This window comes from Symphalangus syndactylus, chromosome 6, assembly GCF_028878055.3.
Source record: "Symphalangus syndactylus isolate Jambi chromosome 6, NHGRI_mSymSyn1-v2.1_pri, whole genome shotgun sequence".
In the NCBI taxonomy this organism is placed as follows: Eukaryota; Metazoa; Chordata; class Mammalia; order Primates; family Hylobatidae; genus Symphalangus; species Symphalangus syndactylus.
The window spans coordinates 71,940,348-72,002,004 of record NC_072428.2 but is presented as its reverse complement, the minus strand read 5'-3'; the positions used below and the strand labels follow the sequence as shown (position 1 = coordinate 72,002,004).

The 61,657-nt window shown below is 39.1% G+C and overlaps 1 protein-coding gene across 2 annotated transcripts; it reads right to left on the bottom strand.

Annotated features, from left to right (window-relative positions):
* Window positions 1-19,370: 19,370 nt before the first annotated feature.
* Window positions 19,371-25,850, bottom strand: LOC129484726 (putative tripartite motif-containing protein 49B). 2 transcript variants are annotated; one of them, XM_055283216.1, is made up of 6 exons: window positions 25,431-25,850; window positions 25,079-25,174; window positions 23,036-23,266; window positions 22,300-22,322; window positions 21,046-21,143; window positions 19,371-19,956 (listed from the first exon to the last, which is right to left on the bottom strand). In XM_055283216.1, the coding sequence occupies exons 1-6, from the start codon at window positions 25,848-25,850 to the stop codon at window positions 19,457-19,459; spliced, it is 1,368 nt and encodes a 455-aa protein (XP_055139191.1). In that variant the 3' UTR covers window positions 19,371-19,456. The 2 variants fall into 2 exon arrangements, with proteins under 2 accessions (XP_055139191.1, XP_055139192.1); XM_055283217.1 differs by having other exon boundaries at window positions 25,079-25,177; window positions 25,443-25,850.
* Window positions 25,851-61,657: the final 35,807 nt, after the last annotated feature.

Genomic DNA, 61,657 nt, shown 5'->3' with positions numbered 1-61,657 from the left:
ACCGATGCTCATAGTCTGCAGGGATGTGTAGAACAGCAATGGCAGGACAGCAAACAACTGGCGATTTCCCCAGGTCCCACGCTGTTCCAGAGTGGGCATGTTGGGTCCCTGTTCCCAATGTGTTCCAGCCTTACCCAGGTGCACAGGGTACCCTGGGGCTAGCACAGGGCTTGTCAAGTAATGCTCCTGGTGTCCACAAAACAGCTCCAGAGATACCTGCATTTTGAAAAGCCTGCCAAGCCAGCAAGTATGGGGCAGGACCCAGATTTCTTAGGCAAATCGGAAGGTGAGCTGGCCACTTGCCTGGTGAGTAGAAGCTGCCTTTACCTGGCCAGTGTATGCAACTTGAGAGAAAATGACAGCTTCACGGGGGGCTCTGGTGGGACTGGGAAGTCTGACCTCCCGGGGGGCTTTGGTATGGTCCCAGTGGAAAGACTGGATTTTGAAAACCCACCAGATCCAACTGAAAGAAGGGTCATCCCTGATTGGATCTCAGACTCTCCCTGGTCTCTCTGGACTCGCTCTAGACCTGGCTTGCCTGTGGGCAGCCCTTCCCTTTGGCCCATGAGGCAGGTCCAGGTAGCTCCCGCAGCTGTGTGCCTGGCTACTGGCCCAGCACTTCTCATCTTTGCCATGTGGAAGCAAATTTGCTAGTACAGGAATTTTCCAAGTCAAAGGAAGTGTCGCCAAGCCTCTTTCCTCGACCTATGGAGAGCCCATGCTCTTGGTTTCTTGTTCTCTTTGGAGTGGGCAGCAGAGGGGACAAGCAGGCCTCCAGCCAGGCTCAGGGAGTGTGGGGAGGGCAGGGAGAAAAGTCTAGATGATGAGGAACTGGAGCCACCTTGAGGGGGGTGTCCTGGGGTCAGTGTCAGGGTGATCAGATGAGCCAGCTTATATTTAAGCAAAATTATTTTCTTCAATTATTTTGGGTAAGGGATTCCTCAGGGGAGGTGTGGTCATCTGGTCCCAGAGGGGGAGTGAAATGCCCACTCATCTTCCTGAGCCATTTGGAAGCCCTTTCCTCTAGCCCTAGGTACTAATGACCCAGGCTCCTTGGTCTCAGGAGGCGCACAGGGCTGGGGGGTGCAGGCTTTTTGTCACTTACCCACTCAGCACTATTGGGCATCGGGCATTCAGAGGTCTCACAGTGGCCTCCCTAAAAACCTGGTGTCCTAGGAGAACATTTATTATTTTTGTCTATTTTTGTTTCTTTGAACTGCTGCATTCACTCACTGAGGGCTCGCCCTCCCTGTACCCCTCATGTTGTTCAGGAAGGAGGGGACTGATGATCATGGGCCCCCTTCTCCTCTCCTGTCAGTTGCCACCACACTGCCTCCCCTGGCTTTATCACCACGTTCTCCCACCCCTATTGCCTCATCTCTTCTTCCGCATTCACACTTCCTTCCTTTGCCTGTTTTCTTCTCCCAGTTAGTTAAGTTCTTTATGATCCCTGGCACCACCTACCCTGAGGTCTACCAAGGACAGAAAAGCAGGGGCCTCTGTGAGGCAATGTGGTGTTATCATGGTGGGACCTCCAGGCCCCCAGAGTGAGTGAACAGCAGGCCTGCCAGAATCTGTGCTGATGGCTAAGAATTCCTCCACCGCCGTGCCCCTCCCACCCCCTCCTCTTTGCTCAGAAGGGAGACCAGGTTTGCTCTCCTGCAATGACAGCCCAGCCCCTGCTGTGCACAGGGATGGGGCTCAGGGTCCCTCCCTGCACCCTGATGTTAATTAACTGTAGAGAGTGAATTTCAAGTTGACAGCTACCTTCTCAGGGATTTCTATATAAATAGAGGAAAATCTAAAGCCTATTTTACTACTTTTTAATGTTTGTGAAAATTAAGCTTAAAGTGGACAGAATAAATATTTCTCAGACAATGTCAATGCTACTGATTACAAGTGAGATGGCTGGAGCTCACCCCTTGGTGGAGAATTTTTTGGTGATTGGAGATTGGGGACTCTGGCAACAGAAATGGCTTTACGGTGGGTGTGAAGTCACTTCTGTCCCTCGGAGAGCCTCTTGTGGATTTGAAAGCATGTATCAACACCAGTGAAATCCACCTCCATGTACACTGAGGCAGCTGATGAGAACACAAATGAGGCAGTCCTAGCACTTCCCTCCAGAACCGGTCACTCCCGGTCTGACGTTAGAGCATGTGAATTAAGAGTGACAATTTTTTCTACTAGCTTCTGTGAATAAAGTATTCTACAGTCAGCCAGCACTAAACTCACTAGAAAGGAGGAGGGAGGAGCATGGAGCCAATAATCTAGAATTACCTCAGTGTGCAGAGGCTGTCCCTTGGCTGCACTTGGGAAAAGCAGTGTGAAACATCATGTGCCTCTTTCTTTTCAAGCTCTCTCCTGACAGTCTCCTGGCAACACTAGAGACCTCAAAACTATGGAGATCAGAATTTCAATAGCTTTGTCATCTCAGCATTGACCACTCCTGAGACCCGAGCTTCCTCCTGGGATCAGGAAATGGAGTTCGTGATGTTCGTTGGAAAATACGATTTATAAATGCAGGAGGGCCGTGCTGGGCCCCTCTGCCTGCTTCTCTCCCTGCTGTCAGCAGTGACCAGGTCTCCGGTGTGGAGCGAGTCTGTTGTGGGTGAAACAGAATCTCCTGGGGTAAGGCCAGACCCCAGGCCTGAAAAGGACAAAAGGATATCATAAATATTTATTACTAGAAACAGTATTTTAAATAAAAGGTCTTCAGGCAAGTGTATTAAAACTGCCTTGGATACAAGGGGCCCTATCACTTGTAAAACTTGGCAAATTGGATAATAATTAAAAATACAAAATTACACAGAAAATACCCTTTAATAAATTGAGTTTTTTTTTAATTGAGACAGAGTTTGGCTCTTGTTGCCCAGGCCAGAGTGCAATGGCGCGATCTTGGCTCCCTGCCACCTCTGCCTCCAGGTTCAAGCGATTCTCCTGCCTCAGCTTCTCGAGTAGCTGGGATTATAGGCATGTGCCACCATGCTTGGCTAATTTTGTATTTTTAGTAGAGACGGGGTTTCTCCGTGTTGGTCAGGCTACTCTCAGACTCCCAACCTCAGGTGATCCGCCAGCCTCGGCCTCCCAAAGCGCTGGGATTAAGGGCGTGAGCCACGGCTCCCGGCCTCATAAATTGATTTTTAAACAAATCTTAATTGAGGTTCTCTAAAGGGAGACTTTTAGGCAACATGCCCGCTATGTGTACTGATGGCTAGGGTGGCTGGTGTCAGGCGAATCCATGTGGCTCCCCCAGCCCATTCCTGGGAGCATCCTAGAAAGACAGCATGGAAACACGTGGCCTGGTGGTCCCAGGAGCGGCCATGGTGCCCAGCCCCGCCGCCTCACCCTGTCCTCGAACCCTGTGTCAAGCACCCGCAGACTCTCACGTCCTCTTCTTCCAGGGCGGCGGGAGCTTCTCCTGCACCTTGGCCTGGTGCTTATTCTATGCCTCCTCAGCTTCCGGTTTCTCCTCCTTGGCCACCTTGTAGGGGAACTTGGGTATCCGCAGGTGGCCATTGTCCTTGGTGCTGCCCTTCTGCGCTGGCCTCGCGGGCTGGAAGGTGGGCGCCGGCGCCTTGCTGAGGCGGACCCAGGGCACCACCATGCCCGCCTGCAAGCTGCTCCGCCGCAGGTGCTGAAGGGGCAGAAGTTTGGCGTTCCGCTGGGCAGGGTAGGCGGAGCCCCAGGATACCAGCAGCAGGGCAGGTGGGAGGCCTGCTCTTGGGGAGTCCTCCCGGGAGCCTGCGGCGGCTGGGCAGGGCCACTTGTGCTGCTCTGCGCCCTCCGCTTCATCCGCCTCCTGCGCCTACCTCCCCACCCCGAGGCGCGCCGCCACAATTTCCTGAGCCGCCAGGATTTCCTGCACCGCCAGCCGCCTCTTCCCCATGCACAGGGAGCTCTAGGGGCACACGGTCTGGTACGTGAGGGCCACGACAGGGCTGTTAGAGGCTTGTGGTCATCCTGACCATGTGATCCAGGGCGCCCAGGTCCTCCGGGCCACGCACGGAGCGCGGTGTCAGTACAGACAGCTCGCAGTCCCTGAGCCTCTGCAGTCAGTTCTTCTATCCCTCAGGCTTCCGCGCCCTCTGGTGGATTGGAGGCAGCTCAAGCTGGTACTTTTCCCCCAACTAATGAAACTGGCAGAGCTTTGACTGTTTTAGCTTGGCAGGAAACCCAAATGAGGAATGCTGTCTATCAGAATAGACTGGCCTTGGACTACTTGCTAGCAGCTGAAGGAGGAGTTTGTGGAAAACTTAACTTAACCAGTTGCTGCCTACAAATAGATGATCAAGGACAGGCGATTGAAAACATAGTCAGGGACATGACACAGGTGGCACATGTGCCTGTATAGGTTTGGCACGAGTTTAATCCTGAGTCTTTATTTGGAAAATGGTTTCTAGCTATAGGAGGATTTAAAACCCTCATTGTAGGTGTATTGCTAGTGATAGGAACTTGCTTCCTGCTCCCCTGTGTGTTACCCTTGCTTTTTCAAATGATAAAAGGTTTTGTTGCTACTTTGGTTCATCAGAAAACTTCTGCACACTTATATTTTATGAATCACTATCGCTCTATCTCACAAAGAGACTCAGAAAGTGAGGATGAGAGTGAGAACTCCAACTAAAAAGTGAAAATTCTCAAAGGGGGGAAATATGGTATGAGATCACCACTTCTCCTGTTGTCCTTCCCAGTTTCTCCCCAACCTCCCCTTTTCCCTAGTTTATAAGACAGGAGAAAATGGAGAAAGCAAAAAGTTGGAAAGAAAAAGAAGTAAGATAAATAGCTAGATGACCTTGTCGCCACCACCTGGCCCTGGTGGTTGAAATAATAATAATATTAACCCCTGACCAAAACTACTGGTGTTATCTGTAAATTCCAGACATTGTATGAGAAAGCACTGTAAAACTTTTTGTACTGTTAGCTGATGTATGTAGCTCCCAGTCACATTCCTCACACTTACTTGATCTATTGTGACTTTTTCACATAGACCCCTTAGAGTTGTAAGCCCTTAAAAGGGCTAGGAATTTCTTTTTCGGGGAGCTCGGCTCTTAAGTCACGAGTCTGCCGATGCTCCCGGCCGAATAAAAAAACCTCTTCCTTCTTTAATCCGGTGTCTGAGGAGTTTTGTCTGTGACTCATCCTGCTACAATAGGACTGAGGAGAGAAGCCATTTCTCTTACTGTCTCCTGTCTCTGAAGAGGAGGAGGAAGTAAAAGTTGAAAACAGGAATGAAGTCAGTGGCAAGACCAGCTGGTGCCACTGATGACCAGGCCTGAGTTTAAAAGATTAACCCCCCCCACCAACTCTAACCACATGTGCTCTCAGTCCATCACAACCCTTTCACGTGGAACCCCTTAGAGTTGTAAGCCCTTAAAAGGGCCAGGAACTCTGTCTCTGGAGAAGCTCAGCTCTGAAGACGCGAGTCTGTCCATGCTGCTGACTCATCCTGTTACAGGACAAGGGAACTATTAGGAAAATAATTATAAGAGCGTGGTTATGGAAAGTAAGTAGCTCTTCTATAATAGGGGAAGTAGCATCTTGAAGGCCTAATAGAATTGGATGAGCCATTAAGGCATACAAGATCTAACCTATAATTTAACTTTGACAAAGTTATGTAATGATTTTACTAATATCTTATGGAGAAAGTCATAGAGGTTATGGGACTGGCTTGAAACCAGTTTTTGGAGGCGAGATTCCTTCCTTTTTTGTCCTGAGTTTAAGGTAGATTGGTTCTTCGAATGTGTGATCCATGTGGTGTACAGCCGTAAATTCATTCTAAATTAGATGATTATTCAGTTGTTAGAACTTTTACTTTTGGAGCAAAGATTTCTCGGATTATAAAGATTGTTAATATAACTGCTGTTATTGAAATAAATGAGCCTACAGGTGAGAGAATATTTCACGTGGTGTACGCATCAGGATAATCGGAGTAATGTCGAGGTATACCAGATAGGCCAAGGAAGTGCTGTGGGATAAAGGTTAGATTTGTACCTATAAATACAATGGTGAAGTGGATTTTAGCATAGGCTTGATTAAGTCTGTAACCTGAAAACAAGGAGAATCAGTGGACAAAGCCTCCTATGATGCCGAATATTGCTCCTCTTGATAGGACCTAGTGGAAATGGGCTACAAAGTAATATGTATCATGTAAGACAATATCTAGTGATGAATTAGCTAGCACAATGCTGGTTAGACCTCCTACTGTGAAAAAGAAAATGAATCCTAGGGCTCAGAGTATTGTGGGTGATCATATGATGTTACCGCCGTGCAGTGTAGCTAATCAGCTAAACACTTTAATGCCAGTACAGATAGCAATAATTACAGTGGCAGAGGTGAAACATGCTCGCGTGTTTACGCCTATTCCTACTGTAAATATGTGATGGGCCCATACAATAAACTCTAGGAAGCTAATTGATATTGTGGTTCATACTATACCCACATACCCAAAGGGCTCCTATTTTGTCCAGAGTAATAAGTTATGATACGGGAGATTATCCTGAAGCCTGGTAGGATAAGGATATAGACTTCAGGGTGACCAAAGAATCAGAATAAATGTTGATATAAGAGAGGGCCACCCTTGCCAGCGGGGTCAAAAAAGGTAGTGTTAAGGTTAGGGTCAGTTAATAGTATGGTAATGCTGGTGGCTAGGACTGGGAGAGAAAGGAGGGGAAGGACTGCGGTAACGAGAAGTTATCAGACGAAGAGGGGTGTTTGATACTGGGATATGGCTGGGGGTTTTATGTTAATAATTGTGGTAATAAAGTGAATGGCCCCTCGAGTAGAAGAAACACCTACCTGCCAAGTGGAGAGAAAAGATAGTAAGATCCACAGAGGCCCCTGCATGAGTCAGGCTTCCTGCTAAAGGGGGATAAACTGTTCAGCCGGTTCGAGCGCCGGCTTCTGCTGTTGCAGATGCAAGTAGAAGTAGGAAGGAAGGTGGGAGAAGTTGGAAGCTTATATTATTTATCTGGGGAAATGCCATATTGGGTGCACTAACTATCAGAGGGACTAGTCAGTTGCCGAAACCTCCAATTATAATTGGTATAACTATAAAGAAGATTATAATGAATGCTTGGGCAGTAGCAATAACATTATGGATCTGATCGTCTCCTAGCAGAGTTCCTGGTTGGCCTAATTCTGCTCGAATTAGAAGGCTTAAGGCAGTGACCACTATGGCTACTCAAGCACCGAATAGTAGATACCATGTTCCGGTATCTTTGTGGTTAGTTGGAAACAATCAACGATTGATTAACATAAGTTGGGCCAGGCGGGGAGGTGGGGGGGGTGGGGGTGGCGGTTGTAAAATGGCTGAATAACCATTAGACTGTAAATCTAAAGACACAGGTTTTACCCGCCCTGAGGTGATTTCTCATGTTGAATTGCAAAATCAAAGGAGCAGCTTCAATCCTGTCTGGGCTTCTCCTGCCATTTTTCCCCCAATGGGAGAAGTAGATTGAAGCCAGTTGATTAAGGTGTTTGGCTGTTAAATTAATTTTGGTGGGTTTGAATTCTACCAGTCTAGTAAGGGCTTAGCTTTGCATTCAATTGATGCAGAATGGAGTCTTGCAGTCCTTAGGTCTGTTACAGAAATTAAGTGTCATTTACTTACTAAGGGCTTTGAAGGCTCTTGGTCTTATTTAACGTAAATTTCTAAATCATATTTAGTATTAATGGAGAGATGGGTAAGAGGAGGATGAAAAAATGGTAAGTGGGGTGAGGAGTAGTATGGGTTTTGCTTTTTTGAGCTGTCATTTTCATGTTATTCAATGTGGGGAATATTGTCGCTGAGATGGAATAAATTAGGCATATATAAAAGCATAGGTTGAGTAGACTTATAACAGCAATAATTGTTGGGGCAATAAGACTTGTTTTTTTGTAAATTCTTGAATAATTAGTCATTTAGGCCGAAAACCTATTAATGGAGGTAAACCTGCTAGGGATAGTAGAATTGTGGGATTATGGGTGTTAATCATGTTAATTTCTTTCAGGCATGAGATAGTGACAGGGTCATGGTGCTGATATTCAGGTGGAGGGCTAGTAATTGTTAAAGTAAATAATCAGGTTTAGAATACTAATGTTTGGATTATAAATTAACACTGCTATTATTCAAGCTATGTGAGTAATGGAGGAGTAGGCTAGAATTTCTCACAGTTGTGTTTAAGTCCTCCACAACTGCCCACGATAATGGATACGATTGTGATCGATAGGAGGATGTTCGTGTTTATTGATGGAGAAATTTGAAACATAATTGAGATTGGGTCTAGTTTTTGTTACGTGAGATGTATACCAGACATTAGGGAGGTTCCTTGAGTTACCTCTGGTACTAAAAGGTGAAAGGAGCCGTTCCTAGTTTTATTACTAGGGCCATTATCATTATTAAGGATGAAAATTGATTAATAGTGTTTATTATTGTTCATTGCCCAGAGAACAGGTTATTGAAGAGAATACCTATTATGAGAACTGTAGATGCGATTGCTTGTGTAAGAAAATATTTGGTGGCTGCTTCTGTAGAGCTAGGATTTATTTTTTTTTTAAATTAAAATCAGGGTAAGAGCTAACATATTTATTTCTAAGCATGTTCAGATGAGAAATCAGTGAGCCTAGCATTGTGATAAGAGTTCCTGTGAAAATAGTGGTTCTAGGGTAGGTAGAACCACAAGAGGTTGTAGTCCTACTTTCTGCTCTATTCCTTAAAGTTTTTACACCCAACACTCATTAGTTCATAACCTGGAATCCAACAGAGGGAAAAGGCTAAGATCATGAGCCCCTTTAGAATATCTATGGTTGGATTGGCAGGGGCTAGGAAATAAGATGGGAACTCTACTCTGCATTACTCATTTCACTATTCTGTGCTATGAAACATAAATGTTAAATTGAAAACAAACATTTGGCAATAGGTTGTGTAAGAAAGGGATACTAAGCCAGATATGGGAAGAGTAAAGGACATTAATCTTCTATCTACCGAATTTAGAGGTTAACATAGAAGAAAACGTTCTGTTACCTCTGCTATGAAAATGTTTTGAGGCTGGAAATGGTGGCTTACAGCTGTAATCCCATTGCCTTGGGAGATAAAGGCAGGAAGATATTTTGAGTCTAGGAGTTGGAGACCAGCCTGGGTGGCATAGGAAGGCCATGTCTCTACAAAAAATTTTTAAAAAATAACCCAGAATGGTAGTGCCTGACAGTAGTTCTTTCTACTCAGGAGGCAGAGATGGAGGATGGCTTGACCCCAGGAGGTTGAGGCTGTTGTGAGCTGGGAACCACCCACTGCAATACAGCCTGGGTGACAGAGCCAGACCCTGCCTCTAAGAAAATAAATAAGAAGAGAAAAAAATTTTTAAAATCTAGCACGTATGGTACTGTTTGCAATTGCTGCTTTCATTATTTTCTTAAGGAATGTAATCTATTTGATTCTGATTTTTTTATAATAATAAATTTAGTACATTCTTACATTTAAAGCATAACACTTGTAACATAAAAGCTACGGTAGCATAAGGGAAGATATTCTGAATTGTTGTATTATTTGATTCTGAATTTTTACAGGCTTCTATCATGTTATAGTGTTCAACAACTGAATGCTTTATTTGTGAGATAAACAAACCTGAAAATGTAGGCTGAAAATCAGCTGGACAAACACAAAAGGAATCCCACATGTTTCTGTGGTTCTAGATAAGGCAATACATGGAAATATTTGAATATTTATGGAGTTGGTGATGTGGGACTAATTCCTGACCCCCTCCCATACAGGAAATAGGATGGAAAAGAGATTGCTTACTCTTTATGTGCTCATATATGAAGTTGGAACAATGGGACATATTCGATGTTTTCTGTTGTGATTATGGAAGGTGTGGGTAGGGAGATAGAACAGTATGTGGTACATCATAGCCCATGTAGTACATTGTTCCCTTCCTTTTTCTAACTTATTTATCTTAACAGAAATAAATAAGAGGTTTGAAGAGAAAATGACTGGGGTTTCCAGAAGAATATCTAATAAATGGGATTTTCAAAGAAAGGAAATATAAAAGATTTAAAAATAGTCTTGGACATTCAGAGGCCACAAAGCAAAATATAATTTATTATTAAATTAATGAATTTTTATTAGCATGGATAGAACTGTGCACATCTCTCCATCTGAACAAATAAAACAAAGTAGCAGTTACAATTTCAATGGAATTGTAACTGTTTAATTTTAAATAATATGCTATAATTGAATTTTCATTAAAATTTTCTAAAATAAAATAAATTTAGTTTTCTATGCATATTAAGAAAGCAGAAATAGATCCCCAACTCCTGTATGAAAATTTTATAATGAGTTATGAAACCCACATGAGGGAGAGAGTCTCTTAACGGTTCTCAAAAACAGAATTGTAATTCAATAGAAATCTTTGTTGTAGAGTAAGGTTTCAGATGCTAGAGTGGAAACAGACTCCCAGGTCCAAAACAAAAGGTTTTGTATTGAAAGGGGATTCAATTGGAAATTAGGAAATGATGAAGATTGTTTAGAGTGCTCTTTGTCCACATCATGTACTGTTCTTGCCCATACACACATCTCTAATGCCCATTCCCATCTCTAATCCTGCTTCTGGCTTGGTTAGGACTTTTAGAACCTACAAAATGCCAACTCTAAAGGGACTTACATTCTTATATTTGTTTCATGGTTTGAGATTCATGTAGGAAAATAAGTTGTTTCATTAGTAATGCCACGGTAGAAAGAAGTAGATCTAGAATTGAGAGCTCCTAATTTCCAGGGCTCTAGACTTCATCTGCCTAAAGTTGACAGTTGGGATGAGTCAATTATGTGGTGCAAAAAAGTTGAAATTAAATTAGAAGCTACCCTTTTTCCTTTCTCTCCTTGCCCCAATTCTTTCCTGATACACATAGTCATCTGACCTTGTGATGGAATACCAGAGCACCACTGGGGAGCCCCTGAATCTCAGCAGAGGATGCCTGCAGGGTCCAGTCCATGAACTAAGGTCTCAAAGGCTTCCCACTCTTGAGTGCAGGGCTGAGTCCCCAGTAACCCCATGCACCCAGGGCAGATCTCACCTCTGTGTGGACACTTGGATTACCTCAATTTATTGAGTTACAGAATGTATATCCAAGGGCTTCAGTCTGTTGGTGGTCTTGCACAGTAAACTTAGAAAGGAGCAAGGAATCCTATTTTTCTCTTCCTTAAATTTATGGCATATAACCTCTTAATGATTTTTCAGTGTGGCAAATTGGCTAGGTTTAACTACAAGGAGGGAAATGAAAACAGCATCAATTTGTAGCATACACACACCTCCTTCTTAGTCAATGAAATGCTAACGTAGTCCCTGCTGGGAAGGCAGTTTTCAGATGTAAGTAAAGGTTCTAATTCTGAGACTTGGAAGTTTACCCAAGTAAGTATGACTTTTACAGTGAAAGTTCTCTGAAGGAAGACTTAGGCTTTCCTTGGACAAGGCTAAACTGTGAAGGGATCTCTATTGTTCCAGTTGATCCGTACTGACTGTGAACTACAGCTTTATTCCATGACCATTGGGATCCAACCAGCAGAATTTGTTTTTTCTCCTGATGGACTATACCAGAGATCTTATACTTCCTTCATCAGCCACCACAATTGAGTAAGCTAATTCCATGTACTAAATCCATATATGAATCTTCCTAAGTGTACATATATCTTATGAGTTCTGCTTTTGTCTTTGAACCTTGACTGACATAAGGCTGATAGATATGTTTTCACTGTTCTGACCGTCTTGACCATAAATCTTGTGAGCCATTGGCAAATAATTCCTCTGTCAGAAGATATTTAGGTATCCCCTTCTGAAATCTTTTCCTTCTTTTGGAGTTTCATATCACAAAACAAACTTTGGAATAGAAAAAAAAACATACATGGTCTCTCCCCATCATTTGGATTCTGTATTCGTGAATTTGCCTACATCCTAATAGATATTTATAATTCCAAAATCAATCCTCATCGTACTTTTCTAGCCATTCTAGGATATTATGCACTATGTGGAGGAAAGCATTTAAAAGAGTAACTCATGTTTTACCCATGAGAATGGAAAAGCCTTTGAAAATTTGATAAGATGCTAAATTATCATTTGGATTATTTGATTAATTAGTGAATTCTCTTAGAGTGCTAAAAAAGAAAAAAAGAAAATTTTAGTTCCTGTGGGCCTGCTCTGAGAATGCCACATAGATAAAGGAGCATTTATGACTGGGTGATGTGGCTCACCCTGTATTCCCATTGTTTTGGGAGGCTGAAGTCAGAGGATAACTTGAAGCCAGGAATTAGAGACTAGACTGGGAAACATAGCCATATCCTGTCTTTAAGAAAAAAATAAATGAAAAATTAGCTAGGTGCAATGGCATAAACCTCTAGTCTTTTTTACTTTGAAAGCTGAAGTGGGAGGATTACTTGAGCCCTGGAATTCAAGGCTGCGGTGAGCTAAATTTTTGCAACTGCACTCCAGAGGGTGAAACTTTCTTTGGCATAAATAAATAAATGTGCACTTGGAATAGTTTCAGAAGGAATGGTACCAGTTCCTCCTTGTACCTCTGGTGGAATTTGGCTGTGAATCCATCAGGTCCTGGACTCTTTTTGCTTCTTAGGCTATTGATTATTGCCACAATTTCAGAGCCTGTTATTGGTCTATTCAGAGATTCAGCTTCTTCCTGGTTTAGTCTTGGGAGGGTGTATTTGTCGAGGAATTTATCCATTTCTTCTAGATTTTCTAGTTTATTTGTGTAGAGGTGTTTGTAGTATTCTCTGATGGTAGATTGTATTTCTGTGGGATCAGTGGTGATATCCACTTTTTCATTTTTTATTGCATCTATTTGATTCTTCTCTCTTTTCTTCTTTATTAGTCTTGCTAGCGGTCTATCAATTTTGTTGATCTTTTCATAAAACCAGCTCCTGGATTCATTAATTTTTTGAAGGGTTTTTTTATGTCTCTATTTCCTTCAGTTCTGTTCTGATTTTAGTTATTTCTAGCCTTCTGCTAGCTTTTGAATGTGTTTGCTCTTGCTTTTCTAGTTCTTTTAATTGTGATGTTAGGGTGTCAATTTTGGATCTTTCCTGCTTTCTCTTGTGGGCATTTAGTGCTGTAAATTTCCCTCTACACACTGCTTTGAATGTGTCCCAGAGATTCTGGTATGTTGTGTCTTTGTTCTCGTTGGTTTCAAAGAACATCTTTATTTCTGCCTTCATTTCATTATGTACCCAATAGTCATTCAGGAGCAGGTTGTTCAGTTTCCATGTAGTTGAGCAGTTTTGAGTGGGTTTATTAAACCTGAGTTCTAGTTTGATTGCACTGTGGTCTGAGAGACAGTTTGTTATAATTTCTGTTCTTTTACATTTGCTGAGGAGAGCTTTACTTCCAACTATGTGGTCAATTTTGGAATAGGTGTGGTGTGGTGCTGAAAAAAATGTATATTCTGTTGATTTGGGGTGGAGAGTTCTGTAGATGTCTATTAGGTCCACTTTGTGCAGAGCTGAGTTCAATTCCTGGGTATCCTTGTTAACTTTCTGTCTCATTGGTCTGTCTAATGTTGGCAGTGGGGTGTTAAAATCTCCCATTATTGTTGTGTGGGAGTTTAAGTCCCTTTGTAGGTCACTCGGGACTTGCTTTATGAATCTGGGTGCTCCTGTGTTGGGTACATATATATTTAGGAGAGTTAGCTCTTCTTGCTGAATTGATGACTTTACCATTATGTAATGGCCTTCTTTGTCTCTTTTGATCTTTGTTGGTTTAAAGTCTATTTTATCAGGGACTAGGATTGCAAACCCTGCCTTTTTTTGTTTTTCATTTGCTTGAGAGATCTTCCTCCATCCCTTTATTTTGAGTCTATGTGTGTCTCTGCATGTGAGATGGTTTTCCTGAATACAGGGTCTTGACTCTTTATCCAATTTGCCAGTCTGTGTCTTTTAATTGGAGCATTTAGCCCATTTACATTTAAAGTTAATATTGTTATGTGTGAATTTGATCCTGTCATTATGATGTTAGTTGGTTATTTTGCTCGTTAGTTTATGCAGTTTCTTCCTAGCCTCGATGGTCTTTACAATTTGGCATCTTTTTGCAGTGGCTGGTACCGGTTTTCCTTTTCCATGTTTATTGCTTCCTTCAGGAGCTCTTTTAGGGCAGGCCTGGTGGTGACAAAATCACTCATCATTTGCTCGTCTGTAAAGTATTTTATTTCTCCTTCACTTATGAAGCTTAGTTTGGCTGGATATGAAATTCTGGGTTGAAAATTCTTTTCTTTAAGAATGTTGAATATCGGCCCCCACTCTCTTCTGGCTTGTAGAGTTTCTGCTGAGAGATCAGCTGTTAGTCTGATGGGCTTCCCTTTGTGGGTAACCTGACCTTTCTCTGTGGCTGCCCTTAACATTTTTTCCTTCATTTTAACTTTGGTGAATCTGACAATTATGTTTCTTGGAGTTGCTCTTCTCGAGGAGTATCTTTGTGGCGTTCTCTGTATTTCCTGAATCTGAAGTTTGGCCTGCCTTGCTAGATTGGGGAAGTTCTCCTGGATAATATCTTGCAGAGTGTTTTCCAGCTTGGTTCCATTCTCCCGGTCACTTTCATGTACACCAATGAGATGTAGGTTTGGTCTTTTCACATATTCCCATATTTCTTGGAGGCTTTCTTCATTTCTTTTTATTCTTTTTTCTCTAAAGTTTCCTTCTTGCTTCATTTCATTCATTTCATCTTCCATCCCTGATACCCTTTCTTCCAGTTGATCACATCGACTACCGAGTCTACTGCAATCTTTGCATAATTCTCAAAACTTGGCTTTCAGCTCCGTCAGCTCTTTTAAGCCCTTCTCTGCATTGGTTATTCTAGTTATCCATTCATCTAATTTTTTTTCAAAGTTTTTAATTTCTTTGCTATTGTTTTGAATTTCCTCCCGTAGCTCGAGGTAGTTTTATCGTCTGAAGCGTTCTTCTCTCAACTCGTCAAAGTCATTCTCCATCCAGCTTTGTTCTGTTGCTGGTGAGGAACTGCATTCCTTTGGAGGAGGAGAGGTGCTCTGCTTTTTAGAGTTTCCAGTTTTTCTGCTGTTTTTTCCACATCTTTGTGGTTTTATCTACTTTTGGTCTTTGATGATGGTGATGTACAGATGGGTTTTTGGTGTGGATGTCCTTTCTGTTTGTTAGTTTTCCTTCTACCATACAGGACCCTCAGCTGCAGGTCTGTTGGAGTTTACTAGAGGTCCACTCCAGACCCTGTTTGGCTAGGTGTCAGCATCGGTGGCTGCAGAACAGCGGATTTTCATGAGACCACAAATTCAGCTGTCTGATAGTTCCTCTGGAAGTTTTGTCTCAGAGGCATACCTGGATGAGTCAGGTGTCAGTCTGTCCCTACTGGGGGATGCCTCCCAGTTAGGCTGCTCAGGGGTCAGGGACCCACTTTAGGAGGCAGTCTGTCTGTTCTCAGATCTCCAGCTGCGTGCTGGGAGAACCACTACTCTCTTCAAAGCTGTGGGACAGGGACATTTAAGTCTGCAGAGGTTCCTGCTGACTTTTTGTTTGTCTGTGTCCTGCCCCCAGAGGTGGAGCCTACAAAGGCAGGCAGGCCTCCTTGAGCTGTGGTGGGCTCCACCCAGTTCCAGCTTCCTGGCTGCTTTGTTTACCTAAGCAAGCCTGGGCATTGGTGGGTGCCCCTCCCCCAGCCTCGCTGCCACCCTGCAGTTTGATCTCAGACTGCTGTGCTAGCAATCAGGGAGACTCCGTGGGCATAGGACACTCCAAGCCAGGTGCAGGACACAATTTCTTGGTGTGCCGTTTTCCAAGCCCCTTGGAAAAGCGCTGTATTAGGGTGGGACTGACCCGATTCTCCAGGTGCCGTCTGTCACCCCTTTCTTTGACTAGGAAAGGGAACTCCCTGACCCCTTGCACTTCCCGAGTGAGGGAATGCCTCACCCTGTTTCAGCTCGTGCACAGTGCGCTGCACCGACTGTCCTGCAGCCACTGTTTGGCACTCCCTAGTGAGATGAACTCGGTACCTCAAACGGAAATGCAGAAATCACCTGTCTTCTGTGTTGCTCACGCTGGGAGCTATAGACTGGAGCTGTTCCTATTCGGCCATCTTGGCTCCACCCCCTGAATCAGATCAAAGACTTAAATGTTAGACCTAAAACCATAAAAACCCTAGAAGAAAACCTAGGCAATACCATTCAGGAAATAGGCATGGAAAAGTATTTCATGTCTAAAACAGCAAAAGCAGTGGCAATAAAAGCCAACATCGACCAATGGGATCTAACTAAACTAAAGAGCTCCTGCACAGCAAAAGAAACTGTCATCAGAGTGAACAGGCAACCTACAGAATGGGAGAAAATTTTTGCAATCTGCTCATCTGACAAAGGGCTAATATCCAGAATCTACAAAGAACTCAAACAAATTTACAAGAAAAAAACTACCCCATCAAAAAGTGGGCAAAGGAGATGAACAGGAACTTCTCAAAAGATGACATTTATGCATCCTACAGACACATGAAAAAATGCTCATCATCACTGGCCATCAGAGAAATGCAAATCAAAACCACAATGAGACACCATCTCACACCAGTTAGAATGGCCATCATTAAAAAGTCAGGAAACAACAGGTGCTGAAGAGGATGTGGGGAAATGGGAACACTTTTACACTGTTGTTGGGACTGTAAACTAGTTCAACCATTGTGGAAGACAGTGTGGCAATTCCTCAAGGCTCTAGAACTAGAAATACCATTTGACCCAGCCATCCTATTACTGGGTATATACCCAAAGGATTATAAATCATGCTGCTATAAAGACACATGCACATGTATGATTATTGTGGCACTATTCACAATAGCAAAGACTTGGAACCAACCAAAATGTCCTACAGTGATAGACAGGATTAAGAAAATGTGGCACATGTACAACATGAAATACTATGCAGCCATAAAAAATGATGAGTTCATGTCCTTGGTAGAGACATGGATGAAGCTGGAAACCATCATTCTCAGCAAACTATCACAAGGACAAAAAAATGAACACTGCATGTTCTCACCTATAGGTGAGAATTGAACAACGAGATCATTTGGACACAGGAAGGGGAACATCACACATCGGGGCCTGTTGTGGGGTGGGGGAAGGGGACGGATAGCATTAGGAGATATACCTAATGTAAATGACGAGTTATTGGGTGCAGCACACCAATATGGCACATGTATACATATGTAACAACCCTGCACGTTGTGCACGTGTACCCTAGAACTTAAAATATAATAAAAAAATCAAACTTTCCAAAGACATCTCCACAGAAGACACACTGAATATGCACCTGCTAGGCTTCAGGCACCCAAGAATTACTGCTTACCTAGATATCCACAAATCCTCTAGGCATGTGACTATTCATAGCAGATTCTGGTGTGTATCACATTTGTAATAAAGCACTTCATCCTCACTTACTCTAATAAAAATACTTTAAACTTACTTCCCAGGGCACTTTTGTCTGGTCTAAGCAAACATGTAGCTATCCCAGCTTTCTCAGTTATTTTAAATAACATCAATATTTAAAATACCTATAATTAGAGCATTTATAATATATTGGTTTGTGTTATATCAAGTAATTATAGTTTGTTTTACTATTGAGACAGACTGTCATTCTGTCACAGACTGGACTGCAAGGCACCACCATGGCTCACTGCAGCCTGGATCTTCTGGGCATGAGCCATCCTGCTGCACCAGCCCCCTGAGTAGCTGGGACGATAGCTTGTGCCATCATGCCAGGCTGATTTCTAAAGGAATGTTTGGTAGACATGAGGTCTCACTATGTTGCCTCCACTGGTCTGGAACTCCCGGCCACAAGCCATTCTCAAACCTTGGTCTCCCCAAGTGCTGGGAGTGCCACCATGCCTGGGCTCCCTTTTTATTCTACTACCTTATGCATTATTTGACATTTTGGGTCTTAAAAGTTATAAATCCACAGTGTTCATGTAATTATGGAACCCATAAAGAGCATACAATTACCAATATATTATACACATGGAAGAGTCTTTTCTTAACTTCAATTTTATTGTTTAAATTGGCGTATGTTTATTAACTTGTTTCTGAGATTCATCAACATTGTTGCATTCAGTGAGTTATTTATTCTCTGTGTCATAGGATTATTTTGCATAAATACACCAAATTTATTTAGCTATTCTACGGTTGAAGAATATTTTGGGTCTCATTTGGAGCTACTATAAAAGTTGATGCAGTGAACAATATTGTGTATGTTGAAGTATATGTAGGCGATCAGTTGACTATATTTTAGAATTAGAATATCTAGCCCATAATAAATGCTAATAGTCAGTTTCCCAAAAAGGATTTCCATTTACGTCTCTCCAGCCATGAATAAATTTCATTTATTCTGTATCTTTGCCAACACACACTATTGTGTGTCTTTAAATTTTGGTATTTTTGTATGGGGGCCTGTGGTACAACTGGTGGATTAATTCTTACTTTTGTAAGACTAATGAAAGTGAACGCTTTTTTATATTTGGCTAGTTATTTATGTATCCAATTCTGTAAAGTGTCTGTTCAGATATTTTAGCCAATCTTCTATTGAGTTCACTGTCTTTTATTTATTACAATTTAAGTATTCATCATATACATGTATTATATTTTACTTTATGTATGTTGGGGTAGATATCTTTCTCCACTACTAGTTTGCATAATATTTTTTGAAACACAGAAGTCATCATTATCAATATAAATGAACTAATTGTTTGAATTATTAATTTGTTCCCTGGTTAAGATATCCTTATGAGAACATTGTATAAGGTTCCCCGTCCTTTCAGGACTTGAATCTATCTGGAAATGACTGTGTATGGTTTGAGGTAGGAGTCAATATTTAGTTACCTTTTTTCCAATATTTAATTAATCCAGCATTGGTCTGATCACCTTGTGTATTTCAATGTAGACGAGCACACTAATAATGAAGGATTATTCATATCTGTGGTGAGAATTGCAAAATAAAGCCCAGCATAGAAGGTCAAATATTACCTCAAAGGATAGATTAATACAATGAGACATGGTGGATAAGTGTGATATAGTTAGATAAAGAGGAAGAAAAACATTTCCCCGTTATCATTGACACTTCACTCCAAGTTTTTTGCATGAAGCAAAAGATCCGGACTGTCTTCAATTAATTTTAACTTCATTCAGACATGTCTGTCATCTATTATTTCACTCAGTGACAGTCAGAAAGAAAGAGAAATAAGAGAATATACTGTATGCCATGATCATGAATAATAATTTTTCAAAAATCATTTAATAAAGGACCAATAAATATACTTTTAGCGTTTTCAGCATATTTAATAGTAACACAATAAATGAGTTTTGATAACATTAGAAGGCAATTCAAGACATAAAAGAGGGCCTATTTGTCCTGTATGTTAAGGCACAAGGAAGAGGACTTCCTGGGATAAGGGGGTTCCCACAGCATGTGAACACATTTCTGATTTGTCTCTGGTCAGAAGTGAATACAGCAAAAGATAGGCCTGAGAGGAGGTGAGAAAGAGCAATTAGGGATGGTGTATATTAGGGAGCTTTGATTAACATCAACAAAGCTCACAGTCTTAGCCTCACAATCCAGGAATAATCCTACTCGGCTGGTAGGTCTTGGGATATATTGCAGCATAATTCGGGAGGTGGTAAAGAGACTGCATTGAATTTCATTCTTAACACACCCAAAAAGAAAGAGTCCCTCCTCTCCGTCTGTCTTCTCATTCTGATGCTTCTCTTTCCAATACATGTTACAGACACCAAAAGCCCAATTCCAGGAGTCCCCCACATGGACCTCCCAGTAATATTTGCCAGAGGTGAAAGTCTGAGCACCCCATGCAAGAAAACTTCTAGGTGTTGCAGTGACATAGGGTACATCTTGATGGTCACATCCAATACACATGCTTCTCAAAATTTCATAAAGAAAGATATGACTGTTGGCCTCTTCATGATGCAGAGTAATATGCACTGCAAAAAAAAAAAAAAGAAAAAGTAAACATGCATAGACATGTGTAAATAAAAAAAAAATAATTGTTCTATCAAGAAGTTACTTTACCAGGAAATGTAAAGTCATAAAGACAATTTTGCTTGTAACTTCTAGTAAAGTATAGAGATGATTAATATTGTATACAAGACAAACAAAACTCTAACCACAGATATTATATTTTTTTTGAAAACTTACATATTGAGAGCCAAATGTGAGACCAACTTCTTGCAATCCAATTTTCAAAGTAAAATTTACACATTTTATGCCCTAAATGCTATGCTGTTATCAAGATCATTATTTAGAAATGTTTCTTATTCTTAAAAACTAGTGCTATCATTTTGGAAAGAATGTGAAGATTTTCACTTACTCAAGAACTGCTCTAGGTATCTGGATAAAAATCCATATGTACATGTTAAAAGTGATAATTTAAAGCAGATCTCCGCAAAATCTTTGACCAGTCTCTCTGTGGTCCTCCATGCTAGCTCTGGGCTGAAGCTGGATTTTAGATTTAACATGTAGCTCTTCATATTGCAATTAAACTGAACTTAATTTCATTTGTAATTTTACTTGTATTCACAGAATGATTTCTTCCTTCAAGCTGTACCCATTAATTCAAATGTTTGCAATATATGAATAATATATACATATTAAAAAAATACAAAATCCCCAAGAATCTCCGGATAACTATAATCCCGCAAAGAACATTTCTTAGCAGTTCAAATGAATATACTAAAGAAATGTACAATTTTTATTTAACATTAAATAATTCACCATTCTGAGAATTATTTCCTTTGCTCCTTTTTTAAATTTTCTACCTACTCCTTTTCCCCGTTATATAATTGAGTACATATTATGCCAGAAAGTATTTCTTTTTCACTGTCTTTCAAACTTAATGCTATAAATCTCACTATAAATACAGACACAGATACCAAAGGGTTGCATGGTTATGTTGTTCACTTATGTCTTAAAAGAAGTAAAATATTTGATGAAATATGAAATATTACCTATATGATCTTAACAATAATAATATTTACATAAAGTGGGAGTGCTGCCTATGGGTGGAGACTTACCTCGGAATTGGTTGAGCCTGTCCATCAGTCCAGTGATGGGCCCTGCACTGAGCTCCGGATTCAGAGGCTGGGGCATGTGCAGCAGCACGGACTCAGTCCTGCAAGGAAAAACCTGCAGTTACAACATCTACAGCCATAAAATGAATAAAAGTCACTATTTGTATGTAAAAGACATTTCATGAGAATCCTTTGAATCTACACATTTGATAATTCAAAAATTACTTCCTTTTGCAAATTAATTCTTTACAGTTTCTAAATTTTAAAGCATGATGGAAAAATCTAAGTCAGAATTCAGTGTGATCCTTCTTTTTTTTTTTTTGCCCCAAATGTGTAAGATTCCTTAGCCTTATGGCCTTGAGAATACTTAGAAATGAAATTCTGAGTTCCACTTCTTGGCAGAATCCCCTGACATCTTTGTCTGAAATAGCCGGGTTCTGGGGAGATTGCTGCATCCACTTCTTCCTTCTCAAGATAAAGACTGGAAACTTGTTCTAGGCAGGGAGATCTGCCTTTTAGCAAAGAACTTCCCTAGAGACTTACAGTTCTAACACTCCACAGTTTTTTTAATCTATTTTTCAGAACTGTTAACTGATATGTATATATGTATAAAAAACCAAACATCAACACTTTTTCACTGGTAAAATACTTCCTCCTCTTCTTTCCTGCTTCCTCTGGTGACTTTCTCACCATCCACAAAACAAAACTCTTATCCTTCCCCTGTGCAGGCTTTTAAGCAATAAAGCGAAATCGGGGCTGGGAGCGGTGGCTCACGCCTGTAATCCCAGCACTTTGGGAGGCCGAGGCAATCTTATCATGGGGTCAGGAGATAGAGACCATCCTGGGTAACACGGTGAAAACCCGTCTCTCCTAAAAATACAAAAACTTAGCTGGGTGTGGTGGCAGGCGCCTGTAGTCCCGGGTACTCGGAAGGCTGAGGCAGGGGAACGGTGTGAACCCGGGAGGCGGAGCTTGCAGTGAGCTGAGATCGTGCCACTGCACTCCAGCCTGGGCAACAGAGTGAGACACCATCTCAAAAAAAAAAAAAATCAGGAATAAAATTGTTTGTTTTAGTTCACTCTTCTTTTATTCATTTATTTACTTGGTGGCCTTGTCTTTTAAGGTGTGGGAATGAAAGTAGATGCAAAAAAAAGTGGTATCAATCTCTTAATTATTTATGCCATGACTTTAATAGAGCCTGCTCTGATATTCGTGGCATCTTAAATAACATATGCTAAAATCTAGGTACACACTCACCTGTGTAATATGTCTCCAAAAGCCTGAAAAAAAAAAAGAAGAAGAAGAAAGATTTAGTGCACTTCACAAGATGCATCTTTCACTAACTTCAGTGTGAGATTTGTACTCAATTTCTGAAGATATTATACCCCTACCGTCTTCTCTTCTGGAAAGCATTTTCTATTTCTTCTGTAATGAAAAACCCAGTCAGTTGTATTGTCATTAATTAACGTCCTGGGAAAGTCTGAGTCTTGAAGACATTCTCTAAACAAGTGAAGGGAGAAGAGGCCCAGAGGGTGTATGTTCCATGTTAACCACGAAAAACCTACTCAGTCATCTTTACCTGAACCTGTTACCCAAATGAATGTGCCCCAAAATAATGTTAACGTGAACCTAGATTCCTAAAACTTCTGATTTTGCCATGTTTCCAAATTAACCTAAATGTAAATGAATCACTATTTTATTCATGTTTAACAACCCAAAGTATATTATTGAATTAGATGGGGAATATTTCTTGGGGCTGTTACCTTGACCATTCCACAAAGTTTTGTGGCTGGTGGAAAAAGTAGGAGGGAACTTTGGCCTTGTAGAATCCCTTGGTGGGGCTATACTCTCCCAAAAAAGTAGCATTAGTTATGTGAATGTGTTTTTGGAAACACATCATGGAAATAAAAATAGGGAGATGGATTTCAGCTATGAGGAAAATACTTATACATGTGAATATTCAAAAAACTGAAACCACATTGTGAGTTTGTACCTGAAGTAGCTCCAAATCTGGTTTATGGCACATTTCCTTCAGCTCCTCGTACATTCCTCTTAAAATCTCCCTCCTATGAGCCATTTTGGCTTTACTTAAATGAAGTTGATGAAAAATATCTTTCCCCTTCTTTTTCAGCATCTCCAAATTATGTTTTTCTTCTTCATGGTGAAATGCAGGCATCTTCTGATACTCGGCTCTAATTGCTTCTAGCCTTAAATTCACGTAATTCTGCAGTGATAATGGGTTAGTCAAAAGAGAAATGCATTTATTCATCTCCTATTAAATCTCACTGATTCTTTTTATCTCTCAAACATCCAATAGTTTAAACCTCAGTCTTGCCAGTTCTTAGAATCTACAAATTTCGTTCCTTTCCTTTCTTTCTGCATAAAGGTCAACATAGCTGTACCTGACCAATTGCATTAAATTTATTCAAGATAATGTGTTTTCTAAGATAGTTGGAAATAAAAAAACACAATTTGAATTTCTCTATTCCAGCCCATATTTATGGAAAAGTAAGAACAGTTCATGCTTAAGAGTTGGAGTATAGAGCTATATTTACTAGAAAGGAAACAATTATTTCTATTTTTGTGATATGCAACACGTTGCTTAAACTCATTATATATAAAATGACCTTAGACTAACATGTCCAGCTAAATGCGTTTCACCCACCAAAACCTATCCTAATAAGGCTGCATTTATGATTTGGCCATCTTTGTCTCTCTGAATTCATTTCCTTCCATTCTTTTTTGAAGTCATCCCAATCTGAAACATAGACTTCTTTGTGGTTCCTCAGGCCTCCAAATATAAACAAACTCAAAATTACCGCATATGCTGTTCTCTCCAACTAGAATTACATATATATATATGTATATATAAATAAATAAATAAAATATATATGTATACAAACACACACACATACATATACATATATATATATATATATACACACAACCAGAAACACATACATACATATACATATATATACACACTCATGGTCCACATATATATCCACACACACATTTGTGTTCCCCCTCCTCTTCAAAACTTTGTTTCAATTTGAATTTTTCAGTGAGTCTTTTTTCTGACCACCCTATTTAAAACTCAGACACTAATCTCTAGTTTCTGGCCTCTATTGTCCTTTTCTACTTCCCTGCTTGATTATTCTCCAACAAAAAACCTACCACACTCAAATACATCATGTATGGCATATGTTTGCATATTGACCACTTGACTCTCTCATTTGAATTGTATGATTTGTTAGGACAAAGGTGCTTCCTTTCTTCTTTACTAGTATATTTTCTTATTTAATATTCAACATAGACTAGGTTCTCATGAAATACTTTTCAACAAATATTAGCTATCATACACTCAAAGTATACATCCACAAAGAGAAAATTTTTTAAATATTTTTCTGAAGTCCTCGGAGTTCTCCTTTTATTTAGATACTAGTTACCATATTTCTGGCATGTTTACATGTCTCCCTCAAGACACAAATCCGTATTTCTCACCACTTTTCTCATCATCTGTTATGTATTATTCAACATTAATTAGTTGAGATTCTTAATTTCATGGTTGCCATAGATTTGTCCTGTCAATTTTTCTGCCTCAAATTTTCCGTACAATTCCAAATACTACTTGCACACCAGCATTCAGATTAATGCTGACCAACACTCAGAAGTTTCACTTGAGCGTTCCATGACCGCCAAATAATTCTTATGCCCAGCATTTATCCAACCAGCACATATAGAATGCTGTGACATGGCCCAGTTTCTTGGATCTATTGGTGTATAACCATAGGTTTGTATGAAACAAACCAGCATGCTTTGGGTGACATCAGTGGTTTTCTTATAAATCTTACCTAACAAGCATACTATTCTATATAAAAATGAGGCCACTTTTTCTCAATGTTTTCTCTCGCTTTTTTTTTTTTTTTTTACTGAATCCCAGAAACATTACAGTTTGATATCAATTTCCAACTTTAAGAGTCACCCATTTGCCCACCATAAGTTCCTGGAGAAGGTAGAGTAGTACAGGACTAACCTTCCAGTGTCTGGTTCTGGTGGTTTCCACATTCAGGTTACTGTGATTTTCACAAGCTTTTTCCCATAAAGACTGCATTTTCTGTAAAAGCTTCTCCTGCAAAAGAGCCATAAATTGAAGCACCAGTGCAGACCATGACATAGGGAGGGGGCCCAGAATGAGAGATAGATGAGCCCCTAGTAAATGGCATTTCCTTTGTTTCCCTTCATGTTTGTCAAAGTCCAGAGGTTGGAAGCTAAGAAAGCCCAAACACAGCTGCTTAAAGGGACTCAGAGTTGGCTTTATCCAATCTCCAAGAAAATAGACCCACAGGAATTTTATGCATCCTTTACAGAAATCAATCTTCAGAGGCATCACTTATCCGGTGTTCCTCAGCAGCCGACTCAATGGGACAGTGTCTGTGATCCCGGTGCTCCTGAGAGCTGGAGCACAGCAAACAGAGCAGGCTCCTGTCCACTTCACAGAACATCTTCTTTGTGTCCTTGTGAGTGCCACACTTTTGCTCCTCAGAGCTCAGGAATAGCCAGAGATTGACTTTTCTGGCAAGAGAAGCCATCTTCTTCAAATCAATGTTAGTTTTGAGGTTTCTCTGCTGTGTTGACTTTGTGCATTCAAAGCACTGAGTCAGAATTGGGATGTCTTCCCAGTGGAGGTAGAAACAGGGCCTGCAAAAGCTGTGCCCACAGTCTATGGTGACCGGGTCTATGAAGTAGTTCATGCAGATGGGGCAGGTGACTTCCCTCTGGAAGACTTGCGAGATTCCAGAATTCATGTTTCTGAGGAAGAAAGAGCAACATGTCATTTTGGGGCCTGGATTGATGAAAAGCTTCTAAACAAGTGGATATATGTGATAGTTATATTTTCTACTCTTGACAATGTTCATTAAAGTACAACAAACTATTTCTTCTGTTACAAACTTAAAAATTCACACGTAGAGGGAGTCTCCTGGCTTCATAGCAGATATTACTAACCAGAGGACTCTCAGTCCCATCTTCTCCTAGTTCCTGTCTGTAGCATAATATGAATCTATTCGATTACCCATTTTCTGAATGTGGATCTGGAAATTGGGTTTGGATTCTAAGTGGTCAGAATAAATCATCGTTGTCCCTATTCTTCTTTCAATAACTGATGAATGACTACGAGAGAGTGGGAAAAAAATACCTGGGCCAAAGAAATATGAGAAGACGGCCAGAGGGTTCTATGACATATTTTTATAGAGGGACACAAAAGCCGGGCAGCAAACCACTATGGCACAAGTTTACCTACGTAACAAGCCTGCACCTCCTGCACAGTTATCCCAGGACTTTAAATTAAATCAAATTAAATTAAATTAAGTTAAAAACAAAGACCCAAATCAAAACAAAATTAAAAAAAACAACCAACCAAATAAACAAAGAAAAAGACTGCAATTAAACCAATCAAGGTTTACTAGTAGAGAAAAGGAAAATTATTAAAGATATTGTGTCTTTTTATTTTCTCGCGGATTAAATTAACTTCCCCTAGGGCTGTGCAAACTCTGAATAACATATAGGAGTTTTCTGTTAAACTCAAAGAGGTGTAATTATATTTCCATGGTGTGATGGTGAATTTTAAGTATCAGTCTGACTGGATTAACCAATACCTAGGGAACTGGTGAAGCATTGTTTGTGTGTGAGTCTGTGAAGGTGCTTCTAGAGGAAAGAGACATGTGAGTTGGTGAGTTGAGTGGGAGCCTCATCTCTCAATGTGTGTGGGCATCATCTAATCAGCTGATACCTCAGATATAAAGAAAAAGGCAGAGAAAAGGCAACTTCCTCCGTCTCTCTCCTGAAACTGGTTCTGAGGCTTTCAGACTTGAGCTTAGCCAGGATACCGGTATTCTCAGAACATCAGCTTAAAGACAGCCTATATTGGAACTCTCTAGATTCCATCATCAAGCAAATTAATTTTCCTGATGAATTCTGTCCCATGTAGAATCATGTATAGCTTGTGGACAGATGTATGTTCTGAGAAATGTGTCAGGTATTTTTAGGAGTTTTTTTTTCTTTGAGACAGAGCTTCCCTCTGTCACGCAGGCTGAAATGCAGTGGCGTGATCTCGGCTCACTGCAACCTCTGCCTCCAGGGTCAAAGTGATTCTCCTGCCTCAGGTTCCCGAGTACCTGGTATTACAGGAACGTGACACTAGGCCTGGCTAAATTTTGCATTTTTGTTAGTACAGACGGGGTTTTACAATCTTGGCCAGGCTGCACTTGAACTACTGGCCTCAAGTGATCTACCCGCCTTGGCTTTCCAAAGTGCTGGGATTATAGGTACGAGCCACAGTGCCCAGGCAGGTGGTTTTATTGTTTTAATACGATAGAATATACCACGCACATCTAGATGGTATAGCTTACTACACACCTATGTAGTACACTATAGCCTATTGTTCCTACAATAGGCTACAAACACGTACAGTATGTTCTGTACTGCATACCGGAGGCAACTGTAACACAATGATAACTATTTGTGTATCTAAACATATTTGAATACAGAAAAGGTACAGTAAACATATTGGTATTATAATCTTATGGGACCACCATATGTGGTTTGTGGATGACTCAAATGGCCTATGAATGTACCTGCACACATATACATATACATCCTATGGTTCTGTCTGGAGAACACTGACTAATATAAAAACTATAATCTTTGTTTTGGCAATTTTAAGTCCTTTATCCTGCTAGTTTGATATCACTCCTGAATTTAAGTGAAAGCAGTGAAAAATCTTAGAACTGCAAATATTTTCCAGAGCTCATCTAAGACATTTTAAGAAATTTTTCACAGTTTAATAAGATTGAGACTCAAGTAAGAGAACAATTACAATCACATACCAAATTAGGTCTTATAAATTTACTTGGTTGAAAAACTGTGTTTTGATTTCTAAAGTAGGATATTTTGGGGAGCTTTCTCATTGTTTTACTTTCACTATTTTGCATCGCTCATCATTACCTTACTAATTTACAGTCATGTCTAAAACCTCAATGTAATGAAAGCAAATAACTTACATCATTCATTGTCTTCTCAATTCAATTCGACAATATTAATACACTCATTACACACATATACACACACCTATGTGTACATATATGTATCAACTCCATATATTCATTATGCATACCTATCGGTTGCAGCAAACACTAGATATTTTAAGTTCTTCAGAACTGTATTAAACAATCATAGAAAACACAAAATAACAACAATTAGTATCCTTATAATTCATAAAATCTATAGTAAGAACATGAGTTACAAATGGTATCATTGTGTAGATTTAAGATAATGAGATATGTTTAACACTGTAATTTATTATTGTGTAAAGGAAAGATGATATAATTTTATCAATATGTTTCACTCACCCCTGAGTTCTTTTAATGGTTCCCACAATGATTCTTCCAAAAATAATTTTGTCAAGTTCTCCTCAAGATCAGAAGCTCATTCACTGCAGTACTGAATTTCAGAGGTCACCAAAATGCAGTTCTAAGTGCAGTCCTTCTCCTTCAGAGAAAACTGAGCTTGTCTCTTCTGCGTCCTTTTATAAGAATCTGTGAAGACCACACCCACCTCCTTACAGGTATTTAGAGCATTCAGAAAGGTGGAGACAAAGATGATTAGGCTTATGCAGTATTTAGAACACACCTCTGCAGCTCTGATTAAATTATCATCACACTTTCATTCTGAACACCTGTGCCTGAATGAATCATATGTAACGTAAATCCTGTCAGAGCATACACAGTCTAGAAATTAACTAAGATACATTTTATACTGTTTATTGAGTTTCTTCCATGATGTAGGCATTCCTCTAAGTGCACATTTATTTATTCTAGAGAAAGGGTCTCCTTCTGGAGTGCAGTGGCATAATCATAGCTCCCTGCAGCCTTGAATTCCAAGTAATCCTCCTGCTTCAGCCTTCCAAGTAGCTAAGACTTTAGGCTCACACTATATCACCTGGCTAACTTTTTTTGTTGAAATTTTTGGTAAAGTCAGTGTATGACTCTGTAGCCCAGGCTGTTCTCCAACTCTTGACTTCAAGTGGTCCTCCGGTCTCAGCCTTCCAAAGTGCTAAGAGTACAGGTATAAACCACCTCATCCAGCTTAAATGCTGCTTTAGCACATTTATAGGATATTTCCAGAGAAGTACAATGGAAGATAAAACTTTCCTTTTTGTTTTCTGTTTTCTACCACTCTAAGAGAAATCACTGATTAACCGAATAAACTCACTAACCTGAGGTCTCTCATTGAATTTACAAAACTTCACCAGTCTCTTGGGTGAAAGATGAGTTATTATTTTAACGCTCTTCTCCACATAGTGCATGATGTCCTACAATGACTAGAAGTGCACCATGGAAATTATTTTGGGGATTATGCATAACTTTTAGGATATAGGCAAATTCACAAATACAGAATCCAAATGATAGGGATGGACTATATTTTTCTTTCTATACCAAATCTTTTTGTTGTTATATGAAAATTATTTTTTATAAAGAAAGAGATTTCAGAAGGGACTACTCAAATATCTTCGACAGAGGAATTATTTGCCAATGGTCCAGAAGACTTATGGTCAAGACTGTCAAAACAGTGAAGACAAATCTATCAGACCCATGTCTGTCAAGGTTCAAAGACAAAAGCAGAACCCATAAGATATATGTATATTTAGGGAGATTCACATATGAATTAAGTGCAAAGATTTGGCTTACACAATTGTGGGGGCTGCTTAAGCAAATGTGAGAGCCTGGGTACAGTCCATCAGGAAAAGAAATCCCCTGCTGGCTGAATCCCCGTGGTCATGAATCAAAGCTTTGGTTTAAAGTCAACAGCGGGCAGTTGGAAGATTAGAGTCCCATTTGCTGTTTAAAATGTTGTTCAAGGAATGCCTATGTATTTCTTTAAAGGACTTTCACTGATGAAGTCAGGCTTACTTGGGTACACTTCCTAGTCACAGGATTAGGACCTTTGCTTACATCTGCAAAATGCCTTTCCAGCAGGTCCTAAGTAAGTGTTTCATTGAAGAATAATAAGGTATGTCTATGCCACAAAATGGCTACTGCCCTCATTTCCCTCTTTGTACGTACATGTACTCAAGTAGACACATCATAAAATCATCCAGAGTTTATATTTCATTAAATACAAGGATTTGAACAATAGATTTTCTTGTTCTATTGTCAGTTTACTGTCCAAGACCACCAACTGACTGACCACCCTGTATGCACGTTCTGTAACTCAATAAATCTAAGTAATTAATCAAAGTGTCCACACAGAAGTAAGATCAGCCCTGGTTTTGTGGGGGGGCCCTGTTGGCTCAGTCCTGGACTCCAGAGTGGGAAACTTGTGAAACCCTCAGGTAATGGACTGGATCCTGCGGACACTCTCTGCTGAAATTCTGGAGCTCTGTGGCAGGTCCCTGGTACTCCATTACAAGGTCTGATGATGCTGTGTGTCAGGAAGGAATTAGGGCAAGGAGAGAAAGGAAGGTAGGTAGCTTCTGATTTTATTTCAACCACTTTTTGCACCACATCATTCACTTATTCAAACACTCAGCTTTAGGCAGCTGAAGCCTAGAGCACTGGAAATTAGGAGCTTTCAATTACAGACCTACCTCTGTCTACTGTGGCATTATCAAGGAAACAACCTAATTTCCTACTTGAGTCTCAGACCATGAAACAAATATAAGAAAGTAATTCTCTTTAGAGTTGAAATTTTGTAGGTTCCAAAAGTCCTACCCAATCCAGAAGACAGAGTAGAGGTGGGTATAGGCAAGAACAATCCATGATGTGGATAAAGGACACTCCAGCCAATTTGAAATATTTCCTTATTTCCCGGTGCTTCTCCTTTTAATAGAAAAGATACTTTTTTGTACATGAGACTGTTTTCATTCTAGCATCTGAAACCTACCTCTACCACAAAGTTTTCTGTTGAGTTACAAATCTATTTTTGAGAATCTGATAATAGACTCTTTTATTCATCTGGCTTCTAAAACTCATTGGAAAATCTTTGTATGAAAGTTGGTGATCTATTTCTGCTTCCTTAACATATGTTAAGGAAATCTGACTTTATTTAATTCTGGAAATTTTTTAATTTTTATAAAAATGCCATTATATGATAAATACCACTTAAATCCTAGGTATTATAACTCCTTTGACATTTTGTTTGTTTTATTTGCACACATGGAGAGAATTCTGCATATTTTTTCTCATGCTAACAAAATTTCCAAAAAGTTATATTTTGCTTTCTGTGTCCTGAATGTCCAGGGCTATCTTTTCTTTAACACATTTTTTTTTTTTTTTGCATTTCTTCTCAATTGTTTTACCCATTTATTATCTATTTTTCTACAAACCCCAGTCATTTTCTCTTGAAACCTCTTATCGTCCGGGCGCGGTGGCTCACGCTTGTAATCCCAGCACTTTGGGAGGCCGAGGAGGGTGGATCACGAGGTCAGGAGATCGAGACCACGGTGAAACCCCGTTTCTACTAAAAATACAAAATATTAGCCGGGCGTGGTGGCGGGCGCCTGTAGTCCCAGCTACTCGGAGAGGCTGAGGCAGGAGAATGGCGTGAACCCGGGAGGCGGAGCTTGCAGTGAGCCGAGATTGCGCCACTGCACTCCAGCCTGGGCGACAGAGAGACTCCGTCTCAAAAAAAAAAAAAAAAAAAAAAAGAAACCTCTTATCTATTTGAGTGGAGAGAAATATGTTAGAAAAAGGAAGGGGACAATGTGATACATGGGCTATGATGTACCAGTTACTGCACTGTCTCCATACACACATTGTTCCTAATCTCCACAGAAAATATGCAATATGTATAGCATTGTCTCAGTTTTATATATGAGCACATAAAAGGTAAGCATTTTTTGTTGTTGTTGTTGAGACCGAGTCTCACTCTGTAGCCCAGGCTGGAGTGCAGTGGCGGCATGATCTTGGCTTACTGCAGGCTCCACCTCCCGCATTCACTCCATTCTCCTGCCTCAGCCTCCTGAGTAGCTGGGACTACAGGCGCCCGCCACCATACCCAGCTAATTTTTTTGTATTTTTAGTAGAGACGGGATTACACTGTGTTAGACAGGACGGTCTCGATCTCCTGACCTCATGATCCGCCCTCAGCCTCCCAAAGTGCTGGGATTACAGGCGTGAGCCACCAAGCCGTGTCGTAAGCAATCTTTTTGTGGTCCTGTTTCCTGTATGGGATGGATTCAGGGATCAATCCCATGCCGTCAACTCCATAAATCCTCAAATCTCTCAATGTATTGTCTCACTTAGAGCCACAGACGCACATAAGATTTGTGTGTTCAGGTGAGGTTCAGCCTACATTCTGAAGTTTCTTTCTCTGATGAATGAAACATTCAGTTCTTGAATATTGCTACATTATCATTAGGCTGTAAAAATCAGAATCAAATAGGTTTTCTTCCTTATGAAAATAATGGAGGCAACAATTACAAACAGCACCCTAGGTTTTAGATTTCAATCATGTTTTTCCTTTCTATTCTTTCTCTTTTCTTAGAGACAGGGTCTCACTCTGTCACCCAGACTATAGTGCAGTTGCTGGATCATAGCTACTGCAGCCTCAACCTCCTAGGCTCAAGCGATCCTCAACCTCAGCCTCCTGAGTAGCTCTGACTACAGGCAGACATCCCCACTTCAGGTTAGTTTTTAAATTGTTTGTGGAGATATGGTCTTCTTAGTCTGTTCTGGCTGGTCTCAAACTCCTGGACTCAAACAATCCTCCTGCTTCAACCTTCCAAGGCACTGGGATTACAGGTGTGAGCCACTGTTCCCAGCCTCAAAGCATTTTCATAGCAAAGAGTTAACAGAACATTTTCTTCTCTAGATTCAGTAGACACAAGATTCTTGTCTTTTATTCTTCCCATATCTGGCTGTGTATCCTGTTCTCAGACATCACATTGCCAAATTTGTTTTCCATTCATCTTTCCTAGCACAGTAAAGAAAAATGAGTACTGTGGAGTAGAGTTGTCACATTCTTTCCTGAACCCTGCCAGTTCTAATGGTGCTCATGGACTTAGCCATTTCCCTTCACTGGAATCCATAAACAACTATAAACAACAGTAAGTGTTGTTTATAAAATTTCCAAGGAACAGAGCAGAATGTAAGGATAGCATGTCTTGTGTCTTCACCTATCCTAAGCCCAAAGGATCATGAGTACTACATATAGAAATCTTTCCTCTTTACCCCTGTCACATTCTACTTGGATGCTGTGGAGAAATAAACCCAGTGTATCCCCTTCTGCTATACAAAATAATACTATTTGGCTTAAACTGATGTTTGTAAAATTTCATCCACAGATTTCAGTCACATTTTCAAATAAATGCATTATAAAAACCATGTAATACAAGTTGACTATTTCTTATTCACAATGTTAGGGCCAGAAGAATTTCAGATTTTGGATATTTGTGGATGGCAGAATATTTGCATATACATAATATATCTTGTGTATCAACCCAAGTGTAAACACAAAATTTATGTTTCGTATACACCTTATACAGATAGGCTAAAGATAATTTTAGACAATATTTTAAATAATTTTATTCATGAAGCAAAGTTTGGGTACACATGCCATTTTATTATCCTTTGTGAGTGCTCTTGCTTGGGGGCATCTAGGTGGACACAGAAAGATATATTGCAACTGAATGGGCTGGGAGAGTCTTTTGTCCACTGAGAATATGTTTTGACTGTAACTTCTCACATGAGGTCACATGTGGGATATTTCACTTTTGGTGACATTTCACAGCTCAAAACATTTGAGATTTTGGAGTATTTTGGATTTTTAGATATTTTGATTAGTGGTGCTCAACCTGTATGGTATTTCATCTTTTTTTTCTCCAGGTAGGAATGGAAAATGCATTTTTGTTTTTACTTGTATTACACATTTTTTCCAACTCAAATTCATTATGCATGTTGTTAGATCTCTTCAAATTTCGATGAAAAGTCTCAAGTTATATCAATTACTATTTTCAAAAATTTTTTGTAGTAAGTAGATTAAATACCATGATAATCCACAGTTCCAAAATAAACATAAATTCATGTTCTTGTATTCCAGTTGGATTTTTTTTTCCAAACGATGAGCATTAATGAAATACTTTGCCTTGAAACCTTTTTCTAAATATATTTGAGAATATTGTTTGAAAGTAAAAAATTGAAAAACACTGAACATACCATTATAAATGACATTTGTGCTTAAGAAGGCTATCTTTTTCAGAGATTATTTATAAAATAAAAATACACATTTCTAACCTCGTCTCAGTTAAGAGCTTGTTACTGATGTGCTAATTACGATGTTGAATGTTGTTAGGCTAACAGGATGCACTGGTAATAGGACCCTGTTAAGCTGAACTTTCTCGATTTAAATGCTGTCTCATCATTCCTGTGCAGTATGTTTTTTTTTTTTTTGAGACGGAGTCTCGCTCTGTCGCCCAGGCTGGAGGGCAGTGGCGCAATCTCGGCTCAGTGCAAGCTCCACCTCCCGGGTTCACGCCATTCTCCTGCCTCAGCCTCTCCGAGTAGCTGGGACTACAGGCGCCCGCCACCACGCCCGGCTAATTTTTTGTATTTTTAGTAGAGACGGGGTTTCACCGTGGTGTGGATCTCCTGACCTCGTGATCCGCCCGCCTCGGCCTCCCAAAGTGCTGGGATGCAGTATGTTTTTATTAGAATTCTAGCAGTATGTATTTTATGTTGTGACCTAAATAACAAACACACACAAAAATGATTTCACACTGTGTATGCCGATGTACTTTAAAGTCTGTAAAAAATATTGTAGGTATCAGCAACTAGAACAGTGCTTCATATATAGAAAGGGAACAATTAATGCTAAGTAAATGTTGTTAGTTACTTAAAGAACTTTGTATTATGTAAATACATCCAAATCAATTATTATTTGGATGGTAATATGATAGCAAACCTAGATGCAGAATTAAGAAGAATATTGAACAAGAATGGGTTAGGAGGGTGTGAGGAGTAGGCCACAGAGAAAGTTAATACCTATAATTTGCTAAGTCAGAGTTGAAAGCACCCATAGGCTAAGTAGATACCTCCCATTCTGACCCATTTCAGCAAAATATTTGAGTCTTCCGTGCTTTTTGTAATTCTGGGAGTTTAGAAAATGCTTTAGAGAAGTGAATGAGCCACTATACTTTTATATTCATTTATTTACTGTGTTTGGTGATTTGAGAATTTCTCTAAGTCACTAGAGATAGAGCTTCAGAATACTAATCTCAGGATACAAATCTATTTTTCAGTTTTACACCCATAACCCATTCTCCAAAGATGACCTCTCTGTTAAGTAATAGTAAATTATCTTCAATGTCATTTAAGTTCACCAGTTTCTTGTGAAATGTTTTTAACTTTAAAAAGTTTAAAAACCCAAAAAGTCATTCTTTAAAACTAAATATGTATAAATCAAGTTCTTAAAAACCAATCCAGTCTGGGCATGGTGGCTCAGTCCCAACACTTTGGGAAGCTGAGGTGGGCGGATCCCTTGAGGTTAGGAGTTCAAGACAAGTCTGATCAACATGGCAAAACCCTATTTCTAATACAAATACAAAAATTAGGCTGGCATAGTGGCACAGACCTGTAGTCCCAGCTACTCAGGAGGCTGTGGCAGGAGAATCACCTGAACCTGAGAGGCAGAGGATGCAGTGAACCCTGATGGTGCCACTGCAATTCAGCCTGGGCAACAGAGCGAGACTACATTTCAAAAAAAAAAAAGAAAAGTCTTCTGCTCTTTAAAAATCATGGAAAATCTAGTATTGTAGATAAAAGTAGAAAACAAAATTGCTGTTCATATATTTTAGGTTTTAATAAGGAGTCATAAAAAGATAATTATAAAGTCACTTTATGTGGACTTAAAAAGGTAACATCAGGCCGCTGTGGCAGCTCATGCCTGTAATCCCAGCAATTTGGGAGGCCCAGGCAGGTGGATTACCTGAGGTCAGGAGTTGAAGATCAGCCTGGCAAACATGGTGAAACCCCCTCCCTACTAAAAATACAAAAATCAGCTGGGCATGGTGGCAGGCACCTGTAATCCCAGCAGGAGATTTGCTTGAACCCCTGGGGTGGAGGTTGCAGTGAGCTGAGATCCTGCCACTTCACTCCAGCCTGCGTGAAAGAGCCAGACTCCATCTCAGAAGAAAAAAAAAAAATGTAACATTGTATAATGACTCAGATAACTGATTTAGTTATCTATCATTGTAATGTATTTGTAGAAGTTTTTTTTAATTTTAATCGATACAGCAATTATACAATTAAATTGAGCCAATCAAAAGGACTAGGTTTTGCCTTTGAAACTGCAGAAACCTAATCTTCTATTAGGGGTGTATCCATGCATAGTTTAAATTTTTCAAAAAATACATAAATAAAATGAATGTAGTGAAGTGTTTTCTAAGAAAAGTTTCTAACTTTGGAAATTCTACACAATGTACATGTAACAAAGTTCAGTCTTTCACATTATTAAAACAAATAAAAACCCTCAGCATTGGCCATTAGGATGCCAAGACATATCCAGTGAATGCTCAATTATAAAGCATCTAGCTTGGCTCACTTTGAAAACTTTTCTTCTAAAATTGTCTTCCTGGGGCCTTTAATACTTGACTCTAATTCAGAGTTCTAGAAAGTATTGAGTTTAGAGAAAGTAAATTCCAATCTACATTTTTTTTAAAAAACCTAAGTAGGCTTAGACTTTCTTCCTAAAATGTATGAACATTATTGTTCAAGCCTGTCATCTCAGCACATTGAGAGGTGGACACAGGAAAGGAGTTTGAGAAAAGCCTAGGCAACATTGCAAAAACTCGTGTCTCCAAAAAAATAAAAATTAGCGGAGCATGGTGGCATGAACCTGTAGTCCCAGGTACTGGGGAAGCTGAGGTGGGAAGATTGCTATAGCCCGGTGGGTTGACACTGCAGCTAGACAGGATCCAGGGACTGCACTGCAGCCTGGGTGACAAAGCCAAACCGTGTCTCAGAAAAAATATATAAAATATCTCACTAATATTTGTAATGTTTATTACATTGAAAACATTTTGGATATATTGGGTTATAATGTTTTATTAAAATTAATTTCAATTGTTTCGAATTGTTTTAAATATCATTAGAAAAATGCATTCCCTCCCCTCTACTTTATAGTTTCCCTGAAAATACATGCACTAAAGAAAAACAATGAAGAAAGTATGTTTAATTAAATACTATTCAAAATTCAAAACAAAAAACTTTTGAAATGTATTTAAGACAATGCTAACCAAACAATGTACATCATTAAATGCATCTGTTATTAACAAAGAAAGGTCTGTCGCAAACAGCCAGAAAAATTCAAGCAAATTCCCGTTATAAAACTAAAAATAAAATTAGAGAAATTGCAGAAAATTGATTAAAAAGCATGCAAAAGATAAATCAACAAATTCAAAAGTAGGCTCTTTAAATAGATAAATTAAATTAATAAATTCCCAATGAGATTCATTTAAACAATGGAGAGGGGGAGTTCAAATCAAGAATAAACAGGCAAAGTTATAGGTCATCCAGATATCAATAAGCCAGTATGAATATTTTAAGAACAATTTATGCCTATACATTTGACAATTTTGATGACAGAAGAAAATTTCTTGAAAAACAGCTGACTAAAACAGACGAAAGAGAACATAGAAAAATGAAAGATATGATTTGGATTCTTAAAATTCCCTGTATTATTTAAAAAGCAAAACTCACAAAGAAAACTCCAGTGATCTCTTTCAGCGAAATTTTCAAAGCATTTTAGAAAGAAATAACACACTTTTAGACAAATTCTGCTAGAGAACAGGGAAAAGGAAACACTTTCTAACTTATAACTTTGTTTTTCTTTCATTTTTTTCTTTCCTTTATTTAGACAAGTTGTCACTCTGTCACTCAGGGCAAAGTGCAGTGCATGATCATAGCTCATTGCAGCCTCAAACACCTAGGCTCAAGTGATCTTCCTGCCTGGTCCTCCTGATTAGCCAGAACTACATGTGCTTGCTTCCAGGCCTGGGTAAAAACATTATTTTTGTAGAGACAGGTGTCACCCTATGTTGCCTGGGGAAACCTGGAATTCCTAGAATCAAGTGACCCTTTTGCCCAGCTGTCCAAGTAGCTGGAATTACAGATAGGAGTCACCAAACTCTATTCAAAATTAGTTTTCTGAATGTACTTTGTTAAAGATAATTATACACATAATTATTGTTTAAATAATGATTTATGATATTGCATCATGTTTTAATATAAATATACATGCTGTACATCTTCTACATGTCCATACATATATACTTATGTAAAGTATCTAATTTAAAATTAGTCACCGTGATGTAAAATCAAAAACACATATTTTATTTTTGCATAAATTCACCATTGAAAATAGTCGTAAAATAGGGAAGACAATCTCAGTGCTCTCATATCTTCATGAAACCCTTGTGTAAACTTACATTCAGCACCTCCCTCCTACTACAGACCCTCGAAACATGTATTGCTCATTTATTGAGCTTATAGTTCAAATTGTATATTTACTTGTGTGATTCTTTAATTATGATACATCTCATTCACTAGTCTGGATGTTCTAGCAGGACTGAAATTGTCTATTATATTTTAATATAATTTATTTCTAATACCTAGTTCATTGTCATTAGTATATACTTGTTGAAGAATAAATAAAAAATCTTTAATGGAAATATAGATGATATATTTCAGTTCAAAATAATAAAGCAATTGTTTTTAATTGTGAGGGCATTGTTTGTGAAATAAAACATTACTCAATGAAATAATTGTTTCAGTTTTAATGTCTGTGAACTACCTATGTCAGGTTAAGATTCTTGCATCTCACTCCAAAATCCTCTACTTTCTGTTGAGCTATAATCCCCTAGGCATGATTGTCTATACTTGATAAATCCAATCACCCCATGTTACACCCTTCCCCAGTGTTACACTCTTCTGTGTTACCTAATCTTCCATTTCCACTTCTTTCTCCAGACAGTAGCCAATCTCAGGAAGTGGGAGTGTTCTTATGTGAGTCTAACCACTTAAAAAGCAGAGTTGTCCAGAGAAGACTTCTCCAGATATGTCAGACTGAATCTGTGGAGCCTGGGCTTTGGTGAGCTCAGTATTGCTGCTGACCTGGATATCCACGAATGTTCTAGACTTGAGACAATACATCGCAGATTCTGGTGTGTATGACATTTGTACTAAGGCGCTTCATGCTTAATTTTTCTTATAAAAATACTTCAAACTCCCTGGCCAGGACATTTACGTCTCGTCTAAGCAAATGAGTAGCTTACCAGTTATTTGAAATAACATCATTGTTTAAAATATCTGTAATGAGAGTATTTATAATATATTGGTTTGTGCTATGTCGAGTTATTTGACTGGGTTTTTTCTTTTTTGAGATAGGATCTCAACTCTGTCACCTAGGCTGAACTGAAGTAGCACTATCATGGCTCACTGCACCCTGGACCTCCTGGGCTCAAGCAATCCTGCCGCCACAGTCTCCTGAGTAGCTGAGACTATAAGCATGTGCCATCATGCCAGCATTATTTTTAAAAGAATTTTTAGTAGAGATGAGATGTCAATAAGATGCGCAGGCTGGTTTAGAACTGCTGACTCGAATCCATCCTCATACCTTGGCCTCCTCAATGCCAGGATTAGAGGCACGCTGCACTATGCCTAGTCCCCGTTTTGTATTATATTACATTATGCATTATTTGACATGTTGTGTCTTAGCAGCTATAATTCCACTGTATTTGTGTAATTATGGATTCCAAAAAGAGCTTACAATTTTCAATATGTTACGTATACAGACTAGCCTTTTTCCACTACAATTTTATTTTGTAAATTGGCATATGTTAATTGTCCGTTCAGATCATTTGCCCATTTTTTAATTGGGTTGTTCGGGGATTTTTTTTCTTCTTTTTAATTTGCTATTGAGTTATTTGACTTCCTTGTATATTCAAGATATCAATCTCCCGTCCAGTGAATAGTTGGTAAATATTTTTTCTCATTCTGTCAGTTGTGTTTCCACTCCATTGATTGTTTCCTTTGCTGTGCAGAAGCTTTGCAGTTTAATATAATTCCAGTTGTTGATTTTTGCTTTTGTGGACTAGCTTTTTGTGATTTTATTCATACAATTTTTTCTCAGATTAATGTCCTGGAGCATCTCTTCTTTGTTTTCTTCTAGTAGATTCGTTCTTTCAGGTTTTACATTAAAGCTTTCAATCTATTTTGAGTTGATTTTGCATAGGGTGAGAGGTGAGGATGTAATTTTATTCCCTGCATGTAAATATCCAGTTTTGCCAGTAGTGTTAATTGAAAAGACTGTCTTTTCCCCAATAAATACTGTTGCTACCTTTGTCAAAATTCAGTTGGCTGTAGAGAGGTGTGACAGTTTCCAGGTTCTCTGATCTGTTCCGCTGGTTTACTTGTCTATTTTGACACCAGTACCATGCTGCTTTGCTTACTGTAGATTTGTAGTATACTACATGTTGTCATGTAAGTGTTAAATGTGTAGGATTAATTGGAAAAACCTTGTTGTAAAGGTCATGTTTGTAGTCCTTTTCAAATCTTCAATGAGCAGACTGGATTTGAAAAGTGTTCAAATAGACCCCATCAACTGGTAAAGACTCCCAGGAAGTAGGGACTTTGATCACTGTGGAGAAATACAGGGAATAAAGATAAATTGGTGGTCATGCTTCCATTAATTACATCTCTGGATTCTTTAAAGAAAAAATTCGGGCCGGGCGTGGTGGCTCACGCCTGTAATCCCAGCACTTTGGGAGGCCGAGGTGGGGGATCACGAGGTCAGGACATCAAGATCATCCTGGCTAACACGGTGAAACCCCGTCTCTACCAATAATACAAAAAAATTAGCCGGGCATGGTGGCGGGTGCCTGTAGTCTCAGCTACTCAGGAGGCTGAGGCAGGAGAATGGCGTGAACCTGGAAGGCAGAGCTCCAATGAGCAGAGATCACACCACTGCACTCCAGCCTGGGCGACAGAGCGAGACTCTGTGTCAAAAAAAAAGAAAAAGAAAAAGAAAAAAAGAAAAAATTCGAGTGTTTACTTTCTTTTTTGGTTTAAGTAAAAATTGATTAATTGTTGCTGAGTATTTTCATAGCTTGCGTAGTCACCATTTCAAAATATGAAGATACTCTGAGGGTCTGAGCTCATTCTGAGCAAAAACATTGTCTTGAATAAGAAATAACAATTTTTCATTGTATTTATGTAAAGGTTGAATTTTTGGAAACCCTGAGAACACGGGTTGCTTTCGCTGCAAGCTTGACTTCTCCAGAGCCAGGATATATGAAATCCAATTTCTTAAAAAATTGATTAGCTGTTGGGTCTCCTGAAACTCTCTACTATATGTTTCTGTTACCTCTGATATTCCACATATTAGAATCAAATTAGGTTAACTTGTAAAAACACTGACCACTTCAGGGGAACTCAAATTTACCGTTCTCTCAACAACAGGCTTTTCTCATAAAAAGGGAATAACATATCCAGTAATGTCTTATCTGCTACTAAAGGTCATGTCTATTTTGCAGGAGAAACTTCTAAAGAAAATGAATCCTTTATGGAGGAGCACTCAAGAAATGCAAACCAATCTAAATCAGGGAATTAGCAAAATCCATTCATTAACGGTAGGGATAAAAAGGTTTTCTATTTTTAATGTAGATTGGCACAATGCTAGCTTAGACTTCTTAGCTGAATTCTGCTTACCAGTTAAAAAATAGCAGTGTCCTCTTCCCAGAAAAAAACAAAACAGTGGTTTCAAATGATATATCAGCAATTATCATTATTCAGGCCAACAGGAGCTGGTGCAAAAAATACTAGTATGTACATGTAGATGAAATAAACAGGGCATGATAGTTATTCGTCATGTAACTTTGAGGGTTTAGATAAAACTTCCAAGGCACTGAGAATAGGATAGCATTGAGTTATTTAAAGCACTGTATTCACATTGAGTAGTTTAAAGTTTTGCTGTGAAGGTGAGGAGGGAAATAGAGAAAATAGTGGGGACAAAAAACACCCTGAAGTAATTTCTTTAAAAACTCGGCAGTAGAGTGCATACTGAAATATTTTAAAATGTTTAGAAGAATCAGGCAAAGGAACAAGAGAAAATTAAGAAGAACCAGGTAAAAAAGACAATGAAGTAAGAATCCTCTAGAAGCATCACAGGAAGGGATCTGGAGCCCTTTTGAGGTACTGATTTATACAGGAAGGGAGACTAGGAGGAACATGAAGAAAGGATGGGTAGAGGAGACTAGCAGATCTTCTAGAACCTTTCCAAGTATGAGACACAGAGCTTATGAGTTTACTGCTTGCATATCCTAGGAGAATAACAGTTGAAGTGTTAAGTGTTTTGTTGAGAGTGAGGAGATGCAATTCTTTTAACTGAGCATCTCTGCAGGACTATGTGGCCCTCAGGAAAGGGATGATCAGATATCAATATCAGAAGTTGCACCAATTTCTCCTGGAGGAGGAGCAACGCCATCTGGAGACAATGGACAGAGAAACAGAAGAGATTGTTCGACAACTCCGAGACAGTGAAGTAAGAATAACCCAACATATAAAACAGACGGAAGACATGCACAGAGAGCTGTGGGAGACGTGCAACATGCCTGATGTGAAGCTGCTCCAGGTGAGGAGGGAGGATCCATCATCCAGAGTCAGGAAGACTTTGTTGGGCAATGCTGCCAGGACATTCATATGCTACCTGCAAATGTAACTACTCTCAGATAAGTGACACATGCTCTTTGACTCTGTCATTGCATTTGTCCAGTGACTTATTTTGGCATATTCTGGTAATCTTTGGGAGATTTTTGCCATTTTGGTAGATCACATAGGACAAAATCCTCTTTGGCATAATCAGGAGTACTAACCACAAAGAAATGTTATCCAAAATCAACCAAATGCTAGGCCAGGAGAATATTAGCTTTGTAAATAAAACTCAATTTAAGTTCCCTAGTACATCCTCGCTTCTTGCGATTAAGCCTGGGAGATGAGTGACTGAGAACCTAGATAGCCGTGTACATCACTCCACAGTCTTATTCTCAGCTCCTTCATTCCTAATGCCCACTGAGGAAGCCCACCGTGGTTCAGCTGAGGTTCTGTTATTAACACAGCCTTGGATGGTTCCTTAGAGGTGTATCAATAAACCTATCTTGTTAACCCAGAAAAACAACAAAGAATACTAGGGAAAGTAGGACAGAATTCTCATGATTAAGTACTTGTGTTTTTCTCTGCAGGACTTGGAAAACATACTGGAATGGTGAGTTACACTAACGAACTTTGATTTCTGAGAAAGTCATTCCCTTATTGATAAAGTCAATGTACCCTTGAAAGTCAATGTACCATTGAAAAAGGTGGGGATTAGGTTCACTAACTACCTTCATGCAATTCCACATAGTTGAAAACCCAAGTATAACTTCTGACTTTACCAAAACCAAACTATGAATGACCTTTTATTGACTGGAAGCCTGTCGATACTGTAAATAGTCAATTAACATATATTGTATGTTATATGGATTATATGCTGTATCCTAACAATAAAGTAAGCTGGAGAAAAAAATATAATTGAGAAAATTATAAGGAAGAGAAAATATACTTATTACTCATTAAGAAGTTGATCACCATAATGGTCTTCATCTTCACTGTCTTCACATTGAGTAAGCTGAAGAGGAGGAGGAAGAGAAGACAGTGTCTCAGCAGTGGCAGAGGCAGAAACAAAAGAAATGGAGTGGGAGGCAGGAGAGGCAGGCAAGCTAGGTGAAACTTTCATTGAAAAAAATCCACTTATAAGTGGACCCCCAAATTTCAAACCCTTGTTGCTTAAGGGTCAACTACATGTTTTGAGGTATTTAGCATTGATCTGTGGCTGTGTTCCATTTTGGTTTCAATGGAGAACCTGAGACCTTAAGCTTCTTTGTCTCAGAAGTTTCCTTCTTGTCTGGCTGAATGAAAATATATGTAACAACAGTGTGCCATTCTGGATTTTCTTCTACCCACTCACCCCCGTCTTCTCCAGCCCTTCCCCAGCAAATCTTAAGAAGAAGATTACTCTGAGTTATCACAAAGGAGTCTCCTATTCTAGAGAAGTGACAGGTGAAAAAGAGAGGAAGGAGGGAAACGCCCTACGGACAGGAAAGGGAGGGAGGATTTGTTCCCAGGGACATCAATAGCCGGGCCCTGTTCCATCTCTGCACTCCCCTGTTGTAGGCAGAATCTAAGAAGGGAGTGGCTGCCTCAGGACTCTCAGCACCAGAGCTGACAGGCTGAAAATAGACTCCTTTGGTTTGAACAAAAGTTCAAAACCTTTAGTGCCAGTGGGCATTCCCTGTAAGACCCTGACTGCATCACTGGCGACAACTACCGACGGAGGTCGCAAAGGCTTTGGCTGAGTTTTCTTCTCTCAGCAAGAATCCCAGGATATCTGTATGCTTTGAAGAGGCCAGCGGGGGAGAGGGAGCAAATGACACTCAGTAATTTTAAATTAGGATCATGTATGAGAGAATGGAGAAACTGGACTTTGACATGTTAAATTTAGATAAAAGTAACATTGCTCTATCCCCAATATAGTTGAATAAAATGTGTACTGAATTTAACAAAAAAGGGAGATTTCTCAAGAAATATCTTGGATGAAAATCTGAAACATTTGTACGACTGTGTGATTAACCCTGGGCCTAAACGTGTAACCGAGGTTGTTCTTTGCAGGACAGAGTTGGTGCAAATGGAAAAGCCCCAGCCAGTGAACCCAGAACTCACTTCCTGGCACATCACCGGAGTGCTAGAGATGCTCAACAAATTCAGAGGTAAGAGCCAGCTGCTTGGCAGTACAGCCTCAATTTCTGTTTAGTGGATTCCTTGGTTGAGCCATTTCCCATTTTAGTTTTAATTTCTGTGAATTTATCATATATTATAGAAATAATATTTATCATAAAAATTAGAAAGCTTTGACCAACCAAATAACTAAAACTTCCATAAACAGAACAACTTTACTGCTGTAAGATACATTTCACAACAACTGGAAGCTGAGGGTTCTATGAAAATGGCCCAAACTTGTAAGGCAGCCATTAGACAACAGAGGGCTAAAACCAGGATTAGACTGAATGAAGCAGTGGCTGACCAGGTCATGTAAAAGCAGAACATGATCATTATTTTCAGAAACTTCTAAACTGCAAATGTATGGAAGTCCATCTTATTTTGATGTTTAAAAATGGAGGAGGTGAGGCCTGGCAGAGTGGCTCATGCCTGTAATCCTCTAAGGTTGAGAGAGCATATCACCAGAGGTCAACGGTTGGAAACCAGCCTGGCCAACATGGCAAAACCCCATCTATACTAAAAATACAAAAATTAGCTGGGCATGGTGTCACATGCCTGTAATCCCAGCTACTCAGGAGGCTGAGGAAGCAGAATCGCTTGAGCCCAGGAGGCTGCAGTGAGCTGAGATCACACCACTGCACTCCAGCCTGGGCAGCAGAGTGAGACTCTCTCAAAAAAAAAAGAAAAGAAAAGAAAAAAAAAGGAACAGGCACATTTTATATCCCATTAAATAGGAGCATCATAGCAGCCTGAAGTCCATTTGTTATTTATATTGAATACAAACAATGCAAGTGGCATTTTCTACTAAATAAATAAAGAATGTTACATATATCTTGAAACAAATCATGCAAAGCCAGACATTAAATCACTGACTCACGCAATTCATGATATGTTTATTTGTTTTTCTGTGTGATTTTAAGGATTCTCCTGTGCTGTAGAAGTCATAATAACCCTTGATCTTCATAGATGAGAGTCTCCAAAGTCTTTTTGCTCCCTGTATTCTGTCACTTACAGGAGGTACAAATAAAGCCAGTACCTGGGCAGATAACATCTGACCCCCACGTAACTCCTTGACCTGATTTTTGTTCTTCTTGCAGTGGATGATCCTCTGAGTAAGGAAAGGGCAAGTCACTATATGAGCCTTTCTGAGGATGTGAGAAATGTGATATTTGGAGATGACCGTGATGGTGCTCGCGGGGAGTCCCAGAGAGCAGAGAACTTTGCAGCATGGGGAGCTCCGGCCTTCTCCTCCGGCCGGCATTACTGGGAAGTGGATGTAACCCACTCCTCCAACTGGATTCTGGGAGTCTGTAAAGATTCCAGGACAGCAAACACAAATCACGTTCCTGCTTTTGAGGAAGCATTTTTTCTATTTTCTTCAAAGAGAAACAATCTTCATAGCCTCTCCAACATCTTTCTTCCCTTAACTCACTATGTGCAAAGACCGTTGGGTCGGGTTGGGGTGTTTCTGGATTATGACAACACAGTTGTGAGCTTTTATGATGTTTCAAAAGGTTCCCTCATATACAGCTTTTTCCCATCCTCTTTGTCTTCCCTTTTGACACCTTTGGTTTGTATTGGTTCCCCATGAAAGTCAGGTTTCATTGTGATTTCTTAGTGAGCTCTCTTGCCTGAAAAAACTTCCAATCTCAAGACCTTCTCATGTGAGACAGTAGGACAATGTGTGAGCATCTTTGAGCTCACTGTAACTTGAGGAAACAAAATTATTATCTGAGTATGAAATGGGATAACCACATTGAAATTATACATTTGTTTCCTAAATTTAACTTTAATAAAGAGTTGTGAAAAACCATAAATGTCTGATTCCTGGACATTTTGTATACCCCAAAATGAAACCCAAAACTCTTTATCATAACTGTCTATTCATTGCGTCTTCCCCACCCACTCGACTCACAATCCCTTTTGTACTTTAGATCTTTGTGGATTTTTGTATTGTAGACATTTTATGCAAAGCAAATAATACAAAATATGGTCTGGATCATCAGTTACTAAAAATTGCTGATTTTTGTAAATGTGTAAAATATATTAGTTATAAGAGTGAACTGAGGCTGGGCGCGGTGGCTCACGCTTGTAATCCCAGCACTTTGGGAGGCCGAGGCGGGCGGATCATGAGGTCAGGAGATCGAGACCACGGTCAAACGCCGTCTCTACTAAAAATACAAAAAATTAGCCGGGCGTGGTGGCGGGCGCCTGTAGTCCCAGCTACACGGAGAGGCTGAGGCAGGAGAATGGCGTGAACCCGGGAGGCGGAGCTTGCAGTGAGCCGAGATCGCGCCACCGCACTCCAGCCTGGGTGACAGAGCCAGATTCCGTCTCCAAAAAAAAAGAGTGAACTGAATTGTCTTACTGACATATACACTCAATTATAGTTCTTGGTTTCAATGGCCCTTGCATGCATTCCAAAGTAGCATCATGAAATGTAAACTTAGACTGGAAAAGCTTTGAAGAAGTTTGTTTTGATGCAAATAATTTTTAGCTGAACAAATTCTTCTTTTTTTTTTTTTTTTGCTTCTAGCATAGATTATTTATTTTATTTTTTTGAGGCTGTGACTCCCTCTATCTCCCAGGCTGGAAATACAGATGCCTGTCATGGGCTCACTGCAACCTCCACCTCTTGGATTGAAGCGATTGTCAGCCTCCTGAGTTGCTGGGATTACAGGCCCGTGTCACCACACCTGGCTAATTTTTGTATTTTTAATCGAGACCACAGGATTTCACCATGTTGGCCAGGCTGGTCTCAAACTCCTGACCTCAAGTGATATGCCCGCTTTGGCCTCCCAAAGTGCTGGCATGACAAATGTGAGCCACCAAACGCAGCTGATTCTTATCTTCAATATTCTCATAAATGCTGGATTCAGAAAAACTACTGGTTTGTCGAAGTCATTTTATTACCGTTTATGTTTTCCTCAATGTTAACTTCAAATTGGGAGTCTTGGTGATAAACGATCAGTAATTGTGCATTGTCATTCATGATAAATTTGGTCCATCCTGATTATGGGCCATTCTTTGCAAAGGATAAAGAGCTTGTGAGTCAGATCTGGAGTTAATGAAAACTTCAGATTCCGTAAGCAAATAAGTAGAGACGCTATGTTTAAATTGTCTGAAAACATCGTTGCCTCTGGGATATTTCTCTCTTATTGGGAAGCTAACTCATATGGCTCTAGAAATAGTGTACTCCTACATGTTGTTAAGGGTCTGTAGGTAGGTAAATCTTCAATGCTTTCAACGAATTTCCCTTTTCTTAAAAAGTCTGTGAAAACCATCTTTTAAAACTTCTTGCTTCAAAGTAATTTTAGAAAAAAAGAGAGAACAAAAGCCAGAGGTGGTGGTAAAAGCTATAGCCAAATTGAAGGGTCGCAGCAGCATAGGAGGTAGGAGGCTCAGAAGAAAGCCAGGCAGAAAACATCAAAACCTCTGGAGACTATGCATGCGCCTTGTGCTTCTCTTGAAGCCTGACACCAGCGGTGAGTCCAGCACATCTATGGTCCTTCAGTCTTGTGGTCTCCAGATCCCTCAGTCCCATATTACAAAAATTAACAGCACCTTAATAGGTTCTACCTGGAATATATACACTCATATTGTGGAAAGCTTAGAGATGCATTTCTTCCCAAAACTCTTCATGGCTAGAGCTGTATCTAGGTAAGAAACACTTCAGAATAGGAAGGCATCCAGATTTCATTATTCAGTTTTGGTAGAGTTGGGAAGTGAGTTATTCATTTAAAATTATTCTTTATTATCTTCCCACCATTTTGCCTTTTTTGTTTGAATGCTATTTATAAAATTTTGTAAACTAAATATTAAAACGAGGAAATAAGCAATAATCAAAGTAGATGTCAACGGCCTGGAAAAATGTGCATGTCAAAACGTGGTTTCACTTAATTACCAGTATTCTTTATACAGCGCTCATCCTTTTGACTGTTAAACTTTTGGTAATAACTTTTTGGCAGACATCTTCCCATACTTGTAAACCACTACAAGGAAATAAATAGAGGCCCACACACAAATGTCCAAATGTTTAAAATGTATAACTCTAGCTAACAATCTGTCAATAAAGATTTTGCATCCTTTTTCTTTAAAAAATAGTATATAACTTCCTCATAACATAGAAGGCTGTGCTGAGTTTAGAATTTCCAGATTGTTATAGGACCAACAGGTTGTACCGTAACAGCCTACTGTGTAGTAACATGCCAACCACACTAAGACAGGAGATTTGCAGCAGATAATAAGTTTAATGAACACAGTGTTCTGAGTGAGAACATTGGAGGAGACGCTCAAATCCATCTTTCCCAGGAGTTCTGGGCTGGAATTTTTAAGGGGATTGTGGAAGGTGAGAGGCTGGAATATTACGCTTGATTGGTCACTGCAACGGGGTATGAAATTATCAGGATGTGGACACTGCGTTATTCGGTGAGTCAGTTGCTTCTGGGGACTGTCAGCACCACAGTCTGTAGTTTAATTGGGATGCAGATAGAACAGTTGCAGAGAACTATAAACTAGTGTCTACCTGATTCTAGGAAATAGGAAATAAATGACTATGAAAAAGCAGTTCAGAGATCTAGCTCACCTAATAATTTATTCTGAAAATGTTGCAAGTTTGGTTTATTTTTATTTCTCCCAGTCTCTTCTTCCCTAATTAATTTTATGGCGTTTTTTTAAAAGGATGGTTCCAAGACCTCAACATGGAGCAATATTGGCTCATCTACTCTGGGAAAAATAGGAAGAAAAAGGTAAGAAACTCCTTGTTCAGACAGGGAATTTGGGATTTGGAATTCCAAGAGGCACTCTAGGAGCCAGAAAACTTCACAGCCTTCTCCTCCAGCAGGGTTATATTGGGCAACTTTGGAAAGGCCGTTAGGAAGTGCTCTACTGTGTTGGTCCCAGAGCAAGGGCCACTCTTTCTACCTTCACTCCTTCTTTCTGAAGCTGAGAGTTTGCTCTGTCCAGTGAGCAGTAAAAGCTTGTCCTTGCAACTCCTACTCTCTAACATTCCTTCTTCCAGATTTTACTTGGCTTCTTCTCCCACTTTTGGATGGCTCTATCTACTGGTGTTGGAGAATTAAGAGATTTCTGCGACTTGAGGATTCCAAAAGATTATTTATCCCTCTCCCTCCACTATGCTTATGCATCCAGGTATATGATCACTTGGATATTACAGAGATTGTTTGTCTTTAGTCTCTGCCTTCTGGCCCCAGAATTAAACCTGTCTTATCTCTGAATGCATTAATTCTGGAAAACTCCCAGATTTCAATGAAGTCCAGCCAACAAATAGATACCTTTTGGTTGAATCATCCAGATTACCTATGTACAAAGGAAGGCATCCTAGAAGCTCAGGCTCCTTCTCCTTCTTCTCTCTTCTTCTTTACCTTAACAAGTTTGCTACTTTTTATTTTCTTTTTTTGTAAGAGAAAGGTAAATATTTTTAAGAGCTATCGCTTTCAATTCAGCAAAATGGACCAAAAAATAATATGATATAACCATTCATCTAAAGATAATGTCTTGGTGCTATTTAGTTGCAGACTTCTTATTCTATATGGTTTATGCATTTATTTTAATAATTTAGTTGCACCTACACATAATAACATCAGTATTTTTCCATATTGTCAGAAACTCACTATTATAATTCTTAATAGTTGCTAATGTGCAGATATCATCCCTTGTTTTTGCCGAATTATGGTTTAGTTATTTACTTCTGTTTAACGGGCATTTAATATATCTGATTTCTATGTATTCTCTTTTTTCTTTTAAATTGTGTAGCTGCAAAGCCCTGATGAAAGCTTTGAAGGTAAATCTCCTCATTAAAACTTAACTAAAAAAAGTCCTTCCCCGGAGTTCACTGGAATGTCTAGGTGAAGAATGAAATACAATTCCCCACTGAATTCAATGTGGGATTGTTTTGAAAATAAAAGAGTATTGTCTTTCAACCATTATGTTAAAGATTAACTTTCAAAGTGCTCTAAAATCTGATAAAGGAAAAGCATTCCTTGGGTTCATAAATAAAATATTACTGTGTGTCTCAAAATTAAATCTGCAAGACATCAAAACATGATTTCTCTTTAGAATATGTAATCTATACATATGATGCAATTCAACAGATTATAAGGTTGATTCTCACTTATGTAAAATGCTTAAGACTGGAAAAGTTTTGGATTTTTGATTTTTTCAAATTTTGGAATATTTGCAGTATACTTATTGGTTTAACATCCCTGATACACATCCTAATACATATCCTAAAATATCCCGTATTTTAGGATATGCTAGAATTATTTGCTAAAATTAATGCTCCAATTAACATTTTCTTTCAATATCATGTTGCTGCTCAAAAACTTTTGGATTTTGACCCTTTTTTAAAAAAATTCTTAATTTTTTATTTTTGTGGGCACAAGGTAGGTGTATATATTTGTGGAGTGCATGAGATGTTTTAATACACGTTTTGGATTTTTGGATGAGGAATGCTCACAGAGAATGGTGAAAAGTAATTCTGATAATTACGTGCCCTCATTATCTTGTCTTTATGCTTTTTCTGAATATCATATAGTTAACAAATATTTTTGGTACTCTAATTAAAAAAGCATCTTTTCATCATTGGTTGTATCCTCACAAGCAAGGAAGAGAGAATAAATCTCTCAGTAATCTGGGATTATTTATTTAAACAGCACAAATAATTTATATTATTAAGGACAAAATTTGCGTCCAAATTATCTGAAAAAATGTTTTCTTCATATAGCTATAATAGATATAATTAAAAGGAAATGCTAACTCACATCAGTGTTGCTGAAAGAGACTTGGGAAGTTCTTGCTGTGATCAGTCTCTGAACTCTGGCATCTGCCTCTCCATTCTAGTGCGTCCTATGCAGGGCTGCCCTATCTCAAAAGACCTATTTTTGACATAATAAGTGGGATTTGTGCTGCTCAGAAATGCCAGTGCATCCCTACTATCAATTGATTAATTACAGCATACTCTGCTTAACACTGAAAGCCCTCCACTCTGTGACCCTGGCTTTTTCCAGTTTTATTTCATGTTGTTTTTAGCATCGATGTATCATATTCAGCCAAACAATTGAATTTTCAAAGCCTGATTTCTTTCTGCCTTTTTTTTGGTCGTTACCTTTATGCAGAGTTCCTTATTTCCACTTTCATCTGGCAAAATTCTATTTATCTGGAATAACAATATTAAGAGGCCATTAATTTTGAAAATGTTAAACATTTATGATTAATTTATGATTAATTCTGTGTAAAATCAAAAAAATAGAACACAATTTGAACAACATTTTAAGATGGAAGGAAAAATACTTGGTGAGAATACTAAGGTAATTTCTTTAAAGTAGAATTTTGAGAGTAAACATCTGTGTATTAAATAGAGTGTCATGATATAAATATCAAATCCTGGGAGCTGATGTAAGCATACATAGAAAGATAAGAGTGGGTGACCCAGAAATAGGTTCAGTGATATATAAGGAAGTATTAGTAATAAAGAATACGGCAAAAATTGATGGGGAAAGATTATTCAACTATAGTATTGTGTAAGCTATGTTAGTACCTGCTATAAAAGTAAATTTAGAATTGCAGTTCACATTGTATGCTAACATAAACAACAGGTGTAAAGAATGCCTTTATGCCAGGAGTTCAAGATCAGCCTGGGAGACATAGTAAAACACCATCTCTACAAAAAATAAAAAGAAAATTAGCCATGCCTGGTGATGTACCCCGTTGTCCTAGCTACTTTGGAGGCTAAGGTGGAAGAATCACTTTATTCCAGGAGTTTGAGACTGCAGTGGGCTGTAATTGCAATGCTGCTCTCCAGCTTGGGTGATGGAGTGAGACTTTGCCTCAAAAACAACAAAAATCTTTAAGTAGCTATTTTATTTTAAAAGTATAATTCTTTCTTCTACAATTAATAAATTTACATATGACTAGGGCAGATGTATCAGGCAGAGATTGTTCTCTACTACTTATATCTCAAGAAAAATGAAAGACACATACAAGGAAGCTCTAAGAAAAACATTTTTTTTCATCATTCTGGACTTTGAGATTTTAATTCTTTAGACTGATATCCTGTCTCGGTGGTGGATATCGTCCTGGAACTTAATTTTTTCAAAAACCTCACATAATCTGATATTTTAAAAAACAGGAAATTCATAGGATCCATAAATTACTGTGCCTTAAAACTCTTCAGAAATTCAAGGATAATTTCTGTGGGATCTCAGGCCTTCTGCATTGTTGGGAGTGAGACTCACAGCACTGGGTTGCAGACGTCTGTTAACAGGTCTGGACAAAGAATGATGTCAGCCCAGATAATTCTAAGGAAGGCTTTCTGCTTTGTTATAAGGAGGGTAATCACTGAAGTCTCTACACAAGCTCAAGATCATCATTCCAGCATATGCAAATACATCAGAACGGTTTCAGTATGCTCCTGGTTTATAAATCTTCATCTGCCTCTTTTCCATGTTCCTTTTTTATTATTTATTTATTTACTTTTTGAGATGGAATCTTGCTCTGTCACCCAGGCTGGAGTGGAATGGTGCAATCTCGTCTCACTGCAACCACCGCCTCCCGGGTTCAAGCACTTCTCCTGCCTCAGCCTCCTGAGTAGCTGGAGTTACAGGCGCCTGCCACCATGCCCGGCTAATTTTTTGTATTTTTAGTAGAGAGGGGTTTCACCATGTTGGCCAGGCTAGTCTCGAACTCCTGACCTCAGATGACCCGCCCCCCAGACCTCCCAAAGTGTTGGGATTACAAGCGTGAGCCAGCACACCTGGCCCTTTTTCCCTATTCCTAAATGTTTTCTCATAATTTGTTCCTTACATACTTCTTTGCTGGAATACTCAGACCCTTCTTTGCCACTCGTAAACTGCAATGAGGGTCCAATTCAAGTATCATAGGAATGGTTCAAGTAAACATTTCTATGACTAGCCAAGACAATAAATTGTTGATACACAGTGACTAGGGAAGCCCAGAGGAAGTGCTGCTAGGTCAATCACGGGTCCCAGGGCAGACAGTCCATGGGTTATACTTAAAAGACACTCTATTGACCCCAGACGGGGAGAGCTTTTCAGGCAGAGACTCACAGGTGCAATTGATGAGAGAGGATAGAACATGAAGTGCATTGGAGGAATTGCCAGAAATTGGGTAAAACTGGATCAAAGGAATGTGACCTCATGGTCTCCCCATGGGACTGAGAATGTTAGAGTGCAATGAGCGAATCTCTTTGGGCTGGGACCCTCATAGCCAGGCTCGGGATATAATCTCCTGGTGTGCTGTTTGCTAAGACCATTGGAAAAGCACAGTATTAGGGTGAGAGTGACCTGATTTTCCAGGTGCCATCTGTCACAGCTTCCCTTGGCTAGGTAAGGGAATTCCCTAACCCCTTGCGCTTCCTGGGGGAGGCAATGCCTCGCCCTGCTTTGGCTCATGCTCAGTGCACTGCACCCACTGTATGACAAGCCCCAGTGAGATGAACCTGGTACCTCAATTGGAAATGCAGAAATCACCCATCTTCTGGCCCACTCATGCTAGGACCTGTAGGCTGGGGCTATTCCTATTAGGCTATCTTGGAACTGCCCCTTGGTTATCCCATTTATAACCATATGTTATATGTTTATATGTTTTCTCTTTCTTAATGGACCCTGAATATCACTCTCATTTGAATAAATGCACTATATCTATCTATCTGTCTACTTATTGATCTATGTATCTAAACCCTTAAAGAGCAGTGAAAAAAATCAAGTACCATAAAAATATACATGGTATGATTTTACTTATAAAAAGTTCAAAATTACAAAAAGCCAAAATATAAAACATGCAAATAATACAGCCATGTGTGATAAAATTATAAAGAATAACAGAGGAAATAAATATAAACATAAAATTTAAGAAAGTGAACAAGCACAACTGTCATTAGTGCATGGAGAACCCAAAGATATTGGAAACGTTATTTTCTTCATATGGTTAGTAGGTTCACAGATATTCGTGTCATTGGCATTTTTCTCAATACTTGTGTGTTACATTATAGTCTTTTATATAAATAAAATATTTTTGATTAAAAATATTTCTGATACTATAGAGGGATTAATTTATAAAAGTGTAATTTAATCAGTGTACCAAAGACTGTGCTGAGATAATGATCGTCTCAGCCTTGGGAGGCCAGGCAGGGCATGAGACCTCTGGCTTGAAGCAGTTGTGCATATTCCCCAGTGTGCTCTATGACAAACCGATATTTTCTTATGTGTGAAGTGACATGAACAGATTAGACTTGATTCCCCGATCCTGCCAGAGGAGAGTTTTATGATATTTGTCTATTCTCCTTGGATTTAATACTGAGTTTGATTCTTCCACTTCAGAATAACCTGGTGTAATTATAATTTTTTATTTTTTATTTTTAATTCATCACAAGAAAAAAGAAAACATATACACAAACAAGTATATGAACGCTCACATAACTGTATATAATATCTAGCTTCATTTCTAATATACTAATTTTAAAATTCATCAATATACCCATCATGATTCTTTCTGAGTGACACATCATACAAATTCAATATGGGTTCTCTAAAGAATCCTCTTAGGCTACTTGTTTAAAAGCCTCTGAAGCTGCCTGCACTGTTAGGGCTGCAACAGAAATCTTTCTCTTCACTTCTCCCCTAGCCTTGCAAGGGTCCACTTTGTTTTCAATTTCAAACAGAGCATTAGAAATTCCTGGAAATGACTCCTCTGAATACTTGCTGTGGCTGCTTTGAGCATAGATGACATGCCTGTCAATAAAGCAGTATGCTGTTTACTAGTTGCCCAAATGATATAGAAGAGAAACACAAGAGCACTCTACAATTCTAACATTGAATATTTCTAATTTAACACTTTGAACCAGCCACTTGTCAACTGAACTTCCACATTCAATCATCTCTAAAGACTCGTCTGACCGGCCACAGTGGTTCAATCCTGTAATCCCAGCAATTTGGCAGGCCAAGGCAGGTAGATCATGAGGTCAAGAGTTCAGGACTAGCCTGGACATCATGTTGTAACCCTGTCTCTACCAAAAACACAAAAAGTTAGCCAGACACGGTGGCACGCGCCTGTAGTCCCAGCTACTCAGGAGGCTGAGGCAGGAGAATTGCTTGAACCTGGCAGGCAGAGGTTGCAGTGAGCCGAGATCCTGCCACTGCACTCCAGCCTGGGCTCTAGAGCGAGACTCTGTCTCAAAAAACAAACAAACAAACAAACTTAAGTGGTAAGTGGTTCAGTGGTACAACAGTAACAATGATATAGTAATCACGGCAATCATGCTCGGTATTAAAGTATTTTACAAATTTTCTAATTCTTTTTTTTAATTGTTATACTTTAAGTTTTAGGGTACATGTGCACAACGTGCAGGTTTGTTACATATATATACATGTGCCATGTTGGTGTGCTGCACCCATTAACTGGTCATTTAGCATTAGGTATATCTCCTAATGCTATCCCTCCCTGCTCCCCCCACCCCACAACTGTCCCCAGTGTGTGTTGTTCCCCTTCCTGTGTCCATGTGTTCTCATTGTTCAATTCCCACCTATGAGTGAGAACATGCAGTGTTTGGTTTTTTGTCCTTGCGATAGTTTGCTGAGAATGATGATTTCCAGCTTCATCCATGTCCCTACAAAGGATATGAACTCATCATTTTTTATGGCTGCATAGTATTCCACACGTATGTTTATTGCAGCACTATTCACAATAGCAAAGACTTGGAACCAACCCAAATGTCAAACAATGATAGACTGGATTAACAAAAGGTGGCACATATACACCATGGAATACTATGCAGCTAATTCTTTAAAATAAATTACACACAGTTGATATTAGTATTTCACGGAGGAGGAAACTGAGTTCTGAGAAATCAACTGACTAAATGATTTGTCTCAAGGCACATTACAAGTAAGTGCTGATTTTTTTATACATTACAATAAATTATAGGGCAACTGTGATCATCAAAGTCTTGTTTGCGATTAGCCAACCTTCTATTGTGCTTTTTTGTCCTTTTTAAAAAAGTCACACTGCCATGTTAGAATACATAACATAAAACATGAAGAATCATCAAAAACAATTTTGTAATATTTCACATGACCACGGCAGAAGAATGTTTTATAGAACGGGCTAAGACAGTTCATGCGATAGACCTAGGAGAGAAGGACAAACACAGAAGTAAAGAGATAAAGCCAGGAGCAGTGGCTCATGCCTGTAATCCCATAAATTTGGGAGGCTGAGGTGGGAGGATTGCTTGAGGCTTGGAGTTGTAGACCGCCCTGGACAACATAGGGACACCCTGTCTCAACAAATTAAAGTACAAATATTAGTTGGGCATTGTGGCACGTGACTGTAATCCTAGCGATTTTGGAGGCTGAGGTGGTAAGATTGAATGAGTCCAGGATTTTGAGGCTGCAGTGAGCTAAGATTGCACCACTGAACTCCAGCTTGGGAGAAAGTGTGAGAACCTGTCTCTTAAGAACAACAACAACATAACCGGGGGCGATGGGTAAGTTAAAAATATGCTGCCACTGGCCAACCAATCAAATTGTTTAAAACATGCTCTTACTCCCAAACCAGACCCTTTGATAATCCCTGGACAGAAAGATAGAGCTATTTCTGGTTGTCCAATGACCTAATCCCTTCTGCAATACATATAAGATCAACCTGGCGATAGTCAATGTTTGGCAGAAAAAAATTGCAATAGTCAAGATTTAGGAGGGAGAAAAACCTCTAAATATAAAAATGGGAAAATGAATAAATAAATATGTTTATTATATACATTATCTAGAGAGAGATTTACTTGGTTTTGTGTATACATAGACAAAAATATATTTAAAATAGGAAAGGGAATAGAATTATACACACAAAACTATAACCATGATTTTATATTTTTCTGATGAAATTAGGGAGATATTTATTTTCTGTTGTGGCTTTCTTGATCTTTACATTTTCTAAAATAAATGTATATTCTTTCAAAATAAGAAACAAAAAGATACGGAAAATAAACATATGAAAAAATTGAATTACATTGTATGAGAAAATATTGTATTTATCATTTGCGACATATATTTTGAAATTTTCCCTTGGCTTGCAAGAAATCAACTATGATATTTTTCCACAGTAGCAAAAAAAGTGGAAAAGTGACATTATAAGAGGGAGTCATTTTTTATTTTCCTACCTATAAAAAGTCTATCTGGTAACCCTAAGGATCAATAAATGTTTGTTACAGAAACATTGGTTGATCATTCATGATTCTTAATAATATTGTAATGAGAAATGAATAGAGTTATAACTTTATGAAAATGTACTTCTACACACAAAATAAAAATTTCAGAACAAGACTGAACTTAATCAGTCATCTCTGGAAATTGGTTCCAGGACCCTGATAGATATCAAAATTTGTGCATACTCAAGTCCTGCAGAAAAGACACGTATACATGAAAAGTAGGCCCCCCCCTTTCTGTGGAATTAACAAGCTGAACGTGAACAAACCACTAAACAAATCAAATTGATCTATCAGAATAATAATACAGATTTTAGTATAAATCATTTAATATTTCATGTTTTCAAATGATTGTCAGAATAATGTAAGTACAGCAATCTCAGAGTCTGAAAAGACTTTCTGGATTACCTTGCTCTGCCTCAGTGAGGAAAAGTAGCTGTGTATGTGGAATCTGAAGCCACATCTGACCTCCCTTGGGTTAACTGGCCATAATATAACTCACCACATGCTTAATGCCCTTTGACATCCCGGTCTTCATATTGTTAAGACAGTGAAGTAGGCAATAATATAAAACAGAAAATATTTCTGAAAAACATGGCTAAGAGTCCACATGGAATGCAACAGTTTTGTTTTTTTTTGTTGTTTTTTATAAAAACATTCATAATTCTCTTACTTTACATTATTCATTAGTTCATTGTTAGCTACATCTGAGGTTCTCAGATTTGAGCTCATGTAATGAGTATCATTCTTTGATAAAAGTTCTAACATATCAAGCTAAAGGAAAAATAATTGTTGAGATTTATTCCATAGAAATAAATTTACTCACTTAAAAGCCTTTTTTCTGGATTTATGTCCTTCCTACTTTGTGATTTTTTTTTTTTTTTTTTGAGACGGAGTTTGGCTCTGTCACCCAGGCTGGAGTGCAGTGGCGTGATCTCGGCTCACTGCAAGCTACTCCTACCGGGTTCACGCCATTCTCCTGCCTCAGCCTCTCCGAGTAGCTTGGACTACAGGCGCCCGCCACCAAGCCCGGCTAATTTTTTTGTATTTTTAGTAGAGACGGGGTTTCACCATGGTCTCGATCTCCTGACCTCGTGATCCGCCCGCCTCGGCCTCCCAAAGTGCTGGGATTACAAGCGTGAGCCACCGCGCCCGGCCCTTTGTGATATTTTTAACAAAATCATTTTCTGTATGTAATAGTAATATTTGAAAATATAATTTTGAAAACAAAAAAAATTTGGCAACATAATGCTTATCTTTAAAAATAAAATGTTGGTCCCCCATAATTGTGGGTTTCTTTCCTTCAATACTGTATTTCATTTTATTTTCTTTAGAGATGTAGTCTTGCTCTTTCACCAGGCTGGAGTGCAGTGGCTTGATCATACCTCACTAAAGCCTCAAACTCCTGGGCTCAAGCAATCCTCCTTTCCCAGTTTCCTAGGTACCTGGGATTACAGTGAATAATACTGTATTTTCTATTCACCTTTGCTTGCTGATGTGAAATCTATGGATAGAAAGGGCTGATTACATGTATTTTTTTAAAAATTGTGTCCCGGGCGTGGTGGCTCACTCCTGTAATCCCAGCATTTTGGGAGGCTGAGGCAGGCGGATCACCTGAGGTCGATAGTTTGAGACCAGCCTGACCAAAATGCAGAAACCCCGTCTCTACTAAAAATACAAGAAACTACCCGGGCGTGGTGGCACATGCCTGTAATCCCAACTACTCCAGAGGCTGAGGCGGGAGAATCACTTGAACCCCAGAGGCAGAGGTTGTGGTGAGCTGAGATTGCTCCTTTGCAGTCTAGCCTGGGCAACAAGAGTGAAACTCCATCTCAAAAAACAAACAAACAAAAATTTTTCTTAATAGACCTGTGCAATTCAAATCAGTGTTCTTCAAGCATGAAAGGCATATTTTAAATTTCTATAATATGCAAATTAAAAACAGTAACATACATAGCTACCATATTTTTAAATCTTATAAAACGCTATTCTGCTGAGGCTTATGAAAGCACAGAAACAGCTGCACGTGCCAATGGAAAAAATGGTAGTGAATTGTATTTACATTGGAATAATAATTAACGGATAAACCCAGATATACAAATATAGGCCAGAATTTCTTCACCTTAGATATCCTAGTAATGTACTCACAGAAGTAATATCAACATAAAAATAAGATAATCTACTAATGTTTAGTAAGATGCTTGGCAAATTATAAATATTTGCCAAGTGATAACTAACAATATTCTTATTTTTAAAGCTAAACCTATTAGGAAAACAAAACATGGTGTTTATTTGTCTTTCTACAATATCTGGATGCCTGCTATGAATCAAACACTCCCTGCTTTCACAGAACTTACATTCCAAAAGGCGTGATGGGGTTGCTATTGCAATATGAATGATTCAATCTAATTGAAAGTGTATCAACAAGCTCTGAGTAGATGAACAATGAGTCACTGAATTCAAATACCAATTCTGTCACAGTGTAATTAATGAGAAACAATTATTACATTAAGAAAGTGTTAATTATTATATTCACTACTTTATGTCTTACTTTTTTATAATTTAGTTTTACTAGCAGTTAGCATTTAGAACTGGCTGATCACTTCCTATGTGCCAATTACTGTTTTGAATGTTTATACAATACATGATTTTTAATCTTCAGAGCAATTGTGCAAGTTGGGCAGGGTAGTAGCCCTATTTCATAGATGAGATTACAAAGGACCTGGAGTTAAATAACTTGCCTAAATTCACACTAGATAGTTTTAGGATGAAATGGGAGCTCCATATTGTTCTTTCAACTGCACCCTGTTGACAAAAGCAAAATAGGAATAACCTATAATAAGAAAACCCCTATAATTTGGATTTCAGCAGTATTCAACGTTTATGAATTTAGCATCGTGAACTCAGATTTTGTAATAGTGTATGATAAATGAAACACAGAATACCTGTTAACAGCTCCCATAAACAGATGAGACAATCAAATGAAATATAATTTCAATAGAATGCTACGGGTTTCTGAATCAAATTCACAAGAAGGCATTCCTACAAATACAAAAATTGATGTGGCTACACATATGTAAATACACACACAGGCACACACAGTTCTCTTTCTCTGTATCATGTGTTAACACCCTGTATCCTTTGATACAGGGGAAAGAAGTCATACAAGAAAAGCAGGATGAAGATATGTCTCTTTCTTAGATTTCAAAGTTTTGGTTGAGAAATTCAACATTCAGCTTAATTTACTTAGTGAGAGGTTACTATTATTACGTGCAACTCACTGCTCAGGTGTTTCAGGAATTGTAAACATCATATAGAGACACAGACTGAATCTTTACTATCATTTGGAGAAAATGAAACAAATATAGAAATACTCAAGGAAGAAAAAGTGTGTCCTAAACAAGCCATAATTCAAATGATGAGGCATTTTGTCAGGGAGCGAAAACATCATTTTTCTTTTAAAGATAGAAAATCAGCTTCATGGAATATGCCATGTTTGAAATCTGCTTAAATT

Bases quoted from the DNA above. Each gene is read 5' to 3' on its own strand.
- LOC129484726 (XM_055283216.1), bottom strand. From the start codon at position 25,850: ATGAATTCTGGAATCTCGCAAGTCTTCCAGAGGGAAGTCACCTGCCCC. The intron at 22,323-23,035 runs GTACAAACTCAC...TTTTTTTTTCAG, and splicing joins CAGATTTGGAGCTACTTCAG to GCTTTTGGAGACATATTACA. The intron at 21,144-22,299 runs GTGAGTGTGTAC...TTTTCCTTGCAG, and splicing joins TTTGGAGACATATTACACAG to GACTGAGTCCGTGCTGCTGC.